General features: G+C 42.2%; 2 protein-coding genes and 3 long non-coding RNA genes across 5 annotated transcripts in view; all 5 read left to right on the top strand.

Annotated features, from left to right (window-relative positions):
• Window positions 1–14,737, top strand: part of LOC121549696 — a 27,796-nt gene extending 13,059 nt beyond the window's left edge. The window contains exon 3 of the long non-coding RNA XR_006657754.1: window positions 14,666–14,737. This is a non-coding gene — a long non-coding RNA (uncharacterized LOC121549696). The remainder of the gene's footprint in view (window positions 1–14,665) is intronic.
• A 14,374-nt stretch (window positions 14,738–29,111) lies between these two features.
• On the top strand, window positions 29,112–32,316 carry LOC121549694 (B-cell receptor CD22-like). The gene is made up of 6 exons (XM_045210312.1): window positions 29,112–29,190; window positions 29,476–29,781; window positions 29,916–30,176; window positions 31,150–31,243; window positions 31,356–31,413; window positions 31,792–32,316. The coding sequence occupies exons 1-6, from the start codon at window positions 29,112–29,114 to the stop codon at window positions 32,068–32,070; spliced, it is 1,077 nt and encodes a 358-aa protein (XP_045066247.1). The 3' UTR covers window positions 32,071–32,316.
• Window positions 32,317–40,020: 7,704 nt separating this feature from the next.
• Window positions 40,021–44,226, top strand: LOC121549695 (sialic acid-binding Ig-like lectin 13). Its single transcript, XM_041861537.1, has 8 exons — window positions 40,021–40,076; window positions 40,311–40,385; window positions 41,182–41,568; window positions 41,801–42,106; window positions 42,243–42,509; window positions 43,021–43,114; window positions 43,210–43,270; window positions 43,431–44,226. The coding sequence occupies exons 2-7, from the start codon at window positions 40,337–40,339 to the stop codon at window positions 43,262–43,264; spliced, it is 1,158 nt and encodes a 385-aa protein (XP_041717471.1). The 5' UTR covers window positions 40,021–40,076; window positions 40,311–40,336; the 3' UTR covers window positions 43,265–43,270; window positions 43,431–44,226.
• A 1,903-nt stretch (window positions 44,227–46,129) lies between these two features.
• On the top strand, window positions 46,130–46,819 carry LOC121549783. Its single transcript, XR_005996864.2, has 3 exons — window positions 46,130–46,216; window positions 46,329–46,386; window positions 46,763–46,819. It is a non-coding gene; the product is annotated as an uncharacterized LOC121549783 (long non-coding RNA).
• Window positions 46,820–65,844: 19,025 nt separating this feature from the next.
• Window positions 65,845–66,529, top strand: LOC123482489. The gene is made up of 3 exons (XR_006657753.1): window positions 65,845–65,938; window positions 66,034–66,094; window positions 66,255–66,529. It is a non-coding gene; the product is annotated as an uncharacterized LOC123482489 (long non-coding RNA).
• Window positions 66,530–72,089: the final 5,560 nt, after the last annotated feature.

Below are 72,089 nucleotides of genomic sequence, written 5' to 3'. Positions count from 1 at the left end.
AACGGGCAGTCCCTTCCCCGGGAGGAAGAGCAGCTCCGTCTTGCCAAGGTTCAGCTTGAGGTGGTGATCCGTCATCCATACTGATATGTCTGCCAGACATGCAGAGATGCGATTCGCCACCTGGTTATCAGAAGGGGGAAAGGAGAAGATTAGTTGTGTATCGTCAGCGTAGCAATGATAGGAGAGGCCATGTGAGGATTTGACAGAGCCAAGTGACTTGGTGTATAGCGAGAATAGGAGAGGGCCCTAGAACTGAGCCCTGGGGGACACCAGTGGTGAGAGCACGTGGTGCGGAGACAGCTTCTCGCCACGCCACTTGGTAGGAGCGACCGGTCAGGTAGGACGCAATCCAAGAGTGAGCCGCGCCGGAGATGCCCAGCTCAGAGAGGGTGGAGAGGAGGATCTGATGGTTCACAGTATCAAAGGCAGCAGACAGGTCTAGAAGGACAAGAGCAGAGGAGAGAGAGTTAGCTTTAGCTGTGCGGAGAGCCTCCGTGACACAGAGAAGAGCAGTCTCAGTTGAATGACCAGTCCTGAAACCTGACTGGTTAGGATCAAGAAGGTCATTCTGAGAGAGATAGCAAGAGAGTTGGCTAAAGACGGCACGCTCAATAGTTTTGGAAAGAAAAGAAAGAAGGGATACTGGTCTGTAGTTGTTGACATCAGAGGGATCGAGTGTTGGTTTTTTGAGAAGGGTGCAACTCTCGCTCTCTTGAAGATGGAAGGGACATAGCCAGCGGTCAAGGATGAGTTGATCAGCGAGGTGAGGTAGGGGAGAAGGTCACCGGAGATGGTCTGGAGAAGAGAGGAGGGGATGGGGTCAAGCGGGCAGGTTGTTGGGCGGCCTGCAGTCAAAAGTCGCAAGATTTTATCTGGAGAGAGAGGGGAGAAAGAAGTCAAAGCATAGGGTAGGGCAGTGTTAGCAGGACCAGCAGTGTCATTAGACTTAACAAACGAGGATCGGATGTCGTCAACCTTCTTTTCAAAGTGGTTGACGAAGTCATCCACAGAGAGGGGGGGATGATTCAGCAAGGAGGAGAATGTGGCAAAGAGCTTCCTAGGGTTAGAGGCAGATGCTTGGAATTTAGAGTGGTAGAAAGTGGCCTTAGCAGCAGAAACAGATGAAGAAAATGTAGAGAGGAGGGAGTGAAAAGATGCCAGGTCCGCAGGGAGTCTAGTTTTCTTCCATTTCCGCTCAGCTGCCCGGAGCTCTGTTCTGTGAGCTCGCAGTGAGTCATCAAGCCACGGAGCTGGAGGGGAGGACTGAGCCGGCCGGGAGGATAGGGGGACACAGAGAGTCAAAGGATGCAGAAAGGGAGGAGAGGAGGGTTGAGGAGGCAGAATCAGGAGATTGGAGGGAGAAGGATTGAGCAGAGGGAAGAGATGATAGGATGGAAGAGGAGAGAGTAGTGGGAGAGAGAGAGTGAAGGTTGCGGCGGCGCATTACCATCTGTGTAGGGGCAGAGTGAGTAGTGTAGGAGGAGAGCGAGAGAGAAAAGGATACAAAGTAGTGGTCGGAGACATGGAGGGGAGTTGCAGTGAGATTAGTAGAAGAGCAGCATCTAGTAAAGATGAGGTCAAGCGTATTGCCTGCCTTGTGAGTAGGGGGACGGTGAGAGGGTGAGGTCAAAAGAGGAGAGGAGTGGAAAGAAGGAGGCAGAGAGAAATGAGTCAAATGTAGACGTAGGGAGGTTGAAATCCCCCAAAACTGTGAAGGGTGAGCCATCCTCAGGAAAGGAACTTATCAAGGCGTCAAGCTCATTGATGAACTCTCCAAGGGAACCTGGAGGGCGATAGATGACAAGGATATTAAGCTTAAATGGGCTAGTGACTGTGACAACATGGAATTCAAATGAGGAGATAGACAGATGGGTTAGGGGGAAAAATTGAGAATGTCCACTTGGGAGAGATGAGGATTCCTGTGCCACCACCCCTCTGACCAGATGCTCTCGGGGTATGCGAGAACACATGGTCAGACGAGGAGAGAGCAGTAGGAGTAGCAGTGTTTTCAGTGGTAATCCATGTTTCCGTCAGCGCCAGGAAGTCGAGGGACTGGAGGGTAGCATAGGCTGGGATGAAGTCAACCTTGTTGGCAGCAGAACGGCAGTTCCAGAGGCTGCCTGAGACCTGGAACTCCAGGTGTGTGGTGCGTGCAGGGACCACCAGGTTAGAGAGGCAGCAGCCACGCGGTGTGAGGCGTTTGTGTAGCCTGTGCGGAGAGGAGAGAACAGGGATAGGCAGAGGCATAGTTGACAGGCTGTAGCAGATGGCTACAATAATGCAGAGGAGATCGGAATGAAATGAACTAAACATCTGGGAAAGGAGAGAGCAGGGCCTCCCTCACCAAAACTCCCAAATATAACTCTCCCAACTTCCACCTCAGAAACTATAATTGTTTCACTGAACCACCCGAATAAAACTCTCCCAACTTCCACTTTAGAAATTAGAATTGTTGTAAACTACAGCGGTTCAATGTTTCAAGGAATAGACTCAACTTACTTTATTCAGCTAGCTAACTATGACGCCATAGCTAACTAGCATGCTAGCATCCAATAACACACAGTTTAGCACCAATACTTGGTTACAACAAACTACCAATAGTGTGTTAACACACTAAACAGATAATTCGTGTCCGTGTCTAGTTCCTTTCATAACGCAGCAATAATTAAACGTTGGCTAGCTAGCACAAAGATATTGTATTTAGCTGCTACAGTACAGCTTGCTGGTAGTGTTGGCTAGCTAGCAATGGCTGCTGTGTTGACTTTGTTTGAAAAACGGCGTCGCTGCGAACGAATGTAGCTGGCTAAAAGGATATTGTATTTAGTTGCTACCATTGCTAATAGCTACTCGCCAGCTAGTCCAGGAGGTGAGTTAGCTAGCTAGCTAGCTTCAGTGCTACACCCGGCACCGCCGAATACAATACTAACCTACAATAATGACATACAATAACTACCCACAACAACCCACGATGCCTACCTACAATACCTAACTACAATCTAAATACATAGTTTAAGCCTTACTCGACAAAGCCCAAGCTATGTATAAAGCCAAACTTACCCGACGCCAGCTGTCTGGGTGGCAGACAAGAAGACATTGGTCTTCTGCAATCAGTAGCTGTAATTAAGTACAGTAGCTACTAACTACCTAACGTTAATGCTTCAGATAATGAGGTTAGAAAAACAGCTGAATGGTAGGTAGCTAGCTGGCTTAATTACAGGTACTCTTAAGCGTGAAATAACATTGGAAACAACAATCCACAGTTGCTAAAAGTTACCAGTAGCTACCCGCTAGCTAGCTAGCTTTATTGGTCCAGGTAGTGGGTTAGCTAGCCTCGTGCTTCACCGGGCTCACTCGAATACAATACTTACCTACAATAATTACCTACAATAACTACCTAAATAAACTACCTACAATACCTAACTACAATACCTACCTACAATCTAAATACATGGTTTAAGCTTTACTCCAAGCCAAGCTTACCTCCTGCTAGAGAAAACACAACCTCACCCGACGAGTATCCATACATGACCTCCCTGATGTTGTCCTTTATGTTGCAGGTGTTTTGGCCTGTTTTGGCCAACGAGATTTGATCGCCACAATGCCAGATAGACTGGATGTACTGACTGGCTCCTGTGTGCAAATCCCATGTGCATTTTATATTCCTGACCAAAATTACTATAAATTTAACAGCACAATACTTATCTCTGGAGTGTGGTTAAAAAAATCCCCACAGTTTGGTGAGGGTCTGGACAATGTGATATTTAACAGTAGTGACACGGTCAACAGATATGAAGGGAACATAACTGGAAACATGTCCCAGAAGAACTGCACCACAGTCTTCTTCAATGTAACCACCAGTTACTCTGATAAATACTTATTCAGGATTGAAAGTCAACCATTGTGTGCAACAGACACTGAAAAGTCTGTTGATATTGTTGTCAGGGGGTAAGAGACTATTTAACTTTTGTCAACTTTTCTAAAATGATATGAGTAGAATAAGACCAAGTAGACAGTGTGTCTGTCAGAGTAAAATATATTTATTTTTAATGTATTACAGATTTGCCTCCCAGCCCCATCATTACTGTCTCAGGTGAGGTGAAGGAAGAGACCGCTGTCAGTTTGAACTGCTCTGCTGTCGCTCCCTGTCCCAAACACCCCCTGAGCTGGCATGGACTCTCCCAACACAGTTCACAAATGAGAACCAACTGCAGGAGAATCCAGACCAAACCAAATCAGTTCTCTCCACGGTGAACTTCACTCCGTCATACCTTCATCATGAGAAGAACATCACTTGTACTGCAGTCTACCCAGTAGGGACAATCAACAAGACAGCTGAACATACCATGATGCTTAACGTTTCATGTAAGATTTAGTCACAGTTTCCTGTAGAATAGATCATTCTATCATGTTTTCACAGATGATTGTCATAGAGTGGTTTTGATTAGACTGTTCAATATACCACATCCAGATACATTCTAAATTAACCCTTCTCCCTCAGTCTCTCCTAAGGACACCTCAGCCTCCATCAGTCCAGCTGATCCAGTATTAGTGGGCAGCTGTGTTAATCTCACCTGCAGCAGTACAGCCAACCCTCCTGTGACAAACTTCACCTGGTTCCAGATCAGTGGGGGTGAACCAACACAGGTAGCATCTGGACTGAGTTACACCCTCAATGTGACTGTTGGTGATGGAGGACTGTACTACTGTGAAGCAAGAAATAGTCACGGCCTTGGGATGTCAAAGGAAGAGAAGCTGGCTATTAAAGGTGAAGCAGGCATGTCGGGCACAATGTTAGATTAGACATACACCATATATACAAGTTGATTTGATTTAGTTGATTTGGCTATTTCAGCCACACCCGTTGCTGACAGGTGTATTAAATTGAGCACACAGCCATGCAATCTCCATAGACAAACATTGGCAGTAGAATGGTCTTACTGAAGAGCTCAGTGACTTTCAACGTGGAACCGTCATAGGATGCCACCTTTCCAACAAGTCAGTTTGTCAAATTTCTGCTCTGCTAGAGCTGCCCCTGTCAACTGTAAGTGCTGTTATTATGAAGTTGAATCCTCTAGGAGCAACAATGGCTCAGCCGCAGTGGTAGGCCACACACGCTCTCAGAACGGGACAGCTGAGTGCTGAAGCGCGTAAAAGTCATCTGACTTCAGTTGCAGCATTTTCTACCGTTCCAAACTGCCTCTGGAAGCAACAAGAACTGTTCGTCGGGAGCTTCACGAAATTGGTTTCCATGGTCGAGCAGCCTAAGATAGAATAGAGATGTCCATTAATCCATTAATGTGGATGCTACCACGATGACGGACAATCCTAAATGAATTGTGAAAAATGATGAGTGAGAAAATATCATACCCCCCAAAATGTATTGGGTGTATGATATCTGTGCCTCTCTGAACAAGAGAAGAAAAGTCATTGATAAAGTCAATCAGAAATCAATTTTTATTGGAAATTATACAAAAGTGAGAAGAAATGCTAATGAATCTTTCCCCCTGAGCCAACCAGATGTATTTCCTCCACATGTTCGTAGCCAATGGCCATTCAGTAATCCCAGGGACTAGTGAGCAAATAAAAGGATATTGAGGTAACATTCTGCAAGAAATGTTGAAATTAATATGGATATTAAAGCTTGTCATGATTAGATGTTTCTTTGGGCTATAGCTAGAAAACATCCAATGCAAGATGTCAGTAAGGTACTGCTAAACACTGATTCTGCTCTATCACCTAATATCTACTCATATAGCCACTGACAGTGTGTGGTAGCATGAACTGCATGCAGACACCTCGTTTCATTGTATGTTCTTACATTTTAATACCCACATATACTCAATGCAAAATTGCAATGTGCTTGTCAGTGATTGTTTTTATCAGTCCCACCCTATCCCCATCCCCAACATATTGCAGCATCAGTGTGTAATGTAGTGTCCAATAGTCATAGCTTTCTCTCTTCAAACATTCCCTTCTGATTCAATTCAATCCTGACCTTGTCCTCCAGAGCCTTCAGCTCTCCCTCCACCTGTTGGGGAGGTCGGCTCCCACATGCTGGGTAAAGTCGCCCTCAGCACCTGGGTCTCCTTCTCCCAAAAGGCCTTGGGCAGGTCGAAGAGGGTTTATTTATAGAAGGGATACAGCTTTTGTGAAAATGGACTTTTCCTAGCAAATTTAGGAGAACTTGTGCAGCAGGTTAGGATCATTAATGTGGTAGGTTAGGATACTTAGATTAAGGTAAGGAAACAGGTTTGGGTTAGCTAAAATAAAAAATGTAATCAACTTTTGACGTCAATTTGACAAAAGCTGTTTCCCATCTAGACATGACCGTTGAAGAGGGTGCCCATGTCCACCTTGCTGACCAGGCCCTGCAGGTCGATGGCTCCCTCCTGTGGCTCCCAGCCCACCATGCTCTTCCTGGCAGATAGAAGTGAAGCAATGAAAGAGGAAGTGTGTGCAGGAGAAATTGAGGAGTGTGTGATAATCCGTCAGCTACAATTACAGTTACTCTGTCTCTGACAAAGTCTATTTTACGTGTTGAAAGATAATGTGAGAACCGGGTTTCATTTACTGAACTCAAATTTAACTAGCCAAGTTGGATGGATTTTGGTTTAAGATTGAGCTACATATTTGTTAAAATACCACACACATTCCCATTCACGCCTGGGAGATAGGGGAGAGGGAGATTTTATTTTATTTTATTTTACCTTTATTTAACCAGGTAAGACCCATTGAGGTTAAAAACCTATTTTGCGAGGGCGACCTGGCAAGAAGGCAAAACAGGGAAATAGCAGCGTGTAAATAAAATAGTACAGAAAAATACAAAATACACACAAAAGACAAAGAGTCACAAGTTACAGATACAATTGAAGATTAGAAACAACTGCAGCTATCACAAACAGTGTTGTCGATCAGAGTCTTAAAAACAGGCAAGGACACTAACTCCCAGAACTTTAATATCTTTTGAAGCATGTTCCAGGATGAAGGGGCATTATGGGAAAAAGATTGTTTCCCCATCTCAGTTCTAGCCTTAGGAACAGACAAGGACAGCAGCGACTGTGAACAAAGACTGTATTGAGTGACTGATCTGGTCAGTAAGGAACAGAAATACAAAGGGAGTTGTCCTATCAATACTTTGTACACAAAAGTGTACCAGTGTTTTAGCCTCCTGCTGGAGAGAGATGTCCATTGCACCATTGCATTCAAATCACAGTGATGGGTGAGTGATCTTAAAGCACCATAATACACTGGGTCAAGAATTGTTAAGGTACTTGATGAGGCCTGCATATAAACAATACCACCATAATCCAGCACTGATAAACAAAAGTGCTTTGAACAAGATCCTTTCTGACTAACATTGGTTATATTGCCGAAAAGTTTCCAATGTTGCATTTATCAATGTATCAAGGGCGGACATAGCGATTTGGGGACATTTCCCCCACCCCACATTAACTGCAATGAATATTATTATCCCACAATGAAAAACGTATCGTGTATAATTGTTTAATTTCTGACAGTAATGAAATGTATAGGCCATATAAAGCTGTTGAATCAGTGGCTAACACACACTTTCCATTAAACATCAGTCAGTGGGCAGCTGGGGTCCATTTCATTTGAAACTGGTGAAACATGGCTAAGGCCACCTCTGCAATGTTTCAAGTGACTGAAACAAATTGTGCAACATTAGAAGGTTCATTAGAAAATGGAAATGTTCGTATAACTTATTTTTACAGTGTTTTCACAACCCAGTACATAGACTATTCAAGCATCCTGTTAAATAAAAACTGTAGTATTCTTTTAAAATAATTTCTCACACTCTTATTAGGAAGTACGTCACTGATGAGATGTGAGATGTGTCACATATATTTCAGCATTTTAGTTTGTCACACCACACTATGGGTGTGTGATAGTCTCTCCTGTGGACTGTTTACATCATTGGAAGGCAAGTGTTGACTTCTTCACTGTCTTATCTTTACATTTTAATGTTCAGATTACATTTAGGAAATTAATTACAAGTAATGAGATTCAAAATGTTCAATGTACGGCTGTTAGTTCATGTATTAGCTTCACAACTGAAATACCTATTTGATGTTGGGACTAAAGCTTACATGCGAGACAGTATGTGTCATGTGAGTTACTATACCAATGTGTTGTGTGAGTTATTCTACTAGTAAGTGTGTGTTTGTCCTGTTTCAGGTGATCAGTAGTGTGTGAGTTCTCAAATGGCTTGTCCTGAGAACATGTTTTTTCTCATTGGCCTCTTTATGTCAGGTGAGTCTTCCACACAGCAACAACTAGTTATGAATCAGACAGAGGAATAAGCACAAGTGATGATATTTCATGGTATGAGCTATATTCCCATCTGTCTCAATGTGTAGAAAAGTGTACAGTTGACTCTGATAAGTACAGTTTAATATTCTGGATTCAAACATTCTTTGCTCCAGATATGTCCATAATCCAGTTTAGGGCATGGAGTTGCGACATCAGGAATCACCTGTACATTGAAATGAGTTCATATGTTTTGCTGCAGAGGCAGAATATTGGGAGAGAGTGACTCTACGGAAAAGATCACATGACCTCCCTGATGTTGTCCTTTATGTTGCAGGTGTTTTGGCCTGTTTTGGCCAACGAGATTTGATCGCCACAATGCCAGATAGACTGGATGTACTGACTGGCTCCTGTGTGCAAATCCCATGTGCATTTTATATTCCTGACCAAAATTACTATAAATTTAACAGCACAATACTTATCTCTGGAGTGTGGTTTAAAAAAATCCCCACAGTTTGGTGAGGGTCTGGACAATGTGATATTTAACAGTAGTGAGACGGTCAACAGATATGAAGGGAACATAACTGGAAACATGTCCCAGAAGAACTGCACCACAGTCTTCTTCAATGTAACCACCAGTTACTCTGATAAATACTTATTCAGGATTGAAAGTCAACCATTCTGTGCAACAGACACTGAAAAGTCTGTTGATATTGTTGTCAGGGGTAAGAGACTATTTAACTTTTGTCAACTTTTCTAAAATGATATGAGTAGAATAAGACCAAGTAGGCAGTGTGTCTGTCAGAGTAAAATATATTTATTTTTAATGTATTACAGATTTGCCTCCCAGTCCCAGCCATGAAGTGCTTTGAAAGACTGGTCATGGCTCACATCAACAGCATAATCCCAGAAACCCTAGACCCACTCCAATTTGCATACCGCCCCAACAGATCCACAGATGATGCAATCTCTATCGCACTCCACACTGCCCTTTCCCACCTGGACAAGAGGAACACCTACGTGAGAATGCTATTCATTGACTACAGCTCAGCATTCAACACCATAGTGCCCTCTAAGCTCATCACTAAGCTAAGGATCCTGGGACTAAACACCTCCCTCTGCAACTGGATCCTGGACTTCCTGACGGGCCGCCCCCAGGTGGTAAGGGTAGGTAACAACACACATCTGCCACACTGATCCTCAACACGGGGGGCCCCTCAGGGGTGCGTGCTCAGTCCCCTCCTGTACTCTCTGTTCACCCATGACTGCATGGCCAGGCACGACTCCAACACCATCATTAAGTTTGCCGACGACACAACAGTGGTAGGCCTGATCACCGACAACGATGAGACAGCCTATAGGGAGGAGGTCAGAGATCTGGCCGTGTGGTGCCAGGACAACAACCTCTCCCTCAACGTGACCAAGACAAAGGAGATGATTGTGGACTACAGGAAAAAAAAAGAGGACTGAGCACGCCCCCATTCTCATCGACGGGGCTGTAGTGGAACAGGTTGAGAGCTTCAAGTTCCTTGGTGTCCACATCACCAACGAACTATCATGGTCCAAACACACCAAGACAGTTGTGAAGAGGGCACGACAAAGCCTATTCCCCCTCAGGAGACTAAAAAGATTTGTATGGGTCCTCAGATCCTCAAAAAATTCTGCACCATCGAGAGCATCCTGACTGGTTGCATCACCGCCTGGTATGGCAACTGCTTGGCCTCTGACCGCAAGGCACTACAGAGGGTAGTGCGTACGGCCCAGTACATCACTGGGGCCAAGTTTCCTGCCATCCAGGACCTCTATACCAGGCGGTGTCAGAGGAAGGCCCTCAAAATTGTCAAAGACTCCAGCCACCCTAGTCATAGACTGTTCTCTCTGCTACCGCACGGCAAGCGGTACCGGAGTGCCAAGTCTAGGTCCAAAAGACTTCTCAACAGCTTCTACCCCCAAGCCATAAGACTCCTGAACAGCTAATAATGGCTACCCGGACTATTTGCACTGCCCCCCACCCCATCCTTTTTACGCTGCTGCTACTCTGTTAAGTATTTATGCATAGTCACTTTAACTCTACCCACATGTACATATTACCTCAACTACCTCAACTAGCCGGTGCCCCGCACATTGACTCTGCAACGGTACCCCCTGTATATATAGCCTCCCTACTGTCACTTTATTTTACTTCTGCTCTTTTTTTCTAAACACTTTTTTTGTTGTTGTTTTATTCTTACTTTTTTGTTTAAAATAAATGCACTGTTGGTTAAGGGCTGTAAGTAAGCATTTCACTGTAATGTCTGCACCTGTTGTATTCGGCGCATGTGACCAATAAAATTTGATTTGATTTTATTTTTGAACATTACTGTCTCAGGTGAGGTGAAGGGGAAGGGACCCCTGTCAGTTTGAACTGCTCTGCTGTCGCTCCCTGTCCCAAACACCCCCCTGAGCTGACATGGACCCTCCCAACACAGTTCACAAATGAGAACCAACTGCAGGAGAATCCAGATGAAACCAAATCAGTTCTCTCCACGGTGAACTTCACTCCGTCATACCTTCATCATGAGAAGAACATCACTTGTACTGCAGTCTACCCAGTAGGGACAAGCAACAAGACAGCTGAACATACCATGATGCTTAACGTTTCATGTAAGATTTAGTCACAGTTTCCTGTAGAATAGATCATTCTATCATGTTTTCACTTATGAATGTCATAGAGTGGTTTTGATTAGACTGTTCAATATACCACATCCAGATACATTCTAAATGAACCCTTCTCCCTCAGTCTCTCCTAAGGACACCTCGGCCTCCATCAGTCCAGCTGATCCAGTATTAGTGGGCAGCTGTGTTAATCTGACCTGCAGCAGTACAGCCAACCCTCCTGTGACAAACTTCACCTGGTTCCAGATCAGTGGGGGTAAACAAACACAGGTAGCATCTGGACTGAGTTACACCCTCAATGTGACTGTTGGTGATGGAGGACTGTACTACTGTGAAGCAAGAAATAGTCACGGCCTTGGGAAGTCAAAGGAAGAGAAGCTGGCTATTAAAGGTGAAAAGGGCATGTCGGGCACAATGTTAGATTAGACAAACACCATATATACAAGTTGATTTGATTTAGTTGATTTGGCTATTTCAGCCACACCCGTTGCTGACAGGTGTATTAAATTGAGCACACAGCCATGCAATCTCCATAGACAAACATTGGCAGTAGAATGGTCTTACTGAAGAGCTCAGTGACTTTCAATGTGGAACCGTCATAGGATGCCACCTTTCCAACAAGTCAGTTTGTCAAATTTCTGCTCTGCTAGAGCTGCCCCTGTCAACTGTAAGTGCTGTTATTATGAAGTGGAATCCTCTAGGAGCAACAATGGCTCAGCCGCGAAGTGGTAGGCCACACACGCTCTCAGAACGGGACAGCTGAGTGCTGAAGCGCGAAGCGCGTAAAAGTCATCTGACTTCAGTTGCAGCATTTTCTACCGTTCCAAACTGCCTCTGGAAGCAACAAGAACTGTTCGTCGGGAGCTTCACGAAATTGGTTTCCATGGTCGAGCAGCCTAAGATAGAATAGAGATTATTGGTAAATAATGTTTTGTGTCATTTTGCAGTCACTTTTATTGTAAATAAGAATAGAATATGTTTCTAAACACTTCTACTGTACATTAATGTGGATGCTACCACGATGACGGACAATCCTAAATGAATTGTGAAAAATTATGAGTGAGAAAATATCATACCCCCCCCCCCAAAATGTCTTGGGTGTATGATATCTGTGCCTCTCTGAACAAGAGAAGAAAAGTCATTGATAAAGTCAATCATAAATCAATCTTTATTGGAAATTATACAAAAGTGAGAAGAAATGCTAATGAATCTTTCCCCCTGAGCCAACCAGATGTATTTCCTCCACATGTTCATAGCCAATGGCCATTCAGTAATCCCAGGGACTAGTGAGCAAATAAAAGGATATTGAGGTAACATTCTGCAAGAAATGTTGAAATTAATATGGATATTAAAGCTTGTCATGATTAGATGATTCTTTGGGCTATAGCTAGAAAACATCCAATGCCTTTATACCTCATTGCACGATGTCAGTAAGGTACTGCTAAACACTGATTCTGCTCTATCACCTAATATCTACTCATATAGCCACTGACAGTGTGTGGTAGCATGAACTGCATGCAGACACCTCATTTCATTGTATGTTCTTACATTTAAATACCCACATATACTCAATGCAAAATTGCAATGTGCTTGTCAGTGATTGTTTTTATCAGTCCCACCCTATCCCCATCCCCAACATATTGCAGCATCAGTGTGTAATGTAGTGTCCAATAGTCATAGCTTTCTCTCTTCAAACATTCCCTTCTGATTCAATTCATCCTGACCTTGTCCTCCAGAGACTTCAGCTCTCCCTCCTCCTGTTGGGGGAGGTCGGCTCCCACATGCTGGGGAAAGTACGCCCTCAGCTCCTGGGTCTCCTTCTCCCAAAAGGCCTTGGGCAGGTTGAAGAGGGTTTATTTATAGAAGGGATACAGCTTTTGTGAAAATTGACTTTTCCTAGCAAATTTAGGAGAACTTGTGCAGCAGGTTAGGATAATTAACGTAGTAGTTTGGATAATTAAATTAAGGTAAGGAAAAGGTTCATGGTTAGCTAAAATAAAAAATGTAATCATCTTTTGACGTCAATTTGACAAAAGCTGTTTCCCATCTAGACATGACCGTTGAAGAGGGTGCCCATGTCCACCTTGCTGACCAGGCCCTGCAGGTCGATGGCTCCCTCCTGTGGCTCCCAGCCCACCATGCTGTTCCTGGCAGATAGAAGTAAAGCAATGAAAGAGGAAGTGTGCAGGAGAAATTGAGGAGTGTGTGATAATCCGTCAGCTACAATTACAGTTACTCTGTCTCTGACAAAGTCTATTTTACGTGTTGAGAGATAATGTGAGAACCGGGTATCATTTACTGAACTCAAATTTAACTAGGCAAGTTGGATGGATTTTGGTTTAAGATTGAGCTACATATTTGTTAAAATCCCACACACATTCCCATTTACGCCTGGGAGATAGGGGAGAGGGAGATTTTATTTTATTTTATTTAACCTTTATTTAACCAGGTAAGACCCATTGAGGTTAAAAACCTCTTTTGCGAGGGCGACCTGGCAAGAAGGCAAAACAGGGAAATAGCAGCGTGTAAATAAAATAGTACAGAAAAATACAAAATACACACAAAAGACAAAGAGTCACAAGTTACAGATACAATTGAAGATTAGAAACAACTGCAGCTATCACAAACAGTGTTGTCGATCAGAGTCTTAAAAACAGGCAAGGACACTAACTCCCCGAACTTTCATATCTTTTGAAGCATGTTCCAGGATGAAGGGGCATTATGGGAAAAAGATTGTTTCCCCATCTCAGTTCTAGCCTTAGGAACAGACAAGGACAGCAGCGACTGTGAACGAAGACTGTATTGAGTGACTGATCTGGTCAGTAAGGAACAGAAATACAAAGGGAGTTGTCCCATCGATGCATTGCACACAAAAAGTGTACCAGTGTTTTAGCCTCCTGTTGGAGAGAGAGGTCCATTGCACCATAGCATTCAAATCACAGTGATGGGTGAGTGATCTTAAAGCACCATAATACACTGTGTCCAGAATTGTTAAGGTACTTGATGAGGCCTGCATATAAACAATACCACCATAATCCAGCACTGATAAACAAAAGTGCTTTGAACAAGATCCTTTCTGACTAACATTGGTTATATTGCCGAAAGCTTCCATTGTTGCATTTACCAATGTATCAAAGGCGGAATTAGTGATTTGGGGGCCTATTTCAAAATGCTGTTAAGGGGTCCAATTCCCCCTCCTCCTGGAACAATACTGGTCAAATTAAGATCTTACATCTGTACATCTACAGTATACGTGTAATTTGTAATATTAGACAATGTGCAAAATGTTTCTTCTTTTTGGAACAGATGACCATAATATGTTCTTTATTTACAGGGCAAGATGAGCCTGTTAACCCAAAGGTTTATGAGATTATAGGAAAAACCTTGGCGTTGCTTTTCCTTTTCAGCCTGATCGTGTTCTTTGCATGGTAAGAAGCTATTCCCAGCCTCATTGCAAACATATATATCATGCTGTTTGTGCTTTTGTTTATGAAAACCTAAATGATTTATTCTTGTCTTCCAGGAGGAGGAGAACATCTAGACTCTCCAATGGGTTTGAAACAACAGACAGTTCATAGGGACAGGTGGGAATGTTAGTCATCTTTTAAAACCCATCTAGAATGTGCATTTAAGGAAGAATTGAATGAATACTGTGTTTTATAACCAACTGTAACTATGAAGTCATTCTTCTTCTGGAGTGTCTGTCCTGACACATGTTCCTTTCTCTGTGTTCTCTCCTCAGAACTCCCCGGTTGGGACGGTGTTCTCTAACCAGGCCACGGTCGGGAGAGGGGACAAGGAACCACCACTTAACTTTCTAGATGGGTTTTATGTACAAGTGAATAAAAGAGGTGCATGTTAAGTATTTTACCAATGGGTATTAAGTGTTTATGTAGATTAATGTCATTATGTATCAGTTTTCTATTGGTACTTTAGTTACTTTTATATTTGTGTGCTCTTTGATTATCTGCATATTTGTATAATTTATTTTTAGCCAATTTATTTTGAGTGTTGAGTTCACAGAGCATCCGTTTAATGGGTTCCAGTATAGAGGAACTGCTGAGTTCAACTATCTTACTGAAGACAGTTTAAGACCATATAAAGTCAATGATGACTGAGGAGAGAAGACACAGTTAGTTGGAGAGACAGTGGTCTGATACAAGACAGGAAGTTGGTGAAGTATGTCTACATGACGGCAGAATGGTGTTAACATCTACTAGTCACTGTTTCTCTGCATCTTTTGTGCAGTTACCAGAATAATAATGTTATCTATATTAACTTTATATCTAATTAGAAGTTATTGTGTCAGTTTTTATGTTGAGTGTTAAACCAGATGAACAATTGGGACTGAATTCAAGGTTGTTTATTAATTGCACTGTAATCAAAACCTTTACATTCAATTCCCATGAAATCTTTTGGTCTTATTGGTCCAACATTTTACATATCTCATTAAAATGGAATACATTGAGATGTTGTGTCACTGGCCTACACACAATACCCCATAATGTGGAATAATGTTTTTAGACATTAAAAAAATACAAAATGAAAAGCGGAACTTTCTCGAGTCAATATGTATTCAACCCCTTTCTTAAGGCAAGCCTAAATACGTTCAGGAGTAAGATTTGCATAACAAGTCACATAAGTTGCATTGATTCACTCTGTGTGCAATACTAGTGTTTAACATGATTTTAGAATGACTACCTCATTTCTGTACCCCACGCATACAATTATCTGTAATGTCCCTCAGTCGAGCAGCGAATTTCAAACAGATTCAACCACGAAGACCAGGGAGCTTTTCCAATGCCTCACAAAGAAGGGCACCTATTGGAAGATGGGTGTATCCCTTTGAGCATGGTGAAGTTATTAATTACACTTTGGATGGTTTATCAATACACCCAGTCACTAAAAAGATACAGGCTTCATTCCTAACTCAGTTTCGCTCGTGGTAATGTATTTCATGCCATTCCATTTGGTCCGTTCCAGCCATTATTATGAGCCGTCCTCCCCTCAGCAGCCTCCACAAAATGCTGGAGGAAAACCTGGTTCAGTCTGCTTTTCAAAAGACACTGGGAGACAAATTCACTTTTCAGCAGGACAATAACCTAAAACACAGGGCCAAATATACACCAGAGTTAATTACTAAGACAACATTGTACAATCCAGGTGTGCAAAGCTCTTAGAGACTTACCCAGAAAGACTCACAGCTGTAATCGCTGCAAAAAGTGATTCTAACATGCATTGACTCAGGGGTGTGAATACTTATGTAAATTAGATATTTCTGTATTTCATTTTCAATACATCTCCAAACATTTCTAAAAACATATTTTCACTTTGTTATTATGGGTTATTGTGTGTAAATGGGTGAGAAAACCAATCCATTTAATCAATGTTTTATTCAGGCATTAACACAACAAAATGTGGAATAAGTCAAGGGGTATGAATACTTTCTGAAGGCACTGAGTATACCAAAAATTAGGAACACCTTCCTAATATTGAGTTGCACCCCTTTTGCCTTCAGAACAGCCTCAATTCATCGGTGCATGGCCTCAACAAGGTGTCGAAAGCGTTCCACAGAGATGCTGGCCCATGTTGACTCCAATGCTTCCCACAGTTGTGTCAAGTTGGCTGGATGTCCTTTAGATGGAGGATCATTGTTGATACACACAGGAAACTGTTTAGTGTGAAAAAACCCAGCAGTGTTGCAGTTCTTGACACAAACCGGTGCACCTTGCACCTACTACCACACGTCGTTCAAAGGCACTTAAACATGTTTGTATTGCCCAATCACCCTATAAATGGCACACATACACAATCCATGTCTCAATTGTCTCAAGGATTAAAAATCCTTCTTGAACTTGTCTCTTCCCCTTCATCTACACTGATTGAAGTGGATTTAACAAGTGACATCAATAAGGCATCATAGATTTCACCTGGATTCACCTGGTCAGTCTATGTCATGGAAAGCGCAGTAAGATACTGCTAAACGTTGGTTCTGATCTATCACCTAATACCTACTCATATATCCATTGACAGTGAGTGGTAGCCTGAACTGAATGCAGAAAAGACGTTTCATTGTAATTTCATACATTTTACCCACATATAGGAGAAGCAGTTTCCACAAAACTGAAATGAGCTTGTTAGTCCCTTTTCTGTCAGTCCCACCATATCCCCATCCCACCATATTGCAGCATCAGCATAGTGTAGTGTCCAATAGTCCATACTTTCTCTCTTCTCTCTCTGAATCATCTGGTCCCTCCACCTCTCAATTCCTGACCCTGTCCTCCAGAGCCTTCAGCTCTCCCTCCACCTGTTGGGGAGGTTGGCTCTCAACTGCAGGGTAAAGTACGCCCTCGGCTCCTGGGTCTCCTTCTCCCAAAAGTTTGATGAGGTTTTTGTCTAGAAAGGATGCAGCTTTTGTCAAAATTGACTTTTACTAGCAGGTTTAGGAGAACATATGCAGCAGGTTCGGATAATTAACGTGGCAGGTTAGGAAAATTAGATTAAGGTAAGAGAAAGGGTTATGGTTAGCTAAAATGCTAAACAAATTCAACTTTTGACATCAATTTGACAAAAGCTGTATCCCATCTAGACATTACTGAAAGGGCGACCATGTCCACCTTGCCGCTCATGCCCTGCAGGTCGCTGGCTCTCTCCTGTGGAACCCGGGACACTCTTTTCAAGCCACTTCAATAAGAAGTGATTTTGGTAGCAGGTTAGGAGCAGGGCTGGATTACTGAATGGCCACAGACAGCATATGATAGCAAAATGTGTAGAATATCAGGAAATTAGCTTTAAAGCTGCAACATTTTCTGTCAGCTTCATGACAAAATGTGTAGAATAGCATTATAAAACTGTAAATACTTATCCCTGCACCATGGCAAAATGGGTTGAAATGCACTCTGCACCATGGCAAAATGGGTTGAAATGCTCTCTGCACCATGGCAAAATGGGTTGAAATGCTCTTTGCACCATGGCAAAATGGGTTGAAATGCTCTCTGCACCATGGCAAAATGGGTTGAAATGCTCTCTGCACCATGGCAAAATGGGTTGAAATGCAGTAAGTAAAGGGGTGGGGGGGTCCAGCCCTGGTTAGGAGAGCATTTTCACTAACCATAACCCTTAACTGTAATCCTCCTAACTTGAAAACGACTGAAAACTACGAAAATGTCCATTCCATATCGAAGTGGCGTGAAAAGAGTGTTTCTATGTGGCATCCAGCCCACCAGTCTCTGCTCTGCAAATAGACTTCAAAGAGGAAGTGAAGCAATAAAAATAGGAAGTTATTGAAGGAGAAGTTGAGTGGTGTGAGAATCAGTCAGATACAATTACAGTTACTTTGTTTCATACCAAGTCTGTTTATCAGTTTGAAAAATGATGTGAGAACAATGTGTTTTGTATCGAACTCAAAGTTAACTTTCTTTTTCTGTCTTGTGTAAAATTAATAGTGGATTTTGGTTTATGATTTAGCTCAATTAAAAAAAAAAGTCCACATACATACCCATTGAAGCCTGGGAGACAGGGAAGAGGGAGATGGTTATATTACCTAAAGTTTCCTTAATTATATTTATTGATGTAACAGGGGAGGACTTAGCAATTTGGGGGCCTGTTTCAACATGCTGTTGAGGTGTTCTTCTACCCCCAAAAAGGGACATTTACCCCCCCTCTACATAAACTGCTATTATGCTAAGCACAGGAAAAATGCTGGAGGAAAACCTGGTTCAGTCTGCTTTTCAAAAGACACTGGGAGACAAATTCACCTTTCAGCAGGACAATAACCTAAAACACAAGGCCAAATATACAGTGAAGTTGCTACCAAGATGACATTGAATGTTCCTGAGTGGCCTAGTTACAGTTTTGACTTATATCGGCTTGAAAATCTATGGCAAGACTTGAAAATGGCTGTCTAGCAATGATAAACAATCAACTTGACAGAGCTTGAAGATTTTATTTATTTATATTTCATTCATTTAGCAGACGCTCTTATCCAGAGCAACTTACAGTTAGTGAGTGCTTACATTTTTATTTTATTTTCATACTGGCCCCCCGTGGGAATCGAACCCACAACCCTGGCGTTGCAAGTGCCATGCTCTACCAACTGAGTTACACAGGGCTCATTATTGAAAATAATGTGCAATTATTGTACAATCCAGGTGTGCAAAGCTCTTAGAGACTTACCCAGAAAGACTCACAGCTGTAATCGCTGCCAAAGGTGATTCAGTCATGTATTGATTCAGGGGTGTGAATACTTATATAAATCAGATATTTTTGTATTTCATTTTCAATGAATGTGCAAACATTTCTAAAAACATATTTTCACTTTGTTATTATTGGGTATCAATACTTTCTGAAGGCACTGTATACTTCATTGCAAGATGTCAGTAAGATGCTGTTAAACATTGTTCTGATCTATCACCTAATACCTACTCATATATCCATTGACAGTGTTCGGTAGCCTGAACTGCATACAGACATGTCTTTTCATCGTATTATTTTACATTTTACCCACATATAGGAAAAGCAGTTTCCACAAAACTGAAATGAGCTTGTTAGTCCCTTTTCTGTCAGTCCCACCATATCCCCATCCCACCATACTGCAGCATCAGCATAGTGTAGTGTCCAATAGTCCATACTTTCTCTCTTCTCTCTCTGAATCATCTGGTCCCTCCACCTCTCAATTCCTGACCCTGTCCTCCAGAGCCTTCAGCTCTCCCTCCACCTGTTGGGGAGGTCGAGCTTTCACCTGCTGGGTAAAGGACACCCTCAGCTCCTGGGTCTCCTTCTCCCAGAAGGCCTTGGGCAGGTCCAGGAGGGTTTTGTTCAGAAGGGATACAGCTTTTGTCAAAATTGCCTTTTACTTAGCGATTTGGGGTCCCGTTTCAAAAAGCTGTTGTCTTGTCCTAACCCCAAAAAGGGATTTACCCCTCCCCCTCCCCCCACTTTGTGTTAAGAATCAGTCAGTGGGCAGCTGAGGCCCATTTCATTTGAAACTGGTGAAACATGGCTAAGGCCACCTCTGCAATGTCTCAAGTGACTGAAACAAATTGTGCAAAAGTAGAAGGTTCATTAGAAAATGTCAATGTTCATAGCACTTACAGTGGGGAGAACAAGTATTTGATACACTGCCGATTTTGCAGGTTTTCCTACTTACAAAGCATGTAGAGGTCTGTAATTTTTATCATAGGTACACTGTGAGAGACGGAATCTAAAACAAAAATCCAGAAAATCACATTATATGATTTTTAAGTAATTAATTTGCATTTTATTGCATGACATAAGTATTTGATCACCTACCAACCAGTAAGAATTCCGGCTCTCACAGACCTGTTAGTTTTTCTGTTATCCACTCATTACCTGCACCTGTTTGAACTCGTTACCTGTATAAAAGACACCTGTCCACACACTCAATCAAACAGACTCCAACCTCTCCACAATGGCAAGACCAGAGAGCTGTGTAAGGACATCAGGGATACAATTGTAGACATGCACAAGGCTGGGATGGGCTACAGGACAATAGGCAAGCAGCTTGGTGAGAAGGCAACAACTGTTGGCGCAATTATTTGAAAATGGAAGAAGTTCAAGATGACGGTCAATCACCCTCGGTCTGGGGCTCCATGCAAGATCTCACCTCGTGGGGCATCAATGATCATGAGGATGGTGAGGGATCAGCCCAGAACTACTCGGCAGGAGTATGTGGACACCCCTTCAAATTAGTATATTTGGTTATTTCAGCCACACCCGTTGCTGACAGGTGTATAAAATCGAGCACACAGCCATGCAATCTCCATACTCAAACACTGGTAGTAGAATGGCCTTACTCAAGAGCTCAGTGACTTTCAACGAGGCACTGTCATAGGATTCCACCTTTCCAACAAGTCAGTTCGTTAAATTTATGCCCTGCCAGAGCTAACCCGGTACACTGTAAGTGCTAAGATCAACAAGCGCAATGCCAAGAATCGTCTGAGTGGTGTAAGGCTCACCGCCATTGGACTCTGGAGAATAGGAAACCGGTTCTCTGGAGTGATGAATCCTGCTTCACCATCTGGCAGTCCGACGGACAAATCTGGGTTTGACGGATGCCAGGAGAACGCCTACCTTCCCCAATGCATAGGTCCAGCTGTTATGTTTGGTGGAGGAGGAATAATGGTCTGGAGCTGAATTTCATGGTTCGGGCTAGATCCCTTAGTTTCAGTGAAGGAACATCTTAATGCTACAGTGGAGGCTGTTATAACAGCAAAGGGGCGACCATGTCACGATCGTTACCGGATGAAGCGGACCAAGGCGCAGCGTGATAAACGTACATACTTTATTCAGTACTAAACACGAACAAAACAACAAACGAAACGTGAAGTCCTAGGTTAAATAACACAAACCTTTCGGAACAAGATCCCACAATTGACTAGTGCCAAACGGACTGCCTAAGTATGGTCCCCAATCAGAGACAACGAGCTACAGCTGTCTCTGATTGGGAACCACCCTGGCCAACATAGAAACTAAACGATCTAGAACAAAAACCAATGAAAACTAAACATAGAAAATCCACACCCTGGCTCAACAATTAAGAGTCCCCAGAGCCAGGGCGTGACAGACCAACTCCATATTAATATTAATGCCCATGATTTTGGAATGAGATGTTCGACGAGCAGGTGTCCACATACTTTTGTTCATGTTGTGTACTTTAGTGATCTTTTTGTGAGAAATGACCATAATATGTGCTGTATTTTCAGGGCAAGAAGAGCCTATTAACCCAATGGTTTTTGGGGTTGCAGCAGGAACTCTGGGGGGTCTTTCTGCTTATCAGCCTGATCAGTCTTTATGGATGGTAAAAACTATTCCTGGCATCAATGCAAAACTATTTATTTATGTTGTGTTTGTGCTTTTGCATATGAAAACCCTCTCAGTGCATTCAGAATACCTTTCTAAATGTCTTCCAGGAGGAGAAACTCTTGGCTCCCCGATGGACTTGAAAGGACGTACAATCCACAGGGACAGGTGGGTATAAGGCTCAACTTTCATAACACATCTACAAAGTGTATCTAAGGAAGTACTGAATTAATGCTGAAACTATCCAAAGCCATGAGGTTAACATCAGTTTAGAGGAAGTTCAGGGGGAGATTACCACACTGATAGCAATGCTACGTCTTGTGAGAACATTGAATGATAACAGAATAGCTGTTGGACTTTGACAATGTTTTCTGTAGATTGGAGCTCATTTGTTGTCAAAATGTAATTATTTTCTTCTGTCATTTAAATTGACATTGTCATTGACATCCCCTCAGTATGTGTTGTGTAACCTGCTGACTTTAGAGTTTTACAAATGACTGAGCTTAGAACTTTACACCTGTTCCTCTCTCTGTGTTCTCTCCACAGAACTCCCCGGTTGGGACGGTGTGTGTTAACCAGACCAGATCCGGAGAGAAACCAGAGGAACCTGCAGAAGACCAGCCTGAAGAGATCCACTATGGTGACATCAACTTCTCCATACTACGGCCCAAAGAGACCCCAGCTGCAGCCCAGGACAGGAACAGGGTCCAGGGGCAGGAGAGTGAGTACGCTGAAGTCAATGTGACCAGGAGAGGGCCCCAGGAACCACACCTTAACTACATAGATGGGCTTTAAGAGATAAAAGAGGTGCATTTTAAGTATTTTGCCAATGGGTAGTAAATGTTTTTACGTACAGTATCGTCGTTGTGTATTTGTTTTCTGTTGGTACTTTTGATACATTTATAATTGTGTGCTCTTTGATTATCTGCATATTTGTAGAATTTGCTGGGATGAAAAGTGTTTAACTGCTACTATAGTGGTGATACGATGATGTAGGCTACTCTTTATTTTTAGCCAATTCATTTTGAGTGTTGAGTTCACAGAGCATCCGTTTAATAGGTTCCAGTATAGAGGAACTGCTGAGTTCAACTATCTTACTGAAGGCAGTTTAAGACCATATAAAGTCAATGATGACTGAGGAGAGAAGACACAGTTAGTTGGAGAGACAGTGGTCGGATACAAGACAGGAAGTTGGTGAAGTATGTCTACATGACGGCAGAATGGTGTTAACATCTTTTGGATTTTATTGGTCCAACCTTTTACATATCTAATTTAAATTGATTAAATTGAAATGTTGTGTCACTGGCCTACACACAATACCCCATAATGTGTACTTCCCGAGTGGCGCAGTGGTCTAAGGCACTGCATCGCAGTGCTAGCTGTGCCACTAGAGATCCTGGTTCGAATCCAGGCTCTGTCGTAGCCAGCCGCGACCGGGAGACTCATGGGGCGGCGCGCACAATTGGCCCAGCGTCGTCCAGGGTAGGGGAGGGAATGGCCGGCAGGGGATGTAGCTCAGTTGGTAGAGCATGGCGTTTGCAACGCCAGGGTTGTGGGTTCGATAAAAAAATAATGTATGCACTAACTGTAAGTCGCTCTGGATAAGAGCGTCTGCTAAATGACTAAAATGTAAATGTAAATAATGTGGAATTATGTAATTAAGTATTCAACCCCTTTCCTCAACCCCTTTCTTATGGCAAGCCTAAATTCTTTCCGGAGTAAAGATTTGCTTAACAAGTCACATAATAAGTTGCATGCACTCACTCTCTGTGCAATAATAGTGTTTAACATGATTTTTGAATGACTACCTCATCTCTGTACCCCACACGTACAATTATCTTAAAGGTCCCTCAGTAGAGCAGCGAATTTCAAACAGATTCAACCACAAAGACCAGGGAGCTTTTCCCATGCCTCGCAAAAAAGGGCACCAATGGTAGATTGGTAAAAATAAAACAAATCTGACATTTAATATCCCTTTGAGCATGGTGAAGTTATTAATTACACTTTTGCACATGCCAAACGCAAGAGGAAAACCTGGTTCAGTCTGCTTTTCAAAAGACACTGGGAGACAAATTCACTTTTCAGCAGGACAATAACCTAAAACACAAGGCCAAATATACACCAGAGTTGCTTACTAAGACAACATTGAATGTTCCTAAGTGGCATTGTTACAGTTTCGATCGGCATGAAAATCTATTGCAAGACTTGAAAATGGCTGTCTAGCAATGATTAACAACCAAATTGAAAGAGCTTGAAGAATTGTTTTAAGAATGATGTGCAAATGTTGTACAATCCAGGTGTGCAAAGCTCTTAGAGACTTACCCAGAAAGACTCACAGCTGTAATCGCTGCAAAAAGTGCATTGACTCAGGGGTGTGAATGCTTAAGCAAATTAAATATTTCTGTATTTCATTTTCAATAAAACTCCAAACTTTTCTAAAAACATATTTTCACTTTGTTATTGTGTGTAAATGGGTGAGAAAACAAATACATAATCAATGTTTTATTCAGGCATTAACACAACAAAATGTGGAATAAGTCAAGGGGTATGAATACTTTCTGAAGGCACTGAGTATACCAAACATTAGGAACACCTTCCTAATATTGAGTTGCACCCTTTTGCCTTCAGAACAGCCCTCAATTCATCGGGGCATGGACTCAACAAGGTGTCGAAAGCGTTCCACAGGGTTGCTGGCCCATGTTGACTCCAATGCTTCCCACAGTTGTGTCAAGTTGGCTGGATGTCCTTTAGATGGAGGATCATTGTTGATACACACAGGAAATTGTTAAGTGCAAAAAAAAACAGCAGTGTTGCAGTTCTTGATACAAACCGGTGCGCCTTGCACCTACTACCACACCTTGTTCAAAGGCACTTACATTTTTTTGTCTTGCCCAATCACCCTATAAATGGCACACATACACAATCCATGTCTCAGTTGTCTCAAGGATTAAAAATCCTTCTTGAACTTGTCTCCTCCCCTTCATCTACACTGATTGAAGTGGATTAAACAAGTGACATCAATAAGGCATCATAGATTTAACCTGGATTCACCTTGTCAGTCTGTGTCATGAAAAGCGCAGTAAGATACTTCTAAATGTTGGTTCTGATCTATCACCTAATACCTACTCATATATCCATTGACAGTGAGTGGTAGCCTGAACTGCATGCAGACAAGTCGTTTCATTGTAATTTCATACATTTTACCCACATATAAGCAAAGCAGTTTCCACAAAACTGAAATTAGCTTGTTAGTCCCTTTTCTGTCAGTCCCACCATATCCCCATCCCCACCATATTGCAGCATCAGAATAGTGTAGTGTCCAATAGTCCATACTTTCTCTCTTCTCTCTCTGAATCATCTGGTCCCTCCACCTCTCAATTCCTGACCCTGTCCTCCAGAGCCTTCAGCTCTCCCTCCACCTGTTGGGGAGGTCGGCTCTCAACTGCTGGGTAAAGTACACCCTCGGCTCCTGGGTCTCCTTCTCCCAGAAGGCCTTGGGTAGGTCGAAGAGGTTTTTTCATTCTGGAAGGGATACAGCTTTTGACAAAATTGACTTTTGCTAGCAGGTTTAAAGCAATTTATGCAGCAGGTTCGGATAATTAACGTAGCAGGTTAGGAAAATTAGACTGATGTAAAGAAAAGGGTTATGGTTAGCTGAAATGCTAAAAAAATTCAACTTTTGACATTAATTTGACAAAAGCTGTATCCCATCTACACATCATCGTCGAAGAGGGTGCCCATGTACACCTTGCCGCCCAGGCCCGGCAGGTCGCTGGCTCCCTTCCTGTGGCACCACGGCCATGCTCTTTTCATGAAATTTCAATAAGAAGTCATTTTGGGAGTAGGGCCCGATTACCGAACGGCCCCAGATAGCATATGATAGCAAAATGTGTTGAATATCAGGACATTTGCTTAAAAACAGCAACATTTCTGATCAGCTTCATGACAAAATGTGTGGAACAGCATTATAAAACTCTACATTTTCCCTCTCTGCACCATGGCAAAATGGGTTTAAATGTAGTAAGTAAACTCCTGGGGGGAAATACACCTCAAAGAGGAAGTGAAACAAGAAAAACAGGAAGTTAGTGCAGTAGAAGTTGAGTGGTGTGTGAGAATCAGTCAGATACAATTATAGTTACTCTGTTACATACCAAGTATGTTTTTCATGTAAAAAAATTATGTGAGAACCAAATGTTTTGTATCGAACTCAAATGTAACTTTTTTTTTGTCTTAAAGAAATTAATAGTGGATTTTGGTTCATGATTTAACTATATGTTTTAATCCCACATACATTCCCATTGAAGCCTGGGAGACAGGGGAGAGGGAGATGGTTATATTACCTAAAGTTTCCTTTATTATATTTATTGATGTATCAGGGGAGGACTTAGCAATTTGGGGGCCTGTTTCAAAATGCTGTTGAGGTGTTCTTCTACCCCCATTAAGTCACATTTAATTAAATGTATAGGCCATATAAAGCTGTTGAATCAGTGGATAAAACATAATTTGTCTTTAGAATCAGTCAGTGGACAACTAAGGCCCATTTCATTTGAAACTGGTGGAATATGATTAAGGCCACCTCTGCAATGTCTCAAGTGACAGAAACAGAAGGTTCATTAGAAAATTGAAATGTTCTGAGCACTTATTTATGCATACAGTGTTTTCACAACTGATGAGGACACCCAGTACATAGACTATTCAAGCATCCTGTTATATAAATACTGTAGTATTCTTTTAAAATAATTTCTCACACTCTTATTAGGAAGTACGTCACTGATGAGATGTGAGTTGTGTCACATATATTTCATCACTTTGGTTTGTCAGACCACACTATGATTGTGTGATAGTCTCTCCTGTGGACCGTGTACATCATTGGAAGGCAAGTGTCGACTTCTTCACTATCTTATCTTTACATTTTAATGTTCAGATTAAATTTAGGAAATGAATTACAAGTAATGAGATTCAATATGTTCAAAGTACTGTTATCCGTTCATGTTTTAGCTTCACAACTGAAAGACATACACAACATGACCAAAAGTATGTGGACACCTTCTCATCAAACAACTCATTCCAAAATCATGGGCATTAATATGGAGTTGGTCCCCCCTTTGCTGTTATAACAACCTCCACTCTTCTGGGAAGGCTTTCCAGTAGATGTTGGAACATTGTTGCGGGGACAACATCATTAGTGATGTCGGGCATTGATGTTGGGCAATTAGGCCTGGCTCGCAGTCGGCGTTCCAATTCATCCCAAAGGGTTTCAATGGGTTTGAGGTCAGGGCTTTGTGCAGGTCAGTCAAGTTCTTCCACACCGATCTCAACAAACCATTTCTGTATGGACCTCGCTTTGTGCACAGGGGCATTGTCATGCTGAAAAAGGAAAGGGCCTTTCCCAAACTGTTGCCACAAAGTTGGAAGCACAGAGTCGTCATTGTATGCTGTAGCTTTAAGATTTCCCTTCACTGGAACTAAGGGACCTAGCCCGAACCATGAAAAACAGCCCCAGACCTTTATTACTCCTCCACCAAACTTTACAGTTGGCACTAGGCATTTGGTCAGGTAGCGTTCTCCTGGCATCCGTCAAACCCAGATTTGTCCGTCAGACTGCCAGATGGTGAAGCGTGATTCATCACTCCAGAGAACGCGTTTCCACTGCTCCAGAGTCCAACGGCGACGAGCTTCAGACCACTCCAGACGATTCTTGGCATTGCGCATGGTGATCTTAGGCTTGTGGGCGGCTGCTCGGCCATGGAAACTCATTTCATGAAGTTCCCGACGAACAGTTCTTGTGCTGACGTTGCTTCCAGAGGCATTTTGGAACTCGTTAGTGAGTGTTGCAACCGAGGACAGACGATTTTTACGAGCTACCCACTTCAGCACTCGGCGGTCCTGTTCTGTGAGCTTGTGTGGCCTACCACTTCGCGGCTCAGCCGTTGTTGCTCCTAGACGTTTCCACTTCACAATAACAGCACTTACAGTTGACCGGGGAAGCTCTAGCAGGGCAGAAATTGGACCTATGACGGTGCCACGTTGAAAGACACTGAGCTCTTCAGCATTGCCATTCTACTGCCAATGTTTGTCTATGGAGATTGCATGGTTGTGTGCTCAATTTATAGCCAAATCCACTCATTTGTTGGGGTGTCCACATACTTTTGTGTATATAGTGTATTTGATATGGGGATTGTTCAATTGTTCAGTGTTGTGTGAGTTAAGCTACTCTACTAGTAAGTGTGTGTTTGTCCTGTTTCAGGTGATCAGTAGTGTGTGAGTTCTCACATGGCTTGTCCTGAGAACATGTTTTTTCTCATTGGCCTCTTTATGTCAGGTGAGTCTTCCACACAGCAACAACTAGTTATGAATCAGACAGAGGAATTGTGATGATATTTCATGGTATGAGCTACAGTATATTCCCATCTGTGTCAATGTGTAGAAAAAGTGTACAGTTGACTCCTGATAATGTAGAGGGTTCTTCGCACAGTGCTGATATTCTCTTATTCTTAAACAAACGTTAAACTTTAGAAAATGACACAGACACTGAGTATATGTAAAATATCTTTAGTTATGCAATTGTAGGCAGACGTTAATATTGAGTCAACAGCGAAATGTAGCTCTTCATAAGTTCTGCAAAGTGTCCAAAACAATCTCTGCTTTTCATACATGCACGCCCCTCCCTGGCAGATCAGGAGCCACCTTGTTTTCTTCTTGTGGCTATGTGTAAGCAACGAGAAATTGGAACAATACAGGTCCTCAAGTTTATCTCTATCCCATGTCCTTGACTACACGCCCAGACCAGCTGCAGGGAGCTGGAGGGAACTATCCTTACGAAAAGCACAGCATTGGTAGTTAAGAAATGTCTCTGCTAATGTTAAGCATATTAATTGTTAACTATTAATATTAAGCAAATCAGGTAAATACGTGATTAATAAGTATAGTTTAATAGTCTGGATTCAATGCTGGATGAATGCTCCAGTTTAGGGCATGGAGTCGCGACATCAGGAATCACCTGTACATTGAAATGAGTTCATATGTTTTGCTGAAGAGGGGAGAATATTGGGAGAGAGTGACTGGACTGAAAATATCACATAACCTCCCTGATGTTGTCCTTTATGTTGCAGGTGTTTTGGCCTGTTTTGGCGAACGAGGTTTGATCACCACAATGCCAGATAGACTGGATGTACTGACTGGCTCCTGTGTGCAAATCCCATGTGCATTTGAAATTCCCTGACCAAAAGGACTATACATTTAACAGCACAATACTTACCTTTGGAGTGTGGATTAAAGAATCACCACAGTTTGCTCAGAGTCCGAACAATGTGATATTTAACAGTAGTAAGACGGTTAACAGATATCAAGGGAACATAACTGGAAACATGTCCCAGAAGAACTGCACCACAGTCTTATTCAATGTAACCACCAGTTACTCTGATAAATACTTCTTCAGGATTGCAAGTCAAGCATACATTGCAACAGACAATAAAAGTCTGTTAATATAGATGTCAGGGGTAAGAGACTATTTAACTGTTTACCAACTATTTTATCCAGTTTAGATTCCTTGCATCAAAGATAAGAGTAGAACAAGTGGACAGTGTAGCTATTAGTAATATAGATGTCAGGGGTAAGAAGACAGAGACTATTTAACTTTTATAAACTTTTCTAAAATGATATGAGTAGAATAAGACCAAGTAGACAGTGTGTCTGTCAGAGTAAAATATATTTATTTTTAATGTATTACAGATTTGCCTCCCAGTCCCATCATTACTGTCTCAGGTGAGGTGAAGGAAGGGACCGCTGTCAGTTTGAACTGCTCTGCTGTCGCTCCCTGTCCCGAACACCCCCCTGAGTTGACATGGACTCTCCCAACACAGTTCACACCTGAGAACCAACTGCAGGAGAATCATGACCAAACCAAATCAGTTCTCTCCACGGTGACCTTCACTCCGTCGTACCTTCATCATGAGAAGAACATCACTTGTACTGCAGTCTACCCAGTAGGGACTAGCAACAAGATAGCTGAACATACCATGATGCTTAACGTTTCATGTAAGATTTAGTCACAGTTTCCTGTAGAATAGATCATTCTATCATGTTTTCACTTATGATTGTCATAGTGGTTTTGATTAGACTGTTCAATAAACCACATCCAGATACATTCTAAATGAACCCTTCTCCCTCAGTCTCTCCTAAGGACACCTCAGCCTCCATCAGTCCAGCTGATACAGTATTAGTGGGCAGCTGTGTTAATCTGACCTGCAGCAGTACAGCCAACCCTCCTGTGACAAACTTCACCTGGTTCCAGATCAGTGGGGGTAAACCAACACAGGTAGCATCTGGACAGAGTTACACCCTCACTGTTTGTGATGGAGGACAGTACTACTGTGAAGCAAGAAATAGTCACGGCCTTGGGAAGTCAAAGGAAGTGATGCTGGCTAATAAAGGTGAAACGGGCACGTCGGGCACAATCTTAGTACACAATCACTGTATATACAAGAGTATGTGGACACCCCTTAAAAGTAGTAGATTTGGTTATTTCAGCCACACCCGTTGCTGACAGGTGTATACAATCGAGCACACAGCCACGCAATCTCCATAGACAAACATTGGCAGTAGAATGGCCTTACTCAAGAGCTCAGGGACTTTCAACGTGGCACTGTCGTGGGATTCCACCTTTCCAACAAGTCAGTTCGTCAAATTTCTGCCCTGCTTGAGCTAACCCGGTCAATTGTAAGTGCTGTTATTGTTAAGTGGAATCTTCTAGAAGCAACAACATCTCAGCCGCGAAGTGGTATGCCACACAAGCTCAGAGAACGGGACTGCCGAAAGTGCTGAAGCACATAGTTCGTAAATATCATCTGACCTCAATTGCAACATTCACTACCGAGTTCCAATCTGCCTCTGGAAGCAACGTCAGCACTAGAACTGTTTGTCGGGAGCTTCATGAAATGGGTTTCCATGGCCGAGCAGCCGCACACAAGCCTAAGATCACCATGCGCAATGACAATAATCGTCTGGAGTGGTGTAAAGCTCACCGCCATTGGACTCTGGAGAGGAGGAAACCGGATCTCTGGAGTGATGAATCCCGCTTCACCATCTGGCAGTCCGACGGACGAATCTGGGTTTGACGGATGCCAGGAGAACGCTACCTTCCCCAACATATAGTGCCAACTGTAAAGTTTGGTGGAGGAGGAATAATGGTCTGGAGCTGATTTTCATGGTTCTGGCTAGAACCCTTAGTTCCAGTGAAGGGAAATCTTAATGCTACAGCATACAATTACATTCTATATTCCATATTAATGCCCATGATATTGGAATGAGATGTTCGACGAGCAGGTGTCCACATACTTTTGTTCATGTACTGTCCTTTAGAGATATTTTTGTGAGAAATGACCATAATATGTGCTGTATTTTCAGAGCAAGAAGAGCCTGTTTACCCAATGGTTTTTGGGATTGCAGCAGGAACTCTGGGGGTCTTTCTGCTTATCAGCCTGGTCTGTCATTTTGGATGGTAAAAACTATTCCTGGCATCAATTCAAAACTATTTATTTATGTTGTGTTTGTGCTTTTGCATATGAAAACCCTCTCAGTGGATTCAGAATACCTTTCTAAATGTCTTCCAGGAGGAGAAACTCTAGGCTCCCCGATGGACTTGAAAGGACGGACAATCCACAGGGACAGGTGGGAATAAGGCTCAACATTCAAAAACCATCTACAAAGTGTATCTAAGCAATTACTGAATTAATGATGAAACTACCCAAAGCCATGAGGTTAACATCATTTTAGAGAATGTTTAGGGTGAGATGACCACACTGAAAGCAGTTCCAGATCCTGTAAGAACATTGAATGATAACAGAATAGCTGTTGGACTTTGACAGTATTTTCTGTAGATTGGAGCTCATTTGTTGTCATAATGTAATTATTTTCTTTTGTCAGTTTAATTGACATTGTCATTGACATCCCCTCAGTATGTGTTGTGTAACCTGCTGACTTTAGAGTTTTACAAATGACTGAGCTTAGAACTTTACACCTGTTCCTCTCTCTGTGTTCTCTCCACAGAACTCCCCGGTTGGGACGGTGTGTGTTAACCAGACCACAGCCGGAGAGAAACCAGAGGAACCTGCAGAAGACCAGCCTGAAGAGATCCACTATGGTGACATAGAGTTCTCCAAACTACGGCCCAAAGAGACCCCAGCTGCAGCCCAGGACAGGAACAGGGTCCAGGGGCAGGAGAGTGAGTACGCTGAAGTCAATGTGACCAGGAGAGGGCCCCAGGAACCACACCTTAACTACATAGATGGGCTTTATGCACAAGTGAATAAAAGAGGTGCATTTTAAGTATTTGGGGTATATACAGTATGTCTTGTGTGCACTGAGCTCCAACAGTACTGGGACAGTGCCATTTATTTAACTTTTTAGAATCCGTTCTCCAGAACTTTTGATTTGAAATGAAACATTGACTATGAGGTTAAAATGCATACTGCCAGCTTTAATTCCAGGGTATTTTAATCCAAATCGGGGGAACTGTTTAGAAATTACAGCACGTTTTGTACATAGTCCCCCCATTTTAGGGGACCAAAAGTATTGGGACAAATTCACTTATGTGTATTAAAGTAGTAAAAAGTGTAGTATTTGGTCCCATATTAGCAATGACAACATCAAGCTTGTGACTCTACAAACTTGTTGGATGCATTTGCTGTTTGTTTTGGTTGTGTTTCAGATTATTTTGTGCCCAATAGAAATGAATGGTAAAAATGTATTGTGTCATTCTGCAGTCACTTTTATTGTAAATAAGAATATAATATGTTTCTAAACACTTCTAATGTACATTAATGTGGATGCTACCACGAGGATGGATCATCCTAAATGAATTGTGAAAAATGATGAGTGAGAAAATATCATACTCCCCCCCCAAAATGCTAACCTCCCATGTTATTGCAATGGTGAAAGGTTAGCATGTCTTGGGTGTATGATATTTGTGCCTCTCTGAACAAAAAAGAAGAGAAATCATTGATAAAGTCAATCATAAATCAATCTGGATTAATACAAGTTGCAACAGGGAGACAACTTCCAGCATAGAAGCAGAGAAAATGTCTAACTGGCCTCTTGGAGTCCAGCCCTTTATATCCTAATCAGACACACAAATGTTCTGTCAACACCAGCCTGAGAGGCTTGTAGGAAGTCAAAAGAAAAGGCAGTGGCTTTGTCAGCTACTACAGAATCAGTGTTTCACAGAATACAATAATAATCAGTGTGTCCTCGGTCCTTGGACCTCCAGTCTGGAGTCAATCACTATCAACAGTTATGAGTTTAATCCATAACATACAGCATTGATTCTAGTGACCATCATCCCGAGTGTTAGAAACAGAATACTGGAAATCATGTGTTACATAAAGGGAAACTATATCAATATTGCAAACATTATGTTTATTACTCTAACCTGAATGTGAACTTTATTCATCTTAAATATTCCATTACATATATATGTTTAATGTATATATTTTGGGGAGTTATGTCAGTTTTTATGTTGTGTTGATCAAGAGACACAAATGAGGCTGAAATTGATATTTGTTTATTAATTGCACTGTAATAAAAACTTTACATTACATTTCCATGAAGTCTCAGTTTTATTGGTCCAACATGTTGCATGTCTCATTAGATCATAATGATTTTTATTGGAAATAATACAAAAGTGAGAAGAAATGCTAATGAATCTTTCCCCCTGAGCCAACCAGATGTATTTCCTCCACATGTTCGTAGCCAACGGCCATTCAGTAATCCCAGGGACTAGTGAGCAAATAAAAGGATATTGAGGTAACATTCTGCAAGAAATGTTTAAATTAATATGGATATTAAAGCTTGTCATGATTAGATATGATTCTTTGGGCTATAGCTTGTAAACATCCAATGCCTTTATACTTCATTGCAAGATGTCAGTAAGGTACTGCTAAACACTGATTCTGCTCTATCACCTAATATCTACTCATATAGCCACTGACAGTGTGTGGTAGCATAAACTGCATGCAGACACCTCGTTTCATTGTATGTTCTTACATTTTAGAACCTTTGGGTTACATACCCACATATACTCAATGCAAAATTGCAATGTGCTTGTCAGTGATTGTTTTTATCAGTCCCACCCTATCCCCATCCCCAACATATTGCAGCATCAGTGTGTAATGTAGTGTCCAATAGTCATAGCTTTCTCTCTTCAAACATTCCCTTCTGATTCAATTCATTCCTGACCTTGTCCTCCAGAGCCTTCAGCTCTCCCTCCTCCTGTTGGGGGAGGTCAGCTCCCACATGCTGGGTAAAGTACGCCCTCAGCTCCTGGGTCTCCTTCTCCCAAAAGGCCTTGGGCAGGTCGAATAGGGTTTATTTACAGAAGGGATACAGCTTTTGTGAAAATGGACTTTTCCTAGCAAATTTAGGAGAACTTGTGCAGCAGGTTAGGATAATTAATGTGGTAGGTTAGGATGCTTAGATTAAGGTAAGGAAACAGGTTTGGGTTAGCTAAAATAAAAAATGTAATCAACTTTTGACGTCAATTTGACAAAAGCTGTATCCCTTCTAGACATGACCGTTGAAGAGGGTGCCCATGTCCACCTTGCTGACCAGGCCCTGCAGGTCGATGGCTCCCTCCTGTGGCTCCCAGCCCACCATGCTCTTCCTGGCAGATAGAAGTGAAGCAATGAAAGAGGAAGTGTGTGCAGGAGAAATTGAGGAGTGTGTTATAATCCGTCAACTACAATTACAGTTACTCTGTCTCTGACAAAGTCTATTTTACGTGTTGAAAGATAATGTGAGAACTGGGTATCTTTTACTGAACTCAAATTTAACTACACAAATTGGATGGATTTTGGTTTATGATTTAGCTACATATTTGTTAAAATCCCACAAACATTCCCATTCAAGCCTGGGAGATAGAGGAGAGGGAGATTTAATTGTAATTTATTTGATTTAACCTTTATTTAACCAGGTAAGACCCATTGAGGTTAAAAACCTATTTTGCGAGGGCGGCTTGGCAAGAAGGCAAAACAGGGAAATAGCAGCGTGTGCATAAAATATTACAGAAAAATACTAAATACACAAAAGACAAAGAGTCACAAGTTACAGATACAATTGAAGATTAGAAACAACTGCAGCTATCACAAACAGTGTTGTCGATCAGAGTCTTAAAAACAGGCAAGGACACTAACTTTAATATCTTTTGAAGCATGTTCCAGGATGAAGGGGCATTATGGGGAAAAAATTGTTTCCCCATCTCAGTTCTAGCCTTAGGAACAGACAAGGACAGCATTGACTGTGAATGAAGACTGTATTGAGTGACTGATATGGTCAGTAAGGAACAGAGATACAAAGGGAGTTGTCCTATCGACACATTGCACACAAAAGTGTACCAGTGCTTTAGCCTCCTGGTGGAGAGAGAGGTCCATTGCACCATAGCATTGCACCATAGCTATATTGCCATCTGTCTCAATGTGTAGAAAAGTGTACAGTTGACTCCTGACTTTTCTACACATTGAGACAGATGGGAATATAGCTCATACCATGAAATATCATCACTTGTGCTTATTCCTCTGTCTGATTCATAACTAGTTGTTGCTGTGTGGAAGACTCACCTGACATAAAGAGGCCAATGAGAAAAAACATGTTCTCAGGACAAGCCATGTGAGAACTCACACACTACTGATCACCTGAAACAGAACAAACACACACTTACTGGTAGAGTAGCTTAACTCACACAACACATTGCATTGAACAATCCCCATATCAAATACAGTATGTCTTTGAGTGTTGAGTTCACAGAGCATCTGTTTAATGGGTTCCAGTATAGAGGAACTGCTGAGTTCAACTATCTTACTGAAGGCAGTTTAAGACCATATAAAGTCAATGATGACTGAGGAGAGAAGACACAGTTAGTTGGAGAGACAGTGGTCTGATACAAGACAGGAAGTTGGTGAAGTATGTCTACATGACGGCAGAATGGTGTTAACATCTACTAGTCACTGTTTCTCTGCATCTTTTGTGCAGTTACCAGAATAATAATATTATCTATTTTAACTTTATATCTATTTAGAAGTTATTGTGTCAGTTTTTATGTTGAGTGTTAAACCAGACAAACAATTGGGACTGAAATTAAGGTTGTTTATTAATTGCACTGTAATAAAAACCTTTACATTCAATTTCCATGAAATCTTTTGGTCTTATTGGTCCAACATTTTACATATCTCATTAAAATGGAATACATTGAGATGTTGTGTCACTGGCCTACACACAGTACCCCTTAATGTGGAATAATGTTTTTAGACATAAAAAAAAATAAAAAAAATAAAAAATAAAAAGCTGAACTGTCTCGAGTCAATATGTATTCAACCCCTTTCTTATGGCAAGCATAAATAAGTTCAGGACTAAAGATTTGCATAACAAGTCACATAAGTTGCATTGATTCACTCTGTGTGCATTACTAGTATTTAACATGATTTTTGAATGACTACCCCACACATACAATAATATGTAATGTCCCTCAGTCGAGCAGCGAATTTCAAACAGATTCAACCACGAAGACCAGGGCGCTTTTCCAATGCCTCACAAAGAAGGGCACCTATTGGAAGATGGGTGTATCCCTTTGAGCATGGTGAAGTTATTAATTACAATTTGGATGTTTTATCAATACACAGATTCACTACAAAGATACAGGCATCCTTCCTAACTCAGTTGCCGAAGAGGAAAGAAACCGCTCAGGGATTTCACCCCCAGGAGGTTGGTGGCACCTTCATTGGGGAGAATGGGCTTGTGGTAATGGCTGGAGTAGAATAGGTGGAATGGTATCAAATCCATGAAACACATCACTGAGTACCACTCTTCATATTTTCAAGCATGGTGATGGCTGCACCATGTTATGGGTATGCTTGTCATCAAGTTTTTTAGGATAAAATAAATGGAATAGAGCTAAGCAGAGGCAAAACGCAAGAGGAAAACCTGGTTCAGTCTGCTTTTCAAAAGACAATGGGAGACAAATTCACTTTTCAGCAGGACAATAACCTAAAACACATACACCAGAGTTACTTACTAAGACAACATTGAATGTTCCTAAGTGGCCTACTTACAGTTTCGATCGGCATGAAAATCTATGGCAAGACTTGAAAATGGCTGTCTAGCAATGATTAACAATCAACTTGAAAGAGCTTGAAGAATTTGTTAAAGAATTACGTGTAAATATTGTACAATCCAGGTGTGCAAAGCTCTGAGAGACTTACCCAGAAAGACTCACAGCTGTAATCACTGCAAAAAGTGATTCTAACATGTATTGACTCAGGGGTGTGAATACTTTATTTTGTAATTTTTTTGGGGGGGGGGGATGGATCAGCTTAATATTGCAGATAGAGTGTATCTTCTATCAATGTAATTGTCTGCATCACTTCCAATCCCCCATGTTTTTTTAAATATATATATACTCCCCTTTATTACTTTTCAACCCCGCCATCCTTTCCCTACTTGGAGTAAATTAGTGAACAACAATGCCCAGGCCTCTACTTCCGGTCTATACTTACTATCTACACCTTATGGACAAAGTTAATTTTACAATAATTATATTATATATATATATATATATACATACACACATATTTGTTTTGCTCCTGAACTTCTTCTACTCTCAACCTCTCCGATCATTTTCATGATTTCCATCCGGTTTGCTTCTATATGCCATATCTTTCTAACTGTGCTCTTTCCCAAAAGCTCCCAACATACAACCTATATACTGAGTGGCGCAGTGGTCTAAGGCACTGCATCACAGTGCTAGCTGTGCCACTAGAGATCCTGGTTCGAATCCAGGCTCTGTCGCAGCCGGCCGCGACCGGGAGACTCATGGGCGGCGCACAATTGGCCTAGCGTCGTCCAGGGTAGGGGAGGGAATGGCCGGCAGGGATGTAGCTCAGTTGATAGAGCATGGTGTTTGCAACGCCAGGGTTGTGGTTTTGAATCCCACGGGGGACCAGTATGAATAAATAAATAAAAAATAGAATATGTATTCACTAACTGTAAGTCGCTCTGGATAAGAGCGTCTGCTAAATGACTAAAATGTAATATACTTATTATGGACACAGTATGCTTACATTATTAGCTATCTTTGTTATTATTTGTTGTTATTTGTTATTAGTCCCATCCTTCAACTCTATTCAATACCTCCCATCTATCTCTTAACACCATCCATATAGGATTTCTATTTGCCATATATATTTCAACCGTACTGTGATGTTTTAAATGTAAATGTAAATGGTTGAGAAAACTAATCCATTTAATCCATGTTTCATTCAGGCATTAACACAACAACATGTGGAATAAGTCAAGGGTTATGAATACTTTCTGAAGGCCCTGAGTATACCAAAAATTAGGAACACCTTCCTAATATTGAGTTGCACCCCCTTTTGCCTTCAAAACATCCTCAATTCATCGGGGCATGGACTCAACAAGGATGCTAGCTTAAAAATCCTTCTTGAACTTGTCTCCTCCCCTTCATATACACTGATTGAGGTGGATTTAACAAGTGACATCAATAAGGAATCATAGCTTTAACCTGGATTCACCTGGTCAGTCTATGTCATGGAAAGCGCAGTAAGATACTTCTAGACGTTGGTTCTGATCTATCACCTAATACCTACTCATTTATCCATTGACAGTGAGTGGTAGCCTGAACTACCACTGGGGGGTTGGGGTGCGAAGGGGCCCAAAATGCCGTAGTCCGACCCTGGTTAGGAGAGCATTTTTGCCTGCTACGGAAAAGTCCATTCCATATCGAAGTGGCGTGAAAATAATGTTTCTATGTGGTATCCAGCTCACCAGGCTCTGCTTGGCAAATAGACTCCAAAGAGGAAGTGAAACAAGAACAATAGGAAGTTGTTGAAGGAGAAGTTGAGTGGTGTGTTAGAATCAGTCAGATGCAATTACAGTTACTATGTTTCATACCAAGTCTGTTTTTCATGTTGAAAAATGATGTGACAATAATTTGTTTTGTATCGAACTCAAATGTAACTTTATTTTTCTGTCTTGTGTAAAATTAATAGTGGATTTTGGTTTATGATTTAGCTAAAAAAAATAAAAATCACACACACATTTCCATTCAAGCCTTGGAGATAGGGGAGAGTTTCCTTTGTTGTATTTAACAATGTATCGGGGGCTGACTTAGCAATTTGGTGTCCCGTTTCAAAATGCTGTTGTCTTGTCCTAAACCTAAAATAATAGTGGATTTTAGTTTATGATTTAGCTAAAACATTTTACAAATCCCACAGATATTTCCATTGAAGCCTGGGAGACAGAGGAGAGGGAGATGGTTATATTACCTAAAGTTTCCTTTATTATATTTATAGATGTATCAGGGGCGGACTTAGCAATTTGGGGGCCCGTTTCAACATGCTGTTGACTTTCCTAACCCCAAAAGGTACATTTACCCCCCCCACACACACACACACCCCCACCCAAATAAACTGCTTTTATTATGATTATCACACAATTAAAAACCTATTATGTATAACAGTTTCATTCCTGGCGTAAATAAATGTATAGGCCATATAAAGCTGTTGAGTCAGTGGATAAAACACACTTTGTGTTGAGAATCAGTCAGTGGGCAGCTGAGGCCCATTTCATTTGAAACTGGTGGAACATGGCTAAGGCAACCTCTGCAATGTTTCAAGTGACTGTCACGATCGTCGAAGGGAGTAGACCAAGGCGCAGCGTGAGATTTGTACATCTTATTTAATTAAGTGCACACACAATAAACAAAACAACAAACAATACGTGAAGTCCACGGTACAAACACAAAACCAACTGGAACAAGATCCCACAACTATTGTGGGAAAACAGCCTGTATAAATATGGCTCCCAATCAGAGACAACCAGCAACAGCTGACACTTGTTGCCTCTGATTGGGAACCACTCTGGCCAACACAAAAATACAAAACTAGAATCCCGACATAGAGCAACAACACATAGAATCTACACACCCTGGCTCAACATATAGAGTCCCCAGAGCCAGGGTGTGACAGTGACTGAAACAAATTGTGCAAGAGTAGAACGTTCATTAGAAAAATGCAATGTTCTTAGCACTTAAATGTAAAAACAATGCTTTCACAATTGATAAGGAAGCCCAGCACATAGATTATTCAAGCATCCTGTTATATAAATACTGTACTATTCTTTTGAAATAATGTCTCATACACTTATTAGAAATTACGTCACTGATGAGATGTGAGATGTGTCACATGAATTTCAGCACTTTAGTTTGTTACACCACACTATGGGTGTGTGATAGTCTCTTCTGTAGACAGTTTACGTTACCGTCTAGGGTAAGTATCGACTTCTTCACTATATTCTCTGTTAATTTCAATGTTCAAAATAAATTTAAGGAAATTATTTACAAGAAATTAGATTTATTATGTTCATAGTACTGCTATTCGTTCACGTATTAGCTTCACATTACAACTGAAAGACATACTGTATTTGATATGGGGATGGTTCAATGCAATGTGTTGTGTGAGTTAAGCTACTCTACCAGTAAGTGTGTGTTTGTCCTGTTTCAGGTGATCAGTAGTGTGTGAGTTCTCACATGGCTTGTCCTGAGAACATGTTTTTTCTCATTGGCCTCTTTATGTCAGGTGAGTCTTCCACACAGCAACAACTAGTTATGAATCAGACAGAGGAATTGTGATGATATTTCATGGTATGAGCTACAGTATATTCCCATCTGTCTCAATGTGTAGAAAAGTGTACAGTTGACTCCTGATAATGTAGAGGGTTCTTCGCACAGTGCTGATATTCTCTTATTCTTAAACAAACTTTAAACTTTAGAAAATGACACAGACACTGAGTATATGTAAAATATCTTTAGTTATGCAATTGTAGGCAGATGTTAATATTGAGTCAACAGCGAAATGTAGCTCTTCATAAGTTCTGCAAAGTGTCCAAAACAATCTCTGCTTTTCGTACATGCACGCCCCTCCCTGGCAGATCAGGAGCCACCTTGTTTTCTTCTTGTGGCTATGTGTAAGCAACGAGAAATTGAAACAATACAGGTCTCTGTTCCTCAAGTTTATCTCTATCCCATGTCCTTGACTACACGCCCAGACCAGCTGCAGGGAGCTGGAGGGAACCATCCTTACGAAAAGCACAGCATTGGTAGTTAAGAAATGTCTCTGCTATTGTTGAGCATATTAATTGTTAACTATTAATATTAAACAAATCAGGTAAATATGTGATTAATAAGTATAGTTTAATAGTCTGGATTCAATGCTGGATGAATGCTCCAGTTTAGGGCATGGAGTCACGACATCAGGAATCACCTGTACATTGAAATGAGTTCATATGTTTTTGCTGAAGAGGGAGAATATTGGGAGAGAGTGACTGGACTGAAAAGATCACAGAACCTCCCTGATGTTGTCCTTTATGTTGCAGGTGTTTTGGCCTGTTTTGGCGAACGAGGTTTGATCACCACAATGCCAGATAGACTGGATGTACTGACTGGCTCCTGTGTGCAAATCCCATGTGCATTTGAAATTCCTGACCAAAATGACTATACATTTAACAGCACAATACTTACCTTTGGAGTGTGGATTAAAGAATCACCACAGTTTGCTCAGAGTCCGAACAATGTGATATTTAACAGTAGTAAGACGGACAACAGCTATCAAGGGAAGATAACTGGAAACATTTCCCAGAAGAACTGCACCACAGTCTTCTTCAATGTAACCACCAGTTACTCTGATAAATACTTCTTCAGGATTGAAAGTCAACCATACCGTGGAACAGACCCAGACAAGTCTGTTAATATAGATGTCAGGGGTAAGAGACAATTTAACTGTTTACCAACTATTTTATCCAGTTTAGATTCCTTGCATCAAAGATAAGAGTAGAACAAGTGGACAGTTTAGCTATTAGTAATATAGATGTCAGGGGTAAGAAGACAGAGACTATTTAACTTTTATAAACGTTTATAAAATGATATGAGTAGAATAAGACCAAGTAGACAGTGTGACTGTCAGAGTAAAATATATTTATTTTTAATGTATTACAGATTTGCCTCCCAGTCCCATCATTACTGTCTCAGGTGAGGTGAAGGAAGGGACCCCTGTCAGTTTGAACTGCTCTGCTGTCGCTCCCTGTCCCGAACACCCCCCTGAGCTGATATGGACTCTCCCAACACAGTTCACACCTGAGAACCAACTGCAGGAGAATCCAGACCAAACCAAATCAGTTCTCTCCACGGTGACCTTCACTCCGTCATACCTTCATCATGAGAAGAACATCACTTGTACTGCAGTCTACCCAGTAGGGACAAGCAACAAGACAGCTGAACATACCATGATGCTTAACGTTTCATGTAAGATTTAGTCACAGTTTCCTGTAGAATAGATCATTCTATCATGTTTTCACTGATGATTGTCATAGAGTGGTTTTGATTAGATTATTCAATATACCACATCCAGATACATTCTAAATGAGCCCCTCTCCCTCAGTCTCTCCTAAGGACACCTCAGCCTCCATCAGTCCAGCTGATCCAGTATTAGTGGGCAGCTGTGTTAATCTGACCTGCAGCAGTACAGCCAACCCTCCTGTGACAAACTTCACCTGGTTCCAGATCAGTGGGGGTAAACCAACACAGGAAGCATCTGGACAGAGTTACACCCTCAATGTGACTGTTGGTGATGGAGGACTGTACTACTGTGAAGCAAGAAATAGTCACGGCCTTGGGAAATCAAAGGAAGTGAAGCTGGCTATTAAAGGTAGAAGCAGTGGCACATTCAATATGACACAACATTAAGAACATAATAGAGATAGATAGATATAATGTAGAAGAGATATACTTGTTTTTGTGGAACAGACCAGATAAAGCATGCCTGCTATATGTATCTAGGCATGATACAGTTGTAGGATCTTAAATTGATTACTATTTTGTTGCTGAGAAGTTTCTTGCACCGCAGGAAATGCAGATAAGCTTTGTGATTTATATAAATTCACAGAACACCTGCACCAAAACATGGTTGTATTAATAGTATTGCACTTTTCATGTAGCCTTATTTTGGCCAGCTAATAGCCTAACCACCAATGGAACAACATTATGGACTAAACGTTCAAATCCTTTTGCTGCAGGATTATTTTGCTGCAACAATACTGGTCAAATTAAGATCTTACATCTGTACATCTACAGTACACGTGTAATTTGTAATATTAGACAATGTGCAAAATGTTTCCTCTTTTTGGAACAGATGACCATAATATGTTCTTTATTTACAGGGCAAGAGGAGCCTGTTAACCCAAAGGTTTATGAGATTATAGGAAAAACCTTGGCGTTGCTTTTCCTTTTCAGCCTGATCGTGTTCTTTGCATGGTAATAAGCTATTCCAAGCCTCAATGCAAACATATTTATCATGCTGTTTGTGCTTTTGTATATGAAAACCTAAATGATTTATTATTGTCTTCCAGGAGGAGGAGAACATCTAGACTCTCCAATGGGTTTGAAACAACAGACAGTTCATAGGGACAGGTGGGAATGTTAGAGTCATCTTTTAAAACCCATCTAGGATGTGCATTTAAGGAAGAATTGAATGAAAAATGTGTTGTATAACCAACTGTAACTATGAAGTCATTCTTCTTCTGAAGTGTCTGTCCTGACACCTGTTCCTTTCTCTGTATTCTCTCCTCAGAACTTCCCGGTTGGGACGGTGTTCTCTAACCAGGCCACGGTCGGGAGAGGGGACCAGGAACCACCACTTAACTACCTAGATGGGCTTTATGCACAAGTGAATAAAAGAGGTGCATGTTAAGTATTTTGCCAATAGATATGAAGTGTTTATGTAGATTAATGTAATTATGTATCAGTTTTCAATTGGTACTTTAGTTACTTTATATTTGTGTGCTCTTTGATTATCAGCATATTTGTAGAATTTTCTGGGATGAAAAGTGTTTCACTGCTACTATAGTGGTGATACGATGATGTAGGCTACACTTTATTTTTAGCCAATTCATTTTGAGTGTTGAGTTCACAGAGCATCCGTTTAATGGGTTCCAGTATAGAGGAACTGCTGAGTTCAACTATCTTACTGAAGGCAGTTTAAGACCATATAAAGTAAATGATGACTGAGGAGAGAAGACACAGTTAGTTGGAGAGACAGTGGTCTGATACAAGACAGGAAGTTGGTGAAGTATGTCTACATGAAGGCAGAATGGTGTTAACATCTACTAGTCACTGTTTCTCTGCATCTTTTGTGCAGTTACCAGAATAATAATATAAACTATTTTAACTTTATATCTATTTAGAAGTTATTGTGTCAGTTTTTATGTTGAGTGTTAAACCAGATGAACAATTGGGACTGAATTCATGGTTGTTTATTAATTGCACTGTAATCAAAACCTTTACATTAAATTCCCATGAAATCTTTTGGTCTTATTGGTCCAACATTTTACATATCTCATTAAAATGGAATACATTGAGATGTTGTGTCACTGGCCTACACACAGTACCCCATAATGTGGAATAATGTTTTTAGATATTAAAAAAATACAAAATGAAAAGCGGAACTTTCTCGAGGCAATATGTATTCAACCCCTTTCTTAAGGCAAGCCTAAATAAGTTCAGGAGTAAGTTTTGCATAACAAGTCACATAAGTTGCATTTATTCACTCTGTGTGCAATACTAGTGTTTAACATGATTTTAGAATGACTACCTCATCTCTGTACCCCACGCATACAATTCTCTGTAATGTCCCTCAGTCGAGCAGCGAATTTCAAACAGATTCAACCACGAAGACCAGGGAGCTTTTCCAATGCCTCACAAAGAAGGGCACCTATTGGAAGATGGGTGTATCCCTTTGAGCATGGTGAAGTTATTAATTACACTTTGGATGGTTTATCAATACACCCAGTCACTAAAAAGATACAGGCTTCATTCCTATCTCAGTTTGGCTCGTGGTAATGTGTTTCATGCCATTCCATTTGGACCGTTCCAGCCATTATTATGAGCCGTCCTCCCCTCAGCAGCCTCCACTGATTTCACCATAAGGCCATTGGTGACTTTAAAACAGTTACAAAGTTTAATGGCTGAGGATGGATCAACAACGTTGTTGTTACTCCACAATACTACCCTAAATGACAGAGTGAAAAGAAGGAAACATTTACAGAATCAACATATTCCAAAACATTCATTCTGTTTGCAATAAGGCACTGAAGTAAAACTGCAAAACGTTTTGCTAAGAAATTAACTATATGTCCTGAATACAAAGTGTTATGTTTGGGGCAAATCCAACACAACACATAACTGAATACCACTATTCATATTTTCAAGCATGGTGATGGCTGCACCATGTTATGTTTGCCGTGGGAAGTCAGAGGAAGAGAAGCTGGCTATTAAAGGTAAAACAGGCACGTTGGGCACAATCTTAGATTAGATATACACTGTATATACAAGAGTATGTGGACACCCATTCAAATTAATAGATTTGGTTATTTCAGCCACACCCGTTGCTGACAGGTGTATAAAATCGAGCACACAGCCATGCAATCTCCATACTCAAACACTGGTAGTAGCATGGCCTTACTCAAGAGCTCAGTGACTTTCAACGAGGCACTGTCATAGGATTCCACCTTTCCAACAAGTCAGTTCGTCAAATTTCTGCCCTGCCAGAGCTAACCCGGTACACTGTAAGTGCTGTTATTGTGAAGTGGAATCTTCTAGGAGCAACAACATCTCAGCCGCGAAGCGGTAAGCCACACAAGCTCAGAAAACGGGACAGCTGAGTGCTGAAGCGCATAGTTCGTAAATATCATCTGACCTCAGTAGCAACATTCACTACCGAGTTCCAAACTGCCTCTAGAAGCAACGTCAGCACTAGAACTATTTGTGGGGAGCTTCATGAAATGGGTTTCCATGGCCGAGCAGCCGCACATAAGCCTAAGATCAACAAGCGCAATGCCAAGAATCGTCTGGAGTGGTGTAAAGCTCACCGCCATTGGACTCTGGAGAATAGGAAACCGGTTCTCTGGAGTGATGAATCCTGCTTCACCATCTGGCAGTCCGACGGACAAATCTGGGTTTGACGGATGCCAGGAGAACGCTACCTTCCCCAATGCATAGGTCCAACTGTAAAGTTTGGTGGAGGAGGAATAATGGTCTGGAGCTGATTTTCATGGTTCGGGCTAGAACCCTTAGTTCCAGTGAAGGGACATCTTAATGCTACAGTGGAGGCTGTTATAACAGCAAAGGGGGGACCAACTCCATATTAATGCCCATGATTTTGGAATGAGATGTTTGACGAGCAGGTGTCCACATACTTTTGTTCATGTTGTGTACTTTAGTGATCTTTTAGTTAGAAATGACCATAATGTGTGCTGTATTTTCAGGGCAAGAAGAGCCTGTTAACCCAATGGTTTTTGGGGTTGCAGCAGGAACTCTGGGGGTCTTTCTGCTTATCAGCCTGATCAGTCTTTTTGGATGGTAAAAACTATTCCTGGCATCAATTCAAAACTATTTATTTATGTTGTGTTTGTCCTTTTGCATATGAAAACCCTCTCAGTGCATTCAGAATACCTTTCTAAATGTCTTCCAGGAGGAGAAACTCTAGGCTCCCCGATGGACTTGAAAGGACGGACAATCCACAGGGACAGGTGGGTATAAGGCTCAACTTTCAAAACACATCTACAAAGTGTATCTAAGGAAATACTGAATTAATGATGAAACTATCCAAAGCCATGAGGTTAACATCATTTTAGAGGAAGTTCACGAGGAGATGACCACGCTGATAGCAATGCTACGTCTTGTGAGAACATCAAATGATAACAGAATAGCTGTTGGACTTTGACAGTATCCTTTTGATTGGAGCTCATTTGTTGTCAAAATGTAATTATTTTCTTCTGTCAGTTTAATTGACATTGTCATTGACATCCCCTCAGTATGTGTTGTGTAACCTGCTGACTTTAGAGTTTTACAAATGACTGAGCTTAGAACTTTACACCTGTTCCTCTCTCTGTGTTCTCTCCACAGAACTCCCCGGTTGGGACGGTGTGTGTTAACCAGACCACAGCCGGAGAGAAACCAGAGGATCCTGCAGAAGACCAGCCTGAAGAGATCCACTATGGTGACATAGACTTCTCCAAACTACGGCCCAAAGAGACCCCAGCTGCAGCCCAGGACAGGAACAGGGTCCAGGGGCAGGAGAGTGAGTACGCTGAAGTCAATGTGACCAGGAGAGGGCCCCAGGAACCACACCTTAACTACATAGATGGGCTTTATGCACAAGTGAATAAAATAGGTGCATTTTAAGTATTTGGGGTATATACAGTATGTCTTGAGCTCCAACAGTACTGGGACAGTGCCATTTATTTAACTTTTTAGAATCCGTTCTCCAGAACTTTTGATTTGAAATGAAACATTGACTATGAGGTTAAAATGCATACTGCCAGCTTTAATTCCAGGGTATTTTAATCCAAATCGGGTGAACTGTTTAGAAATTACAGCACGTTTTGTACATAGTCCCCCCATTTTAGAGGACCAAAAGTATTGGGACAAATTCACTTATGTGTATTAAAGTAGTAAAATGTGTAGTATTTGGTCCCATATTAGCACACAATGACAAGATCAAGCTTGTGACTCTACAAACTTGTTGGATGCATTTGCTGTTTGTTTTGGTTGTGTTTCAGATTATTTTGTGCCCAATAGAAATTAATGGTAAATAATGTATTGTGTCATTTTGCAGTCACTTTTATTGTAAATAAGAATATAATATGTTTCTAAACACTTCTACTGTACATTAATGTGGATGCTACCACGAGGACGGATCATCCTAAATGAATTGTGAAAAATGATGAGTGAGAAAATATCATACCCCCCCCCCACCAAAATGCTAACCTCCCATGTTATTGCAATGGTGAAAGGTTAGCATGTCTTGGGGGTATGATATTTGTGCCTCTCTGAACAAAAGAGAAGAGAAATCATTGATAAAGTCAATCATAAATCAATCTGGATTAATACAAGTTGCAACAGGGAGACAACTTCCAGCATAGAAGCAGAGAAAATGTCTAACTGGCCTCTTGGAGACCAGCCCTTTATATCCTAATCAGACACACAAATGTTCTGTCAACACCAGCCTGAGAGGCTTGTAGGAAGTCAAAAGAAAAGGCAGTGGCTTTGTCAGCTACTTCAGAATCAGTGTTTCACAGAATACAATAATAATCAGTGTGTCCTCGGTCCTTGGACCTCCAGTCTGGAGTCAATCACTATCAACAGTTATGAGTTTAATCCATAACATGCAGCATTGATTCTAGTGACCATCATCCCGAGTGTTAGAAACAGAATACTGGAAATCATGTGTTACAGAAAGGGAAACTATATCAATATTGCAAACATTATGTTAATTACTCTAACCTGAATGTGAACTTTATTCATCTTATATTCCATTACATATATATTTTTAATGTATATATTTTGGGGAGTTATGTCAGTTTTTATGTTGTGTTGATCAAGAGACACAATTGAGGCTGAAATTGATGTTTGTTTATTAATTGCACTGTAATAAAAACTTTACATTACATTTCCATGAAGTCTCAGTTTTATTGGTCCAACATGTTGCATGTCTCATTAGATCATAATGATATTTATTGGAAATAATACAAAAGTGAGAAGAAATGCTAATGAATCTTTCCCCCTTAGCCAACCAGATGTATTTCCTCCACATGTTCGTAGCCAATGGCCATTTAGTAATCCCAGGGACTAGTGAGCAAATAAAATGATATTGAGGTAACATTCTGCAAGAAATGTTTAAATTAATATGGATATTAAAGCTTGTCATGATTAGATATGATTCTTTGGGCTATAGCTTGTAAACATCCAATGCCGTTATACTTCATTGCAAGATGTCAGTAAGGTACTGCTAAACACTGATTCTGCTCTATCACCTAATATCTACTCATATAGCCACTGACAGTGTGTGGTAGCATGAACTGCATGCAGACACCTCGTTTCATTGTATGTTCTTACACTTTAGAACCTTTGGGTTACATACCCACATATACTCAATGCAAAATTGCAATGTGCTTGTCAGTGATTGTTTTTATCAGTCCCACCCTATCCCCATCCCCAACATATTGCAGCATCAGTGTGTAATGTAGTGTCCAATAGTCATAGCTTTCTCTCTTCAAACATTCCCTTCTGATTCAATTCATTCCTGACCTTGTCCTCCAGAGCCTTCAGCTCTCCCTCCTCCTGTTGGGGGAGGTCAGCTCCCACCTGCTGGGTAAAGTACGCCCTCAGCTCCTGGGTCTCCTTCTCCCAAAAGGCCTTGGGCAGGTTGAAGAGGGTTTTTAAATAGAAGGGATACAGCTTTTGTTAAAATTGACTTTTCCTAGCAAATTTAGGAGAACTTGTTTAGCAGGTTAGGATAATTTATGTGGCAGGTTAGGATACTTAGATTAAGGTAAGGAAAAGGTTCATGGTTAGCTAAAATAAAACATGTAATCAACTTTTGACGTCAATTTGACAAAAGCTGTTTCCCATCAAAACATGACCGTTGAAGAGGGTGCCCATGTCCACCTTGCTGACCAGGCCCTGCAGGTCGATGGCTCTCTCCTGTGGCTCCCAGCCCACCATGCTCTTCCTGGCAGATAGAAGTGAAGCAATGAAAGAGGAAGTGTGTGCAGGAGAAATTGAGGAGTGTGTGATAATCCGTCAGCTACCATTACAGTTACTCTGTTTCTGACAAAGTCTATTTTACGTGTTGAGAGATAATGTGAGAACTGGGTATCTTTTACTGAACTCAAATTTAACTAGGTAAATTGGATATATTTTGGATTATGATTTAGCTACATTTGTTAAAATCCCACACACATTCCCATTCAAGCCTGGGAGATAGAGGAGAGGGAGATTTTATTTTAATTTATTTGATTTAACCTTTATTTAACCAGGTAAGACCCATTGAGGTTAAAAACCTATTTTGCGAGGGCGACCTGGCAAGAAGGCAAAAAAGGGAAAAAGCAGCGTGTGCATAAAATATTACAGAAAAATACAAAATACACACAAAAGACAAAGTGTCACAAGTTACAGATACAATTGAAGATTAGAAATAACTGCAGCTATCACAAACAGTGTTGTCGATCAGAGTCTTAAAAACAGGCAAGGACACTATCTCCCTGAACTTTAATATCTTTTGAAGCATGTTCCAGGATGAAGGGGCATTATGGGAAAAATACTGTTTCCCCATCTCAGTTCTAGCCTTAGGAACAGACAAGGACAGCGGCGACTGTGAACGAAGACTGTATTGAGTGACTGATCTGGTCAGTAAGGAACAGAAATACAAAGGGAGTTGTCCTATCAATACTTTGTACACAAAAGTGTACCAGTGCTTTAGCCTCCTGCTGGAGAGAGAGGTCCATTGCACCATAGCATTCATCGCACTAATTGACAACATACTAACCAATTGAAAAATCACCTGTACATTGAAATAAGTTAATATTATTATCATATTAATATTATGCATCCTCCATAAGAATTAATGAAATTCTACACGTGAAACCAACGTCAGTATGCTGCTAACAGTATAGCTTCCTCCACTGTCCCTATCCCCATACCGGGATCAACCTAGTGGTCATCTGCTCGCAAACACACGTCATCGCACTCCTTGACAACATACCAACCAATTGAAAAATCACCTGTACATTGAAATAAGTTAATGTTATTATTATTGGGAGAAACTGTAGCAATGATGTGTATCGCACTGCTTTGCTTTATCTTGGCCAGGTCGCAGTTGTAAATGAGAACTTGTTTTCAACTGGCCTACCTGGTTAAATAAAGGTGAAATAAAAAAAATTAAAAATAAAAAACCTGGATCGCTGATGCTATGTAACGGCCAATGAGAGGCTTTGAAACCACCGGTCGCTATATTGGTACCCCCCAGAAGAAGCATCCTCCATAAGAATTAATGAAATTCTACACTATTTAAATCATATGTTTCAAGGACAAAATTACATGTATTTAATTATTTTGTTGTAGAGGGGACGGTAAAATTAGTACTCTATAAAAAAAATACTTTAATGTCTTTACATGTTTATTTTTTTATTTTTAATGTTCAGGTCATATGAAAAGCATGAGCTGTCACAACCAGAGAGAATTACTGAGGTGCTGACTAACAGAGAATAAACAGGAAGATACAAAAACAAATAGAGTTTCACACTATACATACAGTGCCTTCGGAAAGTATGCAGACCCTTTGACTTTTTCACATTTTGTTACGTTACAACAATACCCCATAATGAGAAAGCGGAAACAGTTTTTTAGAAATTTTAGCAAATGTATTAAAAATTAAAAACAGAAATACCTTATTTGCGTAAGAATTCAGACCCTTTGCTATGAGACTCGAAATTGAGCTCAGGTGCATCCTGTTTCCATTGATCATCCTTGAGATGTTTCTACAACTTGATTGGAGTCCACCTGTGGTAAATTCAATTAATTGGACATGATTTGGAAAGGCACACACACCTGCCTATATAAGGTCCCACAGTTGACAGTGCATGTCATAGCAAAAACCAAGCTATGAGGTCGAAGAAATTGTCCGTAGAGCAATGAGACGAGATTGTGTTGAGGCACAGATCTGTGGAAGGGGAAGAAAAATGTCTGCAGCATTCAAGGTCCCCAAGAACACAGTGGCCTCCATCATTCTTAAATGGAAGAAGTTTGGAACCACCAAGACTCTTCCTAGAGCTGGCCGCCCGGCCAACCTGAGCGATCGGGGGAGAAGGGCCTTGGTCAGGGAGGTGACCAAGAACCCAATGGTCAGTCTGACAGAGCTCTAGAGTTCCTCTGTGGAGATGGGAGAAACTTCCAGAAGAACAACCATCTCTGCAGCACTCCACCAATAAGGTCTTTATAGTAGAGTGGCCAGACGGAAGCCACTCCTCAGTAAAAGGCACATGACAGCCTGCTTGGTGTTTGCCAAAAGGCAACTAAAGACTCTCAGACCATGAGAAACAAGAGTCTCTGGTCTGATGAAACCAAGACTGAACTCTTTGGCCTGAATGCCAAGCGTCACGTCTGGAGGAAACCTTGTACCATCTCTACGGTGAAGCATAGTGGTGGCAGCATCATTGCTGTGGGGATGTTTTTCAGGGGCAGGGACTGGGAGACTAGTCAGGATTGAGGCAAAGATTAACAGAGCGAAGTACAGAGAGATCCTTGATTAAAACCTTCTCAAGAGCGCTCAGGACCTCAGACTGGGGCAAAGGTTCACCTTCCAACAGAACAACGACCCTAAGCACACAGCCAATACAACGCAGGAGTGGCTTCAGAACAAGTCTCTGAATGTCCTTTAGTGGCCCAGCCAGAGCTCGGACTTGAACCCGATTGAACATCTCTGGAGAGACCTGAAAATAGCTGTGCAGCAACGCTCCCCATCCAACATGACAGAGCTTGAGAGGATCTGCAGAGAAGAATGGGAGACACTCCCCAAATACAGATGTGCCAAACTTGTAGCGTCATACCCAAGATAAGTCAATGCTGTAATCGCTGCCAAAGGTGCTTCAACAAAGTACTGAGTAAAGGGTCTGAATAGTTCTAAACACATTACTGTGCCTTCTTCAGGGTAATGTCATGAATGTTTGAACCAGGTTATGTAGACAAACAGCGCAATTAGTGCAACCATTGACAATAGTGAGGGGTGTGTCATAATTATGAGGTTAAATAGAATGAATTGAGTGAAACTGTTAAAAGACAATAGTTTACAGCATATTGAATATATTAGGCTATTGTTATCATTAACTTTAGCATAACATTAGCATCAACATACATTATTGTTTAATTTAATTTCACATATATGTAATTGTTTCCAATTTCATTAAATGTTGTTACATGTAATCTTTTGGTTCAACCATAATGCATAATAAGCATCATCAACAGGGGGAACATATTGGGTGTACGCTGATAAGCTGTAGAAAGAATATATTCATTTATAAGACTTGTTCATAGAAAATGACTGTGTATTTGAGGGAGGAGGTGGGATGGTTAGCTTCAACAAAGTGTTCTTACACGTGAATGAGCTGCGGTGTTCAGCTATGCGTTGTTTTAATTGTCTTTTCGTTTGTCCTATGTAGGCTTTCCAACATGAACAGGTGATGAGATGGATTACTCCCTTTGTCTTGCAAGAGATGATACCCCTAACAGGGAGTTTTTGTAGTGCTATTGCACTGTGCGCATGAGCCACATTTGTAGTTCCCATTTGGAATGGGGTGTCAGGAGTGTCTGAGTGGGCTCAGGGGGCAGGTCAGATCTCACCAAGCTATCCCCAATATTGTGACCACGCTTACAGACCACCAGTGGGGGTTCCTTGAACAGGTGTGCAATTTTTTTGTCTGATTGCAGAATATGCCAGTGCTTTTCAGGATTGCTTTCATTTTCTCTGAACACTTGGTGTACTTAGTGCAAAACACTGTTGCGTTGTTTTTCTTCTTTGGTTTAGTTTTTAGCAATTCCTCTCTTGGTTTTTGAGATATTTTCATCATTGCAGCATCAAGAGTTTTGTCCTTGTAGCCTCTCATTTTGAATTTATCTGTCATTTTCTTAGCATTGCTGTCAAAATCTGATTTGTTTAACCCTGCATAACTGGCTATATGGTAGACCATTCTTGAGGGGAGGAGGATGCATACTATCCGCACGTAGCAAGGTATTGCGGTCTGTTGGCTTTGTGTATAAGTATGTATGTAATGCATCATTCTCTTTGAGGATCCATAAATCCAGGTAGATTATTTTTCTCTCATCAGTCTGCATGGTGAACTTGAGATATTCAGAGCTCTCGTTTAGCAGAGTTTAGAATTCATTTAGTTCCTGCTGACTTCCTTCACAGAGCACAAAGACATCTATGTATCTCTTCCATAGGAGGATGTTCTAGAAAGTAGGGGGTGTGTCTCTATTTTGTAAATGAGTGCTTCCTCAAATTGTCCCACATACAGGTTCGCATAGTTGGGCAAAGGGGGAACCCATGACTACACCCCGAATTTAAAGGAAATAGTCTGACTCAAAGATGAAGCAGTTATTGGATAATACCAGTTCAGTGAGTTGCAAGATGCAATCATTAGATGGAGCAAGGGTAGGGTCTCTCTGCTGAAGGAAGTATTGCAGGTCAAAAAATATAATACAAACGTTTGCATTGTCTGCAATAGAATATACTTGTCAAAAACAAATGTAGACATTAAAAAAAAAATCCAAAATCTTTTTTACAAAAGAGGAGTAAAAATATGGGTGTGCGGTGGCTTCCAAACAGCGGACCCTGTCAGTCATCTAGTGTTAATACATATCATTGGACTGTACCGAAAATATATCATAAAAACTATACGGGAGGATCTTGTCAATGATCTCAAGGCAGCTGGGACCATAGTCACTAAGAAAACAATTGGTAACACACTACACCGTGAAGGACTGAAATCCTGCAGCGCCCGCAAGGTCCCCCTGCTCAAGAAAGCACATATACATGCCCGTCTGAAGTTTGCCAATGAACATCTGAATGATTCAGAGGAGAACTGGGTGAAAGTGTTGTGGTAAGATGAGACCAAAATCGAGCTCTATGGCATCAACTCAACTCGCCGTGTTTGGAGGAGGAGGAATGCTGCCTATGACCCCAAGAACAACATCCCCACCGTCAAACATGGAGGTGGAAACATTATGCTTTGGGGGTGTTTTTCTGCTAAGGGGACAGGACAACTTTACCGCATCAAAGGGACGATGGACGGGGCCATGTACCGTCAAATCTTGGGTGAGAACCTCCTTCCCTCAGCCAGGGCATTGAAAATTGGTTGTGGATGGGTATTCCAGCATGACAATGACCCAAAACACACAGCCAAGGCAACAAAGGAGTGGCTCAAGAAGAAGCACATTAAGGTCCTGGAGTGGCCTAGCCAGTCTCCAGACCTTAATCCCGTAGAAAATCTGTGGAGGGAGCTGAAGGTTCGAGTTGCCAAACGTCAGGCTCGAAACCTTAATGACTTGGAGAAGATCTGCAAAGAGGAGTGGGACAAAATCCCTCCTGAGATGTGTGCAAACCTGGTGGCCAACAACAAGAAACGTCGGACCTCTGTGGTTGCCAACAAGGGTTTTGCCACCAAGTACTAAGTCATGTTTTGCAGAGGGGTCAAATACTTATTTCCCTCATTAAAATGCAAATCAATTTATAACATTTTTGACATGCGTTTTTCTGGATTTTTTTGTTGTTATTCTGTCTCTCACTGTTCAAATAAACCTACCATTAAAATTATAGACTGATCATTTCTTTGTCAGTGGGCAAACGTACAAAACCAGCAGGGGATCAAATACTTTTTTTCCCTCACTGTATATTCTAAATGAGCCCCTCTCCCTCAGTCTCTCCTAAGGACACCTCAGCCTCCATCAGTCCAGCTGATCCAGTATTAGTGGGCAGCTGTGTTAATCTGACCTGCAGCAGTACAGCCAACCCTCCTGTGACAAACTTCACCTGGTTCCAGATCAGTGGGGGTAAACCAACACAGGTAGCATGTGGACAGAGTTACACCCTCAATGTGACTGTTGGTGATGGAGGACTGTACTACTGTGAAGCAAGAAATAGTCACGGCCGTGGGAAGTCAACGGAAGTGCAGCTGGCAATTAAAGGTAGAAGCAGTGGCACATTCAATATATATATATATTTTTTATCTTTATTTTAACAGGGAAAAACAGACTGAGACGTGGATCTCTTTTACGGCTGTGCCCTGTGTAAACATGTTGACATGTACAGTTTTAGACATACAGACAAGAACATTTCAAACATACAAAACGAAAAACACAATTCAACAGAAACAATCACAGACAACATCTTATTGATCCTCCATAACATTTTTTAAATGGGCAAGGGACACCAGAGTGTCTAACTTAAGTTGGATCTGCAGTTTGTTCCATAAATAAGGTGCAAAGGAACTGAAGGCAGTCCTACCCAACTCTGTGGAGACCACAGAAGTCTCTAATGTAATCCACATCTGTGATCTGGTTTTAAAATTAGTATATCTGGTGGACATTAATGATGATATATATGGAGGTAGTTTTAAAAGAAGTGCTTTATAAATAAACAAGAGAGCATGTTGCTCTCGCCTCACAGATAGAGAGGCCCAACCCACATGTTGATATAGGATACAGTGATGAGTTTTGTAACTATCACCCGTGATAAACCTGAGTGCAAAATGGTAAATAGCATCCAGTGATTTTAATGTGTTTGCCGATGCATGCATATACAGTGGGGAAAAAAAGTATTTAGTCAGCCACCAATTGTGCATGTTCTCCCACTTAAAAAGATGAGAGAGGCCTGTAATTTTCATCATAGGTACACGTCAACTATGACAGACAAAATGAGAAATAAAATTCCAGAAAATCACATAGTAGGATTTTTAATGAATTTATTTGCAAATTATGGTGGAAAATAAGTATTTGGTCAATAACAAAAGTTTCTCAATACTTTGTTATATACCCTTTGTTGGCAATGACACATGTCAAACGTTTTCTGTATGTCTTCACAAGGTTTTCACACACTGTTGCTGGTATTTTGGCCCATTCCTCCATGCAGATCTCCTCTAGAGCAGTGATGTTTTGGGGCTGTGAGAGCCAGAAATCTTGCTTGTTTGTAGGTGACCAAATACTTATTTTCCACCATAATTTGCAAATAAATTCATTAAAAATCCTACAATGTGATTATCTGGATTTTTTTCCCTCAATTTGTCTGTCATAGTTGACTTGTACCTATGATGAAAATTACAGGCCTCTCTCATCTTTTTAAGTGGGAGAACTTGCACAATTGGTGGCTGACTAAATACATTTTTTCCCCACTGTAGATAATATCACCATAATCTAAAACGGACATAAAAGTAGCCTGCACAATTTGTTTTCTATTTACGGAGGACAGACAAGCCCTGTTTCTGTAAAGGAACCCTATCTTGAATTTGAGCTTTTTTCCAAATTCAGTAACATGTTTTTTAAAAGAAAGCCTATCATCTAACCATACCCCTAAGTATTTATATGCAGAGACCTGTTTGATTTGAGTACCATCCAAGCTAGTGATTACAAAAGTGTTTCAAATTGAGAGTTTAGACCTAGAAAAAAACATGACATTTGTTTTCTTAGCGTTTAAAACAAGTTTAAGCTGTAAAAGAGACCCCTGTAGTATCCTAAAATCAGACTTCAACTGCATTAAAGCTTGGTCCGCTGTTGGAGCAATAGAGTACATCACTGTGTCATCTGCATATAAATGGAATTTACAATATCTGACATCATCACCAATGGCACAACATTAAGAACAATATAGAGATATATAGTGGGGAAAAAAAGTATTTAGTCAGCCACCAATTGTGCAAGTTCTCCCACTTAAAAAGATGAGAGAGGCCAGTAATTTTCATCATAGGTACACGTCAACTATGACAGACAAATTGAGGGAAAGAAATCCAGAAAATCACATTGTAGGATTTTTAATGAATTTATTTGCAATTATGGTGGAAAATAAGTATTTGGTCACCTACAAACAAGCAAGATTTTTGGCTCTCACAGACCTGTAACTTCTTCTTTAAGAGGCTCCTCTGTCCTCCACTCGTTACTGTCAGTAGCTGAGTGTAGATGCGGTGTGGAAATCAAGCGCAGGAAACACGGGCGTTCGTGAACAGACTTTAGTAAAATAAAGGCAGCACCAAACAGGCGAACAGCCAACCCAACCGGGAGGCAAAATACAAATTACGCACAAACAACATTGTGCGTAAAAGGACAATAGCGCACACAGTGCGGACTCTCGAAAACATCAAAACACGAGAGTAATACCGAGAGCAACAGCTAGACAATAACCAATCACACATAACACCTGACCCAACACACGATAACTAAATAGGAAACCAAATCAAACACTAACAAGGGACAGGTGTACAAACAGACAAAACCAAACAAACATGAAACATCGAACGGTGGTAGCTAGTATTCCGGGGACGACGACCGCCGAAGCCTGCCCGAACAAGGAGGAGGAGCAGCCTCGGCCGAAACCGTGACAGTACCCCCCCCTTGACGCGCGGCTCCAGCCGTGCGCCGATCCCGGCCTCGGGGACAACCAGGACGACGCGGAGCAGGGCGCGTAGGATGACCCCGATGGAACTCGGTCAGCAGGGACAGGTCTAATATGTCCCTCCTCGGCACCCAGCACCGCTCCTCCGGGCCGTACCCCTCCCACTCCACGAGATATTGGAGACCCCCATCCGGCGTCTCGAATCAAGGATGGACCTCACAGTGTACGCCGAAGCCCCCTCGATGTCCAACGGGGGCGGAGGAGTCTCCTCTATCTCATAGTCCTGGAGTGGACCAGCCACCACCGGCCTGAGGAGAGACACATGGAACGAGGGGTTAATATTTCTGTAATCAATAGGCAGTTCTAACCTGTAACACACCTCGTTCAACCTCCTCAGGACTTTGAATGGCCCCCACAAACCGCCGACCCAGCTTCCGGCAGGGCAGGCGGAGGGGCAGGTTTCTGGTCGAGAGCCAGACTCGATCTCCAGGTGCGTATACAGGCCCCTCACTGCGGTGGAGATCGGCGCTCGTCTTATGCCGACGGATGGCCCGCTGCAGATGAACGTGGGCAGCGTTCCATGTCTCCTCCGAGCGCCGCACCCACTCATCCACCGCAGGGGCCTCGATCTGGCTCTCGTGCCAAGGTGCCAGAACCGGCTGGTACCCTAACACACACTTGAAAGGGGTTAGTTGGGTGTTGGAGTGGCGGAGAGAGTTCTGTGCCATTTCGGCCCACGGAACGTATCTCGCCCACTCCTCCGGCCGGCCCTGGCAATAAGACCTCAGAAACCTACCCACATCCTGGTTGACACGTTCAACCTGCCCATTACTCTCCGGGTGGTAACCCGAGGTAAGGCTCACCGAAACCCCCAACCGTTCCATAAAGGCTCTCCACACTCTGGAGGTGAACTGGGGGCCTCGATCAGACACTATATCCTCGGGTACCCCGTAATGCCGGAAGACATGGGTAAACAGAGCCTCAGCGGTCTGTAGGGCAGTAGGGAGACCCGGCATGGGAAGGAGACGACAGGCCTTCGAGAACCGATCCACAACGACCAGGATGGTAGTATTCCCCTGTGAGGGGGGAAGGTCTGTAACAAAGTCCACCGAGAGGTGGGACCAGGGTCGTTGTGGAACGGGCAGGGGTTGTAGCTTACCCCTGGGCAAATGTCTGGGCGCCTTACACTGTGCACACACCGAACAGGAGGAGACATAAACCCTCACATCCCTGGCTAACGTTGGCCACCAGTACTCAGTGCTAAGGCAGTGAACTGTCCGGCCGATACCTGGATGTCCAGAGGAGGGGGACGTATGAGCCCAATAAATGAGGCGATCGCGTACCTCGAGCGGAACGTACGTCCGACCCACTGGACACTGTGGAGGACTTGGGTCAGTGCGTAACGCCCGCTCGATCTCTGCATCGACCTCCCATACCACCGGTGCCACCAGACAAGACTTTGGTAGTATGGGAGTGGGCTCAACGGACCTCTCCTCCGTGTCATACCGCCGAGACAGGGCATCTGCCTTCCCGTTCTGGGACCCAGGGATGTAAGTGATTTTAAACACAAACCGGGCTAGAAACATAGTCCAGCGGGCCTGGCGAGGATTCAGTCTCCTAGCTGCCCGGATGTACTCCAGGTTACGGTGGTCCGTCAAAATGAGGAAAGGGTGTTGAGCCCCCTCAAGCCAATGCCTCCACACCTTTAGGGCCTGTACCACGGCTAACAGCTCCCTGTCCCCTACATCATAATTCCGCTCCGCCGGACTGAGCTTCTTAGAATAAAAAGCACAGGGGCGGAGCTTAGGTGGTGTGCCAGAACGTTGTGAGAGGACGGCCCCAATACCGGCCTCGGACGCGTCTACCTCTACCTGGAATGGTAAAGCGGGATCCGGATGCGCCAACACCGGCGCCGAGGTAAACAGGTCCTTCAGTCTCCCAAAGCCCTGTCCGCCTCAGCTGACCACCGCAAGCGCACCGGACCCCCCTTCAACAGAGACGTTATGGGAGCTGCCACCTGTCCAAAACCCCCGGATAAACCTCCGGTAATAATTCGCAAAACCCAAGAACTGTTGCACCTCTTTCACAGTGGTTGGGGTTTGCCAATTACGCACAGCTGACACCCGGTCAACCTCCATCTTCACCCCTGACGCAGACAACTGATAACCCAAAAAGGAGACCGACTTCTGAAAGAACAGACATTTCTCTGCCTTGACATATAGGTCATGCTCCAACAGTCTCCTCAACACTCGGCGCACCAGGGCTACATGCTCAGCTCGGGTAGAACTGTACACCAGAATATCGTCTATGTACACGACTACTCCCTGCCCCTGCATGTCCCGGAAAATCTCATCTACAAAGGATTGGAAGACTGAGGGAGCATTCATTAACCCATATGGCATGACGAGATACTCGTAATGACCGGAGGTTGTGCTAAATGCTGTCTTCCATTCATCGCCCTCTCTAATGCGCACCAAGTTATATGCGCTCCTGAGATCCAATTTTGTGAAGAACTGAGCACCGTGTAATGACTCCGTCATAGTCGCAATCAGAGGAAGTGGATAACTGTACTTCACCGTAATCTGATTGAGACCGCGGTAATCAATACACGGGCGCAAACCTCCATCTTTTTCTTCACAAAAAGAAGCTAGAGGAAGCGGGTGAAGTGGAGGCCCGTATGTATCCCTGTCTCAGAGACTCAGCGATGTAAGTTTCCATCGCCTTCCTCTCCTCTTGAGACAAGGGATACACATGGCTCCGCGGGAGTGCTGCTCCTAACTGGAGATCTATCGCACAATCCCCCGTCTATGAGGCGGCAGCTGCGCCGCCCTTGTCTTACTAAACACCAGTGTCAAATCCTCATACTGGGGAATATGCAGTGCGGGCATTTGATTTGGACTCTCCACCGAGGTCGCCCTATGGAAACACCCAGACATAGTCCCTCACACTGAACAGACCACCCTTTAAGAGCTTTCTCTCGCTCCACGAAATAGTAGGATCATGGGTAATCAACCAGGGAAGTCCCAGCACCACCGGATACGCAGGAGAGTCAATCAGATAGAGCTGAATCGTCTCCTCATGACCCCCCTGCGTCTTCATCCTAAGGGGCGCTGTGACCTCCTAATTAACCCAGATCCTAACGGACGGCTATCTAGGGCATGTACAGGAAAGGCTTATCAACGGGAAGGAGAGGAATCCCTAACTCTACACAGAACTGGCGATCTACAAAATTCCCAGCTGCGCCTGAATCTACTAGCGCCTTATGCTGGGAACGAGGTGCAACCTGTGGAAAACAAACAGGCAAGGTTATGTGAACGACAGAAAGCTCTGGGTAAGTAGGGCGCCTACTCACCTGGGAGGACTCCCCAATGTGTGGCCTGCCTTCACCTCCACCGGGGGACCTTCCCCAACACCTAGCCGCGGTGTGCCCTCCACGGCCACAGTTTGTGCAGGGAACGGCCCCCCTCGGGTTCCTACTCCTCCGTTCTCTAGCGCCAGCACCTCCGAGCTCCATAGGGCTCGGCTCGGAGGTGCCGGAAGGTGGAATGGGCAACCCCACCCGGGACGTCCACGGGTGGCGAGCAGGGTGTCCAGCCGAATGACCATGTCGACCAGTTGGTCAACGACAACGTGGTATCCCTGCACGCCAACTCTCTCTGGACGTCCTCCCGGAGGCTGCAGCGGAAGTGGTCTATGAGGGCCCGCTCATTCCACCCTGCATCTGCCGCTAGAGTCCGGAACTCCAAAGCAAAATCCTGTGCGCTCCTCATCCCCTGTCGGAGGTAGAATAGACGCTCCCCCGCCGCCTTCCCTTCTGGTGGATGGTCAAACACGGCACGGAAGCGGCGGGAGAACTCCGCGTAGGTAATAGTAGCGGCGTCTATTCTCCTCCATTCGGCGTTGGCCCACTCCAACGCCTTGCCGGTGAGACAGGAGATGAGGGCGGAGACGCTCTCGTGTCCCGAGGGCGCCGGGTGTACGGTGGCGAGGTAGAGCTCCACTTGCAGCAGGAACCCTTGACACCCGGTAGCGGAGCCATCGTACGCCCTCGGGAGCGAGAGCCGAATCCCGCTGGGTTCCGGAAGGGGGACAGGAGGACTGACCGATGGGGATGGTCCGGTAGGTGGGGGCGTGGGTACCCCGCTGCTTTCCCATCGGTGGAGAGTGTTCATTACCCGATCCAGGGCGTGACCGATCTGGTTGATCCTGTCCTCCTGCCCACGCAGACGGTCCTCCATGGGTGGTTGTGTGATTCTGTCAGTAGCTGAGTGTAGATGCGGTGTGGAAATCAAGCGCAGGAAACACGGGCGTTCGTGAACAGACTTTAGTAAAATAAAGGCAGCACCAAACAGGCGAACAGCCAACCCAACCGGGAGGCAAAATACAAATTACGCACAAACAACAACGTGCGTAAAAGGACAATAGCGCACACAGTGCGGACTCTCGAAAACAACAAAACACGAGAGTAATACCGAGAGCAACAGCTAGACAATAACCAATCACACATAACACCTGACCCAACACACGATAACTAAATAGGAAACCAAATCAAACACTAACAAGGGACAGGTGTACAAACAGACAAAACCAAACAAACATGAAACATCGAACGGTGGTAGCTAGTACTCCGGGGACGACGACCGCCGAAGCCTGCCCGAACAAGGAGGAGGAGCAGCCTCGGCCGAAACCGTGACAGTTACCTGTATTAATGGCACCTGTTTGAACTTGTTATCAGTATAAAAGACACCTGTCCACAACCTCAAACAGTCACACTCCAAGCTCCACTATGGCCAAGACCAAAGAGCTGTCAAAGGACACCAGAAACAAAATTGTAGACCTGCACCAGGCTGGGAAGACTGAATCTGCAATAGGTAAGCAGCTTGGTTTGAATAAATCAACTGTGGGAGCAATTATTAGGAAATGGAAGACATACAAGACCACTGATAATCTCCCTCGATCTGGGGCTCCACGCAAGATCTCACCCCGTGGGGTCAAAATGATCACAAGAACGGTGAGCAAAAATCCCAGAACCACACGGGGGGACCTAGTGAATGACCTGCAGAGAGCTGGGACCAAAGTAACAAAGCCTACCATCAGTAACACACTACGCTGCCAGGGACTCAAATCCTGCAGTGCCAGAGATGTCCCACTGCTTAAGCCAGTACATGTCCAGGCCCGTCTGAAGTTTGCTAGAGTGCATTTGGATGATCCAGAAGAGGATTGGGAGAATGTCATATGGTCAGATGAAACCAAAATATAACTTTTTGGTAAAAACTCAACTCGTCGTGTTTGGAGGACAAAGAATGCTGAGTTGCATCCAAAGAACACCATACCTACTGTGAAGCATGGGGGTGGAAACATCATGCTTTGGGGCTGTTTTTCTGCAAAGGGACCAGGAAAAGGGACTGAAAACCTCCTTCCATCAGCAAGGGCATTGAAGATGAAACGTGGCTGGGTCTTTCAGCATGACAGTGATCCCAAACACACCGCCCGGGCAACGAAGGAGTGGCTTCGTAAGAAGCATTTCAAGGTCCTGGAGTGGCCTAGCCAGTCTCCAGATCTCAACCCCATAGAAAATCTTTGGAGGGAGTTGAAGGTCCGTGTTGCCCAGCGACAGCCCCAAAACATCACTGCTCTAGAGGAAATATGCATGGAGGAATGGGCCAAAATACCAGCAACAGTGTGTGAAAACCTTGTGAAGACTTACAGAAAACGTTTGACCTGTGTCATTGCCAACAAAGGGTATATAACAAATTATTGAGAAACTTTTGTTATTGATCAAATACTTATTTTCCACCATAATTTGCAAATAAATTCATAAAAAATCCTACAATGTGATTTTCTGGAGAAAAAAAATCTCATTTTGTCTGTCATAGTTGACGTGACATAGTTAATCTATGATGAAAATTACAGGCCTCTCTCATCTTTTTAAGTGGGAGAACTTGCACAATTGATGGCTGACTAAATACTTTTTTCCCCCACTGTATATATAATGAAGAAGAGATATACTTGTTTTTGTGGAACAGACCAGATAAAGCATGCCTGCTACAGTGGGGAGAACAAGTATTTGAAACACTGCCGATTTTGCAGGTTTTCCTACTTACAAAGCATGTAGAGGTCTGTCATTTTTATCATAGGTACACTTCAACTGTGAGAGACGGAATCTAAAACAAAAATCCAGAAAATCACATTGTATGATTTTTAAGTAATTAATTTGCATTTTATTGCATGACATAAGTATTTGATACATCAGAAAAGCAGAACTTAATATTTGGTACAGAAACCTTTGTTTGCAATTACAGAGATCATATGTTTCCTGTAGGTCTTGACCAGGTTTGCACACACTGCAGCAGGGATTTTGGCCCACTCCTCCATACAGACCTTCTCCAGATCCTTCAGGTTTCGGGGCTGTCGCTGGGCAATACGGACTTCCAGCTCCCCTCCAAAGATTTTCTATTGGGTTCAGGTCTGGAGACTGGCTAGGCCACTCCAGGACCTTGAGATGCTTCTTACGGAGCCACTCCTTAGTTGCCCTGGCTGTGTGTTTTGGGTCATTGTCATGCTGGAAGACCCAGCCACGACCCATCTTCAATGCTCTTACTGAGGGAAGGAGGTTGTTGGCCAAGATCTCGCGATACATGGCCCCATCCATCCTCCCCTCAATACGGTGCAGTCGTCCTGTCCCCTTTGCAGAAAAGCATCCCCAAAGAATGATGTTTCCACCTCCATGCTTCACTGTTGGGATGGTGTTCTTGGGGGTTGTACTCATCCTTCTTCTTCCTCCAATCACGGCGAGTGGAGTTTAGACCAAAAAGCTCTATTTTTTGTCTCATCAGACCATGACCTTCTCCCATTCCTCCTCTGGATCATCCAGATGGTCATTGGCAAACTTCAGACGGGCCTGGACATGCGCTGGCTTGAGCAGGGGGACCTTGCGTGCGCTGCAGGATTTTAATCCATGACGGCGTAATTTGTTACTAATGGTTTTCTTTGAGACTGTGGTCCCAGCTCTCTTCAGGTCATTGACCAGGTCCTGCCGTGTAGTTCTGGGCTGATCCCTCACCTTCCTCATGATCATTGATGCCCCACGAGGTGAGATCTTGCATGGAGCCCCAGACTGAGGGTGATTGACCGTCATCTTGAACTTCTTCCATTTTCTAATAATTGCGCCAACAGTTGTTTCCTTCTCACCAAGCTGCTTGCCTATTGTCCTGTAGCCCATCCCAGCCTTGTGCAGGTCTACAATGTTATCCCTGATGTCCTTACACAGCTCTCTGGTCTTGGCCATTGTGGAGAGGTTGGAGTCTGTTTGATTGAGTGTGTGGACAGGTGTCTTTTATACAGGTAACAAGTTCAAACAGGTGCAGTTAATACAGATAATGAGTGGAGAACAGGAGGGCTTCTTAAAGAAAAACTAACAGGTCTGTGAGAGCTGGAATTCTTACTGGTTGGTAGGTGATCAAATACTTATGTCATGCAATAAAATGCAAATTAATTACTTAAAAAATCATACAATGTGATTTTCTGAATTTTTGTTTTAGATTCCATCTCTCACAGTTGAAGTGTACCTATGATAAAAATTACAGACCTCTACATGCTTTGTAAGTAGGAAAACCTGCAAAATCGGCAGTGTATCAAAAACTTGTTCTCCCCACTGTATATGTATCTAGGTATGATACAGTTGTAGGATCTTAATTTGATTACTATTTTGTTGCTGAGAAGTTTCTTGCACCGCGGGAAATGCAGATAAGCTTTGTGATTTACATAAATTCACAGAACACCTGCACCAAAACATGGTTGTATTAATAGTATTGCACTTTTCATGTAGCCTTATTTTGGCCAGCTAATAGCCTAACCACCAATGGAACAACATTATGGACTAAACGTTAAAATACTTTTGCTGCAGGATTATTTTGCTGCAACAATACTGGTCAAATTAAGATCTTACATCTGTACATCTACAGTACACGTGTAATTTGTAATATTAGACAATGTGCAAAATGTTTCCTCTTTTTGGAACAGATGACCATAATATGTTCTTTATTTACAGGGCAAGAGGAGCCTGTTAACCCAAAGGTTTATGAGATTATAGGAAAAACCTTGGCGTTGCTTTTCCTTTTCAGCCTGATCGTGTTCTTTGCATGGTAATAAGCTATTCCAAGCCTCAATGCAAACATATTTATCATGCTGTTTGTGCTTTTGTATATGAAAACCTAAATGATTTATTCTTGTCTTCCAGGAGGAGGAGAACATCTAGACTCTCCAATGGGTTTGAAACAACAGACAGTTCATAGGGACAGGTGGGAATGTTAGAGTCATCTTTTAAAACCCATCTAGAATGTGCATTTAAGGAAGAATTGAATGAAAAATGTGTTGTATAACCAACTGTAACTATGAAGTCATTCTTCTTCTGAAGTGTCTGTCCTGACACCTGTTCCTTTCTCTGTGTTCTCTCCTCAGAACTCCCCGGTTGGGACGGTGTGCTCTAACCAGGCCACGGTCGGGAGAGGGGACCAGGAACCACCACTTAACTACCTAGATGGGCTTTATGCACAAGTGAATAAAAGAGGTGCATGTTAAGTATTTTGCCAATAGATATTAAGTGTTTATGTAGATTAATGTCATTATGTATCAGTTTTCTATTGGTACTTTAGTTACTTTTATATTTGTGTGCTCTTTGATTATCTGCATATTTGTAGAATTTTCTGGGATGAAAAGTGTTTAACTGCTACTATAGTGGTGATATGATGATGTAGGCTACACTTTATTTTTAGCCAATTCATTTTGAGTGTTGAGTTCACAGAGCATCCGTTTAATGGGTTCCAGTATAGAGGAACTGCTGAGTTCAACTATCTTACTGAAGGCAGTTTAAGACCATATAAAGTCAATGATGACTGAGGAGAGAAGACACAGTTAGTTGGAGAGACAGTGGTCTGATACAAGACAGGAAGTTGGTGAAGTATGTCTACGTGACGGCAGAATGGTGTTAACATCTACTAGTCACTGTTTCTCTGCATCTTTTGTGCAGTTACCAGAATAATAATATAAACTACTTTATATCTATTTAGAAGTTATTGTGTCAGTTTTTATGTTGAGTGTTAAACCAGATGAACAATTGGGACTGAATTCATGATTGTTTATTAATTGCACTGTAATCAAAACCTTTACATTGAATTCCCATGAAATCTTTTGGTCTTATTGGTCCAACATTTTACATATCTCATTAAAATGGAATACATTGAGATGTTGTGTCACTGGCCTACACACAATACCCCATAATGTGGAATAATGTTTTTAGACTTTAAAAAAATACAAAATGAAAAGCGGAACTTTCTCGAGTCAATATGTATTCAACCCCTTTCTTAAGGCAAGCCTAAATAAGTTCAGGAGTAAGATTTGCATAACAAGTCACATAAGTTGCATTGATTCACTCTGTGTGCAATACTAGTGTTTAACATGATTTTTGAATGACTACCTCATCTCTGTACCCCACACATACAATAATATGTAATGTCCCTCAGTCGAGCAGCGAATTTCAAACAGATTCAACCACGAAGACCAGGGAGCTTTTCCAATGCCTCACAAAGAAGGGCACCTATTGGAAGATGGGTGTATCCCTTTGAGCATGGTGAAGTTATTAATTACAATTTGGATGTTTCATCAATACACAGATTCACTACAAAGATACAGGCTTCCTTCCTAACTCAGTTGCCGAAGAGGAAAGAAACCGCTCAGGGATTTCACACCCAGGAGGTTGGTGGCACCTTCATTGGGGAGAATGGGCTTGTGGTAATGGCTGGAGCGGAACAGGTGGAATGGTATCAAATCCATGAAACACATGGTTTCCATGTGTTTCATGCTATTCCATTTGGTCCGTTCCAGCCATTATTATGAGCCGTCCTCCCCTCAGCAGCCTCCACTGATTTCACCATAAGGCCATTGGTGACTTTAAAACAGTTACAAAGTTTAATGGCTGAGGATGGATCAACAACGTTGTTGTTACTCCACAATACTAACCTAAATGACAGAGTGAAAAGAAGGAAACATTTACAGAATCAACATATTCCAAAACATTCATTCTGTTTGCAATAAGGCACTGAAGTAAAACTGCAAAACATTTGGCTAAGAAATTACCTATATGTCCTGAATACAAAGTGTTATGTTTGGGGCAAATCCAACACAACACATAACTGAATAACACTATTCATATTTTCAAGCATGGTGATGGCTGCACCATGTTATGTTTATGCTTGTCATCAAGTTTTTTAGGATAAAATAAATGGAATAGAGCTAAGCAGAGGCAAAACGCAAGAGGAAAACCTGGCTCAGTCTGCTTTTCAAAAGACACTGGGAGACAAATTCACTTTTCAGCAGGACAATAACCTAAAACACAGGGCCAAATATACACCAGAGTTACTTACTAAGACAACATTGTACAATCCAGGTGTGCAAAGCTCTTAGAGACTTACCCAGAAAGACTCACAGCTGTAATCGCTGCAAAAAAGTGATTCTAACATGCATTGGCTCAGGGGTGTGAATACTTATGTAAATTAGATCTTTCTGTATTTCATTTTCAATAAATCTCCAAACATTTCTAAAAACATATTTTCACTTTGTTATTATGGGGTATTGTGTGTAAATGGGTGAGAACACCAATCAATGTTTTTATTCAGGCATTAACACAACAAAATGTGGAATAAGTCAAGGGTTATGAATACTTTCTGAAGGCACTGAGTATACCAAAAATTAGGAACACCTTCCTAATATTGAGTTGCACCCCCTTTTGCCTTCAGAACATCCTCAATTTATCGGGGCATGGACTCAACAAGGTGTCGAAAGCGTTCCACAGAGATGCTGGCCCATGTTGACTCCAATGCTTCCCACAGTCGTGTCAAGTTGTCTGGATGTCCTTTAGATGGATGATCATTGTTGATACACACAGGAAACTGTTTAGTGTGAAAAAACCCAGCAGTGTTGCAGTTCTTGACACAAACCGGTGCACCTTGCACCTACTACCACACGTCGTTCAAAGGCACTTAAACATGTTTTTCTTGCCCAATCACCCTCTAAATGGCACACATACACAATCCATGTCTCAATTGTCTCAAGGATTAAAAATCCTTCTTGAACTTGTCTCTTCCCCTTCATCTACACTGATTGAAGTGGATTTAACAAGTGACATCAATAAGGCATCATAGATTTCACCTGGATTCACCTGGTCAGTCTATGTCATGAAAAGCGCAGTAAGATACTTCTAAATGTTGGTTCTGATCTATCACCTAATACCTACTCATATATCCATTGACAGTGAGTGGTTGCCTGAACTGCATACAGACAAGACGTTTCATTGTAATTTCATACATTTTACCCACATATAGGAGAAGCAGTTTCCACAAAACTGAAATGAGCTTGTTAGTCCCTTTTCTGTCAGTCCCACCATATCCCCATCCCCACCATATTGCAGCATCAGCATAGTGTAGTGTCCAATAGTCCATACTTTCTCTCTTCTCTCTCTGAATCATCTGGTCCCTCCACCTCTCAATTCCTGACCCTGTCCTCCAGAGCCTTCAGCTCTCCCTCCACCTGTTGGGGGAGGTTGGCTCTCAACTGCAGGGTAAAGTACGCCCTCGGCTCCTGGGTCTCCTTCTCCCAAAAGTTTGATGAGGTTTTTGTCTAGAAGGGATACAGCTTTTGTCAAAATTGACTTTTACTAGCAGGTTTAGGAGAACTTAGGTTTAGGGGGGGGGCGGCCCCAAATGCCGTAGTCCGGCCCTGTTTAGGAGAGCATTTTCACTAACCATAACCCTTAACTGTAATCCTCCTAACTTGAAAACGACTGAAAACTACGAAAAAGTCAATTCCGTATCGAAGTGGCGTGAAAAGAATGTTTCTATGTGGCATCCAGCCCACCAGGCTCTGCTTGGCAAATAGACTCCAAAGAGGAAGTGAAGCAAGAAAAACAGGAAGTTATTGAAGGAGAAGTTGAGTGGTGTGTTAGAATCAGTCAGATGCAATTACAGTTACTTTGTTTCATACCAAGTCTGTTTTTCAGTTGAAAAATGATGTGACAATAATTTGTTTTGTATCGAGCTCAAATGTAACTTTCTTTTTCTGTCTTGTGTGAAATGAATAGTGGATTTTGGTTTATGATTTAGCTCAATTTAAAAAAAATATCCACATACATTCCCATTGAAGCCTGGGAGACAGGGGAGATGGTTATATTACCTAAAGTTTCCTTTATTATATTTATTGATGTATCAGGGGAGGACTTAGCAATTTGGGGGCCTGTTTCAACATGCTGTTGAGGTGTTCTTCTACACCCAAAAAGGGACATTTACCCCCCCCCCCCCCCTCTACATAAACTGCTATTATTATGATTATCCCACCATGAAAAACATCTTATGTATAACTGTTTCATTTCTGGCATAAATGAAATGTATAGGCCATATAAAGCTGTTCAATCAGCTAGGGCCCAAAACATGCATTCTGTTTGCAATAAAGCACTAAAGTAAAACTGCAAAGACATGGCCTGATGGCCATATGGCCTGAATACAAAGTCTTATGTTTTGGGCAAATCCAACACATCACTGAGTACCACTCTCATATTTTCAAGCATGGTGATGGCTGCACCATTTTATAGCTACGCTTGACATCAAGTATTTTAGGAAATATGCTAAGCACAGGAAAAATGCTGGAGGAAAACCTGGTTCAGTCTGCTTTTCAAAAGACACTGGTAAAAAAATTCACCTTTCAGCAGGACAATAACCTAAAACACAAGGCCAAATATACAGTGAAGTTGCTTACCAAGATGACATTGAATGTTCCTGAGTGGCCTAGTTACAGTTTTGACTTATATCGGCTTGAAAATCTATGGCAAGACTTGAAAATGGCTGTCTAGCAATGATAAACAATCAACTTGACAGAGCTTGAAGATTTTATTTATTTATATTTCAGTCATTTAGCAGATGCTCTTATCCAGAGCGACTTACAGTTAGAGAATGCTTACATTTTTATTTTATTTTCATACTGGCCCTCCGTGGGAATCGAACCCACATCCCTGGCGTTGCAAGAGCCATGCTCTACCAACTGAGCTACACGGGGCTCATTGTTGAAAATAATGTGCAACTATTGTACAATCCAGGTGTGCAAAGCTCTTAGAGACTTACCCAGAAAGACTCACAGCTGTAATCGCTGCCAAAGGTGATTCAGTCATGTATTGATTCAGGGGTGTGAATACTTATATAAATCAGATATTTTTGTATTTCATTTTCAATGAATGTGCAAACATTTCTAAAAACATATTTTCACTTTGTTATTATTGGGTATCAATACTTTCTGAAGGCACTGTATACTTCATTGCAAGATGTCAGTAAGATGCTGTTAAACATTGTTCTGATCTATCACCTAATACCTACTCACATATCCATTGACAGTGTTCGGTAGCCTGAACTGCATACAGACAAGTCTTTTCATCTTATTATTTGGTGGTCCTCTGTAGCTCAGCTGGTAGAGCACGGCGCTTGTAACGCCAAGGTAGTGGGTTCGATCCCCAGGACCACCCATACACAAAAAAATGTATGCATGCATGACTGTAATTCGCTTTGGATAAAAGCGTCTGCTAAATGGCATACTATTATTATTTATTTTACATTTTACCCACATATAGGAAAAGCAGTTTCCACCAAACTGAAATGAGCTTGTTAGTCCCTTTTCTGTCAGTCCCACCATATCCCCATCCCCACCATATTGCAGCATCAGCATAGTGTAGTGTCCAATAGTCCATACTTTCTCTCTTCTCTCTCTGAATCATCTGGTCCCTCCACCTCTCAATTCCTGACCCTGTCCTCCAGAGCCTTCAGCTCTCCCTCCATCTGTTGGGGGAGGTCCGCTTTCACCTGCTGGGTAAAGGACACCCTCAGCTCCTGGGTCTCCTTCTCCCAGAAGGCCTTGGGCAGGTCCAAGAGGGTTTTGTTCAGAAGGGATACAGCTTTTGTCAAAATTGCCTTTTACTTAGCGATTTGGGGTCCCGTTTCAAAAAGCTGTTGTCTTGTCCTAACCCCAAAAAGGGATTTACCCCTCCCCCCTCCCCCCACTTTGTGTTAAGAATCAGTCAGTGGGCAGCTGAGGCCCATTTCATTTGAAACTGGTGAAACATGGCTAAGGCCACCTCTGCAATGTCTCAAGTGACTGAAACAAATTGTGCAAAAGTAGAAGGTTCATTAGAAAATGTCAATGTTCATAGCACTTACAGTGGGGAGAACAAGTATTTGATACACTGCCGATTTTGCAGGTTTT

This window comes from Coregonus clupeaformis, chromosome 34 (assembly GCF_020615455.1).
Source record: "Coregonus clupeaformis isolate EN_2021a chromosome 34, ASM2061545v1, whole genome shotgun sequence".
Taxonomy (NCBI): domain Eukaryota; kingdom Metazoa; phylum Chordata; class Actinopteri; order Salmoniformes; family Salmonidae; genus Coregonus; species Coregonus clupeaformis.
Note: the sequence above shows the minus strand (reverse complement) of the source record. Positions and strands in the feature narration are given on the sequence as shown.

Excerpts from the sequence above, each read along its gene's own strand:
- LOC121549695 (XM_041861537.1), top strand. The coding sequence starts at position 40,337 with ATGGCTTGTCCTGAGAACATGTTTTTTCTCATTGGCCTCTTTATGTCA. Across the intron at positions 42,107-42,242 it reads CATGATGCTTAACGTTTCAT|TCTCTCCTAAGGACACCTCA; the intron begins GTAAGATTTAGT and ends CCTCTCCCTCAG. Across the intron at positions 42,510-43,020 it reads AGTGAAGCTGGCTATTAAAG|GGCAAGAGGAGCCTGTTAAC; the intron begins GTAGAAGCAGTG and ends CTTTATTTACAG.
- LOC121549694 (XM_045210312.1), top strand. The coding sequence starts at position 29,112 with ATGTCCCAGAAGAACTGCACCACAGTCTTATTCAATGTAACCACCAGT. Across the intron at positions 29,782-29,915 it reads CATGATGCTTAACGTTTCAT|TCTCTCCTAAGGACACCTCA; the intron begins GTAAGATTTAGT and ends CTTCTCCCTCAG. Across the intron at positions 30,177-31,149 it reads AGTGATGCTGGCTAATAAAG|AGCAAGAAGAGCCTGTTTAC; the intron begins GTGAAACGGGCA and ends CTGTATTTTCAG.